This window comes from Diabrotica virgifera, chromosome 1 (assembly GCF_917563875.1).
Source record: "Diabrotica virgifera virgifera chromosome 1, PGI_DIABVI_V3a".
NCBI lineage: Eukaryota > Metazoa > Arthropoda > Insecta > Coleoptera > Chrysomelidae > Diabrotica > Diabrotica virgifera.
The window spans coordinates 199,185,912-199,258,000 of record NC_065443.1 but is presented as its reverse complement, the minus strand read 5'-3'; the positions used below and the strand labels follow the sequence as shown (position 1 = coordinate 199,258,000).

The 72,089-nt window shown below is 32.3% G+C and overlaps 1 protein-coding gene across 3 annotated transcripts; it reads right to left on the bottom strand.

The window, feature by feature from the left end:
• Positions 1–35,352: 35,352 nt before the first annotated feature.
• On the bottom strand, positions 35,353–70,659 carry LOC126879006 (uncharacterized). Of its 3 annotated transcripts, XM_050641883.1 has the most exons (3): positions 70,558–70,644; positions 61,991–62,136; positions 35,353–35,758 (listed from the first exon to the last, which is right to left on the bottom strand). In XM_050641883.1, the coding sequence occupies exon 3, from the start codon at positions 35,753–35,755 to the stop codon at positions 35,405–35,407; it is 351 nt and encodes a 116-aa protein (XP_050497840.1). In that variant the 5' UTR covers positions 35,756–35,758; positions 61,991–62,136; positions 70,558–70,644; the 3' UTR covers positions 35,353–35,404. The 3 variants fall into 3 exon arrangements, with proteins under 3 accessions (XP_050497840.1, XP_050497839.1, XP_050497841.1); XM_050641882.1 differs by lacking the exon at positions 61,991–62,136 and having other exon boundaries at positions 70,558–70,659; XM_050641884.1 differs by lacking the exons at positions 61,991–62,136; positions 70,558–70,644 and adding an exon at positions 47,959–47,979.
• Positions 70,660–72,089: the final 1,430 nt, after the last annotated feature.

Below are 72,089 nucleotides of genomic sequence, written 5' to 3'. Positions count from 1 at the left end.
CCGAAGGGTTAGGTCTTCCTCCTTTCAGACCGCTGCGCGCAATTGCAATCTGCCCTAGTACCTGGTACCCAAAAACTCTCAAAACGCTAAAGGATAACATGTTTTAGCAGCGTCCTTGAGCACTAGGTGATCCAGGGGTCGGTTCTGATAGCGTATTCGTATTTAGTGACCCCAAAAACCGCCTAGTAATCTATTTGCATGCATTCAAGGCCTAAAACCTTTAGTCCTGTCGCCAGGGGGGGTACAACGGCCTCCTTTATTCAGATGGACTTACCCAAGTTTTTTTCATGTATTTTGACCCGTAGAATACGAATTTTTTGGGTAACAGTTGATCCGGATGTCGATAAGATTGTTATTGACCAAGAACTTGAGGAATTACATAACCGCGATCTCTCGCAAAACAAAACATTTTTTGGTATTTTTTGGGTCATTCTAAGCAAAACATGTTTCTACAATTTTTTTCGTAGGATGGCTAGTTTTCGAGATAACCGCGGTTGAACTTTCAAAAAATCGAAAAATTGCAATTTTTGAACCCGAATAACTTTTGATTAAAAAGTAAAATAGCCAGTCTGCTTACCGCATTTGAAAGTTTAAGTCAAATTATATCGGTTTTAATTATTTTCATTGCTAAAAATTTATTTTTTTATTGTTTAACAAAGCTATAAACACATAGTGTTTCCCATGCCTTTACATGCATTTTAACGCATGCTACGTAGAAATAGCCTCGATTGCACTAGTACCTATTCTACCTACTCGTTAGATTTTAAATGAGAAATCATAGAAAACATCACTCACGCACTAGGTGTTTGTAGCTTTGTTTAACAATAACACAATAAATTTTTAGCAATGCAAATAATCAAAACCGATATAATTTGACTTGAACTTTCAAAGGCGCTAAGCAGAATTGCTATTTTATTTTTTAATCAAAAGTTATTCGGGTTTAAAAATTGCAGTTTTTCGATTTTTTGAAAGTTCAACCGCGTTTATCTCGAAAACTGAGCATCCTACGGGAAAACTTGTTAGAACATTTTTTACTTAGAATGACCCAAAAAATACAAAAAAAATGTTCTGTTTTGTGAGAAACCTCTGTTATATAATTCCTCAAGTTCTTGGTCAATAACAATCTTATCGACATCCTGATCAACTGTTACCCAAAAAATTCGTATTCTACGGGTCAAAATACATAAAAAAAACTTGGGTAAGTCCATCTGAATAAAGGAGGCCGTTGTACCCCCCCCCCTGGCGACAGGACTACTTCGAAATTCCAGAAGATGACGTGACTTAACACTGACTGAGGTCTCCAGGTACTGCGGGGTCAGTTTTGAAGGCGTATTCATTTTTAACAACCCAAAAATCCCTCATGTAGTATTTTTGCATCAATTTAGTGCCGAAATCACTGGAAACTTTAGAAGATGACGTGACCCTAGACACCAGGTGCCCCGGGTGTCGGTTTTGATGCCGAATGTAGTCGTTTTCAGCAACCCCAAAAACCTTCCGACTAATCTATCTGCATTAATTTAATGTCAAAAAGCCTCCAAACTCCAGAAGATGACGTGCCTTAGCAGTGATACTGGGCACCAGGTTGTCTAAGAGTTGGTTCTAATGGCGTATTCATGTTCAGCGACTCCAAAACCTCCAAGTAATCTATTTGCATCAATTTAGTGCCGATAACTTACTAACCTCCAGATGACATGCCTTAGCAGTGACCCTGAGCACCAGGTGCTTCGAAGGTCAGTTATGATATCGTAGTCGTATTAAGCGACCACAAAAGCGCCCGAGTAGCAATAATAAAATCTGGCCCTTAATATGCTTATTTTGACCTGCTTATGCACTTTTGAGTGCATTTTATGCACTTTAAAATGTAATTATACATTTCCACCCATTTTTCTATAGTAGACTTTTATCCCGACATCATCCTGAACACAATGCAAAAATTTGAATGTCTCTAGGTGCTGTATTTAAAAATCGATTTATTGAGTTTGTTTTAGTGCTAAATGCCCTAGTCTAAATTGATAGTACCTATATGTTAAAAAAAGTTTTCTCATAGAAGAGAGTGATCAATCAATTTACCACTGGCCGAAATAATAAGTAATATAGTAAAAATAGAAATTATCAATATTTCTTTATTAGAATTTACTTACAAAATGATGATAAATAAACTAAATATGGAAAAAGAGCAGTCAAAAATAGACAGTTAATAATAGTAGAGGGGCATTGGATGCTAAATTTGCAGTTATTAAAGCGTCATGGGGACCAATTCGGTTGTGAAGATGTCCTAATAACAAAAGTAGGGGAGGAAAGTATGCTAAATTTGCACTTAGTCGAGCGTTATGGGGACCTATTGGGTTGTGAAGATTAGGTCCTAAAGCTAAAAAAAGTAAAGTTTCCATTTAACTGGGGACTTTCCATTTTTTAAGTTAATCGTTTTTTCGTTTTAAGTCGTTTTAAGTTATCGTTATCGTTAAGTAATCGTTTTAAGTTAATCGGATTTCCAACAATCGTTTTTCCCGATTATATCGCCATCTATCCATAACTCGAAAAAAGGTCTCTAATAAAACTTACTTATTTTTACGTGATGAATCCAAATCTGCAATAAAAAAATGGAGACTCCTATTTAAGATTTTGAAGTAACTCCCCACCCCATCTCCGTGGGGGGTCGTGTTTGGTGTCATTCGATAGATTTTTGAAAATTATTGAATACGTATTTTTTAGTTTTTCGATCTGACGTTTATTTCTCGAAATATTTGCTTTTTTCGTATGAAATTTTGTCACAAAATATAAGTACACTGTCCTGCATGTCCTTAACTTACCTTATCTTAATCTGACGATTTCGAGTTTTTCTAAGGATAGATTTTTTTTCGGACCCCCTTAACGAACTCCCCTGTATTAAGATCCAATATATCGTAGGGGTACTTTTACAGCGTATGAGTTTTCTCCCCATATGATAATCTGACGCGCTCGAGTAACTGCAAAAATTCCCGCTTGGGCTCCCCTACCATTAAGTTAAGTTTTCCATTTTTGTGAGCATTTTTCATTTTTTAATTTACAACCTGTTTTTCATTAGCTACAACTCTGCTGATACTGGGTGTAAGACCTCATACCAACACCATTTTTTTCACTATATATTTATACGCTGTATTTTTGACCAGAATGTTTTTTCGATATAATACATACCTACTTTTTGAGTTTTTTTGGGAAAAACCGTCTAAAAACGTGTTTTCTTTGTTGAAAAATGAACATATTCACTCGCAAATAAGTCAAAAAGTATTAACTTAATAATGAAAAAAACGATATTGAACAAAAGTTGTTTAGAATTACCTACTCGGTTTATCCATTTCCGGACTTATTTTGAATGTACAGTGGAACCTCGATAGCTCGGATTAATCGGGACCGCGGCCGATCCGGGTTACCGAAAATCCGGGTTAGCCGGAGAATATGGTAAAAATTAATAAAATACGGTATATATACTTACAGATAAACTCCGTTATAATTGAAACAACATGAAATATATATATGCACAGCACCTACACATCTAAATTACTAAAAACACGCAAACACAAAAAACACAAATAGGCCAGGGTAATAAGACAAAAATATACCCTGTTCGTGACACTTCAGCAGCCAGGGTACTGAAGCGATTTTTCGACAGGTAATACCTGTAGGAACAAATTATACCTATTTCCTGCGTAGGATCTGGTGGCAATTTTTATTTATAAACAATTAACTGTCAAAAAATGGCATTTTAGCCTTTTTTTTCAAATCAACGGAAAACAGTAAAACTTATGATTTTTTTAAGTACACATTTCTTCGAGATTATGGAAGAAGCTTTAAAACGACGTACTACAAAGTTTGATATACTTATTTATTGTTAATATAATTGCGAAAAAAGTCGGAATTGCAAAAAAAAATATTTTCTTAATAACTGTTGTAAAAATTAGTGTACAGCTTTGAAATTTTTGTCAAATGAGGGTTCTTTGGTGCTTAATATGTGATAAAAATTTCACAGCGATTCATTTAATTGTTTAAAATTTATTCAAATTGTTTATCCCAGAGAGCATTTTTCTGCAATAACATAAGTCAGAAAAAAATGACCTTAGAACCATTCAACAGATGTCAAATGAAAGAGCATGAGCTAGATTTTCAACATGGTTTAAAAAAGTGAATAAAAAATGCATTTATTAGTAATAAAAAATTATGTTTTAAGTGCAGAACTACCAAGTTATGTTATCTATATCATAATTGATAACAAATTGTAATAAATATGTATAATTTCTTATATAACAAAATAAAAATTTATAAGGAAAGATTTACGATACTTTTGCATAATTATTTATTACCAATAAATGCATTTTTTATTCACTTTTTTTAAACCAAGTTAAAAATATAGTTCATGCTCTTTCATTTGACACCTGTGAAATGGTTCTAACGTCATTTTGTTCTGACTTATGTTATAGCAAAAAAAATGCTCTCTGGGAAAAACAATTTAAATAAAATTTAAACAATTGAATGAATCGCTTTGAAATTTTTATCACATATTAAGCACTAAAGAACCCTTATTTGACAAAAATTTTAAAGCTGTACACTAATTTTTACAACAGTTATTGCGAAAATATTTATTTTTGCAATAACGACTTTTTTTTCGCAATTATATTAACAATAAATGAGTATATCAAACTTTGTAAGACGTCATTTTAAAGCTTTTTCAATAATCTCGAATATATTTGTACTAAAAAAACCATAAGTTTCCCTGTTTTTTTATTGATTTGAAAAAAAAAATGAAAAATGCCATTTTTTGACACAATTGTTTATAAATAAAAATGGCCACCAGATCCTACGCAGGAAATAGTTACAATTTGCTCTTACAGGTATTACCTGTCAACAAAACGTTTCAGTACCCTGGCTGTTCAAGTGTCATGGAAAAAACCTTATTACCCTGGACTAAAACGGAAGCGAACGATAATACAAGACTGTGCAATCAGTACAATAGTCACACAATATACAGTCACAATCGGAACGATGTTATGTTATTTAAAGAACAGTGAAAACTAAGACCATTGTTTAAAAAATATTTTTTTAAATATTCTTTTTTAAACAGTTCTAAGACAGTTTGAAATAAATAAAGGAATACTACAAACAGGTGCCTGTTGTTTCCGATAATCCCAGCCAATGAACGTCCGTCGCTTTGCCGCCGGCGCCTTGTGCCATGAGTCATTTTTACTATCGTATAGTTCAAATTACACAAACACACATTATCTCTCAAATATTATATTACATACATTTTTATTGTTGAAATGTTTGTCTGATGAAAATCGGTCCGGGTTATCGGAGGCCGACTTATCGGGGTTCCACTGTACATTTTTCACCCCCGAGAAGGGGTCAAACTCACCCGTAGGACAAAAGCACACATCGGCACAATATCATTGTTTTCTTTGACATGTTAATGTATACCAAATTTGGTGTATACCAAATTTCATGACAATCTAAACGGTTCTTTAAAATTGTGAGGTTTTACAATATTTTACAGTGAGTAAATGGACTATAATCCAAATCCATCAAAACAAATTATTCATTACTTCTTATACTTATAAGCTGTGATGAGTAAAATATTTTTTGTGAAACTGAATCACCAGTATGTAGGTATTTATCATCTGACTTTGATTCAGTGTACTTTTAACCATTGTCGGTGATTAGTTATTTCGGAAGTGTCGGTAACGGTTGTGTCGGCAATTTTTTTTTTTGGTTTTTATATCCACATTTTGAATTATATATTTGGAAACAGTTCTTTAATATTAATAGTTTACTCATATAAAAAACTTTCTAAATTAAAAAATATCTAACAATGTAAGATTGTAACATGTTTTGCAGTCATTTAGTACATTTTTTTTATTGTAACATATTTATAAATTATTTATCTTATTGCTTAAACATGTGATAATATGCATATTGCGTATATGCGGTATTTGTCGAAGACGAAGATAATGATCGTAAAGCTAAACATGTGCCACCCCTTTGTTCCTGATTCCATGGAAAGTTGCTGTGTTGCATTTTCGATAGTAATCCTTCAGGTATTATTCGTCGCATTGGTAAATATGTATTAGCAATCAAGTTTTGTTACCTTCATTTATATCTAAATTTTATACATTTACCTACTTTTCCATATTACCTAGTTATATGTTATGGGAGTAGGGACAAAATCTTGGTCCAATGCTATTTAAATGCATTCATTTTTTTTTCGAATCCCGACAAAGATTAATGAATATTTCTTCAAACTCAGAATGAAAGATTACATTATTACCGAGGGTCGAAAATCCCTTAGAATAAACAAAAATTTCTTTTGAATGAGATATTTCAAATTAAAAATCACACTAAATTTGCTCTTTTTTTGCCCATGTAACTTATTAATATAAACATTATAAACGTTTTCAAGGACTTTCGGCCCTCGGTAGTAACGTAATATTTCATTCAGCGTTTAAATTTTTCAAAAATACCTATTAGTTTTCTCAGCGTTAGAAAAAAATGAATGCATTTAAAAGGAATTGGAGCCGAAATTTTCTTAAGCATTTATCTAAGTAACTTTACGAAAAAATATAGGCAACAGTTAATTAGTTAATAATTTGTGGATGTCTAAAAATACATATCTATTGCATATAGGCCAGGAACCAAAGCTTTTCACCTCGCAATTTTTACAGAATGGATCGATTTGCTTGAAAATTTGAGAATAAGTAGTGGATAGTCCAAGGATCAAAATCTATATGATTCCAAAAGGCGCTTTTACCATGGGGGTGGTTGACACCCCATCTCGGGGGTGGAAATTTTTTATTATATTTTGACTGCAAAAATTGATAAAACATTCATTTTAAGCAAAAAATGTTCTATACATTTTTTTGATAAAATTAATAGTTTTTAATTTATTCGCTATCGAAAGTGTTAGTTTTGTATAGAAAAAATCAATGTTTTTCGATATACTCATTTACGATTCACTCAATTTTTGCCGTAGAAAAAATTTTTTCAAACCAAGTTCTTGGGAATTAAATAACCTACAATTTTATATTGAAACATTTTTTCGTATCTCTGATCCTAACCTTTCTATTCTGAAGAAAATTGCATTTTTTACCAAACTACAAAAATTCGTTATTCGCTTTTAACTTCAATTTTTTAAAAACTAATCATTTTAGGCCAGTCAAACTTCTAGAATCTATTAATAATACACAAATAATAAGGAATGAATAAGGTCAATGACTAAAAACACCGCTAACTTACATTATTATACTTCCAATTGGATTTCTACTTTTTTTTTTCAAAGAAATATATTGATTTTTTAACTGTAACTTTTTTAATTTTTATCTTAGAAAGTTTGGTAAAAAATAATTTTGTAGGTTTTTACAAGATCTATAAGCCTTATAATATTAAATGTTTTTAAAATCCTCAGTAGCAAAAAGAGGTGACTTTGAATGGGTTGGTAAAGGTGGTTTTAGCATGTTATTACAAGTTTTAACTGTCAATAGCTCACTCAATTTCTGTCGCAGAAAAAATTTTTGCAAACCAAATTCTTGAGAATTAAAGAAGCTACAATTTTATATCTAAACATTTGTTCGCATCTCTGATGCTAATCTTGCTATCCTGAAGAAATTGCCATTTTTTTCCAAACTACAAAAATTAGTTATTCGCTTTCAGCTCCATTTTTTTTTAAACTAATCATTGTAAGCTGGTCAGAGTTCTAGAACCAATTAATAATACACAAATAAAAAAGACAAAATGACGTCAATGACTAATTTTAATTAATGTGGTGATTAGGGGGTTGCTTGCGATCACTTTTCTGTTGAAAAAAATAGGGACTGACATTCTTTTCATTGTAAGTCACTGAATTTTCGAGCTAGAGACTTTTTTTATTTATGGAGATAGATATTTTTAAGTACTTTAAATTAGTTTAAACAAGTTGTCCTCGAAAAATGCATAGTTTTCCCGTATTTTGACTTTGAAACTACAATATTTAGCATTTGATGAAGAAGAGCCAACATATAATAAAGTATAGCTCGATGACTATTAGTCGTAAAGAAAATGTAAAAAAACGGTTTTGTTTATTTTTTCAGAAGGTACATTTTCGTTAAGTAAAGTTGTTTTGATAAAACGAAAACTTTTGGAGTAATTAGCAGAAAACTTATTAAAAACATTGATTTTTTCGATATAAAACTAACAATTTCGATAGCGAATAAATCAAAAACTATCAATTTTATCAAAAAAATGTATAAAACGTTTTTTGCTTAGACTGAACGTTTTTACCAACTTTTGTGATTAAAATACAATGAAAACTTTCCATCCCGGAGATGGGGTGGCAACCACCCCCATGGTAAAAGCGCCTTTCGGCATGATATAGATTTTGATCCTTGGACTATCCACTACTTATTCTCAAATTTTCAAGCAAATCGATCCATTCTGTAAAAATTGCGAGGTTTTGTCCTATTTTAAGCTTCATTACTTGGACTAATACTTTGTGGATGTATTACTAAAAGCATAGTTGCTTTTTTGCATTTAATTTACTTGGACGTGTTTTCACTTTCACTAATTTTTTGTATTAACACAAATACCCGTACAGTAAAATTAATGTTATTTTGTTTCTTTTGCAGTACAAATGGTACGATGTGGGCGGTGAGTAGGGAATGAGTCACGGGTTTTATATCACTAACATATTTTTTATTTACCGTTTAAAATCCAGGAGGAAAATAAACTTCCTGTAGCTGGCTGTATACCATAAATCACAAAAATACCAAGTTTCTTGTATATACCTTTTTAATATATACCTTTTACAAGAAACTTGGTATTTTTATATTTACCGTTTACTTGGAAAATATTCAATTTAAACTTTAAACACTATATTTCATTTAAACACTATATTGGTATGCACCAATTGGTACTTACTGGTACATCCAATAGTAGCAGACAAAAAGGTATCTCAACTGTCTAGTTACAGTATGCATCATTTGATGCTTACTCCCAAATAGTCCAGGGTAATAAGGTTTTTTCCATGACACTCGAGCAGCCAGGGTACTGAAGCGTTTTTTCGACAGGTAATACCTATGAGAACAAATTTTAACTATTTCCTGCGTAGGATCTGGCGGCCATTTTTATTTATGAAAATTTTAATGTAAAAAACGGCATTTTCTCCTTTATCTTTTCAAATCAAGGGAAAACAGTGAATCTTATGGTTACTTTACAACAATCATCTTAGAGAGCATGGAAAAAGCTTTAAAATGACGTATTACAAAGGTTGATACACTTATTTATTGTTAATATAATTGAGAAAAAAGGTCTAAATTGCAAAAAGAATAATTTTGCAGTAACTATTGTAAAAAATAGTATACAGCTTTAAAATTTTTGTCAAATGAGGATTCTTTGGTGAGTAATATGGGACAAAAATTTCGAAGCGAATCATTTAATTGTTTATATTTTATTCAAATTGATTATCCCAGAGAGCTTGTTTTTGCAATAACATAAGTCAGAAAAACATAACGCTAAAATCATTCTGAAGGTGTCAAATGAAAAAGCATAAGCTAAAATTTCAAACTTGTTTAAAAAAAGTTAATAAAAAATGCACTTATTAGTAATAAATAATTATGCAAAAGTCTCGTTAATTTTTCCTTATTAACAATTTGAATAACTTTCTTGTTATGGCCGGTACAAAAACAAGTTAGCCTAGGTCAATTAGGGCCAAAGTTAGCAACATTTTTTTAAAAATTCATACCAATTTCGTTTATAATAAATAAGGATCGAAAATAGCGCTCTTTCGCTTTCAACGACACGAAGTTTAAAAAAAAATTGGTTTTATTTTCTCTTCAAGGGAGTCGTCAAAAAAGCTTAAAAATGAAGTACAAACGCGACCCGCTTGCAACCGACGAAGTAGAAGCATAAAATCCGTGCGTCCTAAAATTGAAATATCAACTTCAAAATCCTACAGCTTTTTGTATCTTTGGAACCAACCGATGGAGTTTAATGGTTTTTTTTTAATTTGTCTTTACTTTTAGCGTAGTTTATAAATATGGAGTCAGTTAATTCATAAATTATGTAATAAACAATTTAATTTGTTTAAAAAAAATTATAAAAAAAATTTTTTTTTTACCGTGGTTTAAGTGCACAACTATAATGTTATGTATGTAATAATTGATAAAACATTGTAATAAATATATATACAGAGTGAGTCTGTAATTTGGAATAAATTCAATAGTTCAAATACTGATTGTTTTTTTTAAATACTCAGACCTGTCAATTAGTATTTCAAATCTAAATTTTTTACATACAATAATAATGTATACAGGGTGCCCCAATTTAGATATATGACGTCGTCGTTGATTTTCTTAAATAGCAACACTGTTATATTGATAGCTATTTAGATAGGGCGTGTAAAGTTATACATAACTGCCAAATGTCAAATTTTACTTACTACCATTTACAATTTACAATATAACAAAAAATAAAGTTATGTCTGTAATTTGGAATTAATTTAATAGTTAAAATACTAATTGTTTGTTTTTGAAAAATGCTCAGATCTGTCGATTAGTATTTCAAATCGAATTTTTTTTTACATACAATAATAATGTATACAGGGTACCCCAATTAAGAGATTTAAAATTATGTTTTATTATCTTGCAAATGGTAGGGAATAAAAAATTGATATATTGCAGTGATGTATAACTTTACACAGTCTATCAAAATAACAGTGTTGCCATTGAAGAAAATCAACGATGACATCATATCTCTTAATTGGGACACCCTGTTTACATTATTATTGTATGTAAAAAATTTCGATTTGAAATACTAATGGACAGTTCTGAGCATTTTTCAAAAAACCATTAGTATTTGAACTATTGAATTTATTCCAAATTACAGACATAAATTTGTTATTTTTTATTATCTTGTAAATGGTAGGGAATAAAAATTTGATATTTTGCAGTTATGTATAACTTTACACACCCTATTATAGTAGCTATCAAAATAACAGTGTTGCCATTTAAGAAAATAAACGATGACGTCATATCTCTAAATTGGGACACCCTCTATACATTATTATTTTATGTAAAAAATTTCGATTTGAAATATAAATCGTAAGATCATTGAATTTTTCAAAAAAAAACAATTAGTATTAGAGCTATTAAATTTATCCAAAATTACAGACTCACTTTTTATAAATTACTATATAAAAAAGAAAAATTTTAATAAAAGTGCGACTTTTATTATATAAATTTGTTTAGAGTTGAAGTAATTTGAATCTTTTAATATACTATTTAACACATCATTAACATGCCTTAAAACCCCCTCTGTGGCTCAGTGGTAAGAGCGCCTACCTTTGGATCGAAAGATCCGAATGGTCTTGAGCTCGAATCTCACCAGGATCAGAAATTTTTTGTTTATTATAAATTAATAAATGAAAATAGTTTCAGTCCTTGTGGAATCGGTACTCACCGGAGGGACCGCAGACGTTCGGATACAATTAGCGTCTCTTTACAAAGATAATGACGTCGACTTTGCAATTACTCAATACACACACTACACATGACACTAGGTACCTAACTGCAAAAATCCTTAGTACCTACCATGCCAATGTCCATTATTTGTCGAGGCATTATATATAGTGGCTAAAACACCCCCGTGGGGGTAGCGCCGCCTTTACAGGCTCTCTAGATCCATGTTTTCGAGGTGGATCAGTCCTCCGTTCTTCTCTTTCTTAAACTGCATTACATATCCGGTTCCAGCTCCTTCTGTCTCTTGCTTTTTCTTCTGCATTTCTAATACCCATGCCCTCTAGATCTCGCTTCACCTCTTTCAGCCATTTGGACCTCGGTCTTCCTCTTCGTCTCCTTCCGGCCGGAGACCACTTTGTCACTATGTTTATTATCGCTTCTTCTCCTGCTCTCCATACATGCCCAAGCCATCTCAATCTTTGTCTCTTTATTCTCCTGACTATATCTTGTCCCTTCAATTCCTCATTTATTTCGTTATTTCTTCGACTCCTGTATTCACCCTCTGCTGTTTTTATTGGTCCTAATATTGCCCGAATTATTTTTCTCTCAGTTCTTCTCAAATTTTCTTCGTCTGTCTTGGTCATTGTCATCACTTCTGCTCCATACATTAATGTCGGTCTAATTAACGTTTCATAGAGCCTTAATTTAGTAGTTTTTGTTAATATTTTGCTTTTTATCATTTTTTTGTTGGCTTGGAATGCTCTATTTATTGCCAATGTTTTCTCTTTTATTTCGTTTTCTCTTGTTCCATCACTTGACAGCATGACTCCCAGGTACTTATATTTACTTACTTCTTCAAATTTGTATCTTCCCACTTTAACCTCTCTATTAGTAGGATTTTTCCCTAATCTTAAAATTTTTGTTTTGTTTTCGTTAATACTCAGACCCACTGTTTTTCCTTCTTGAATGAGTTCCTCTACCATTTGCGTTAATATATCTCTTCTCTTTGCCATTATCACAACGTCATCGGCATATGCTACAATTTGACCTCCTCTATTTCTGAGTGTACCTTTGTTCATTTTTCTGGTAATATATTCTATTGCCATGTTGAATAGTGTTGTGGATAAACCATCACCCTGCCTCACTCCTTTGTTTGTTTCAAACTCTTCTGTTTCCCCTATTTGCGTTTTTACACTCGCTCTGGTATGGCTCATCGTCATTTTTATAAGTTTTCTTAATTTAAGCGGTACCTGTAGCATTTTTAATATTTCCAATAGTTGGTTTCGTTTGATGGAATCAAAAGCTTGTTTAAAATCTACGAAAAGTATTTCTAAGTTTATGTTAGCTTCGTTCGCCTTCTCCATTATTTGTTTTAGTATGTATATCGCATCTATTGTGGATTTTCCTTTCCTGAATCCACACTGATATTGACCAATCTTATTCTCTGCTGCTTCTTGTAATCTTCTTTGTATTATGGTTGACAATACCTTATATACTGTACTCAGTAATGTTATTCCCCTGTAATTTTGACATTCTTGTTGGTTTCCCTTTTTATGTATCGTTATTATTTGGCCTGTTTGCCATTCTTTTGGCATTTTTTCTTCTTTCCAGATGTTTACTATCAGTTTGTGTATTTCCCTATGCAACGGTTTCCCTCCTAGTTTTATGAGTTCGCTGTTTATGTTATCTTTTCCGGGTGCTCTTCCGTTTTTGTTATTTTTAATTATTTCAATTACTTCTTCGAGTGTTGGCTCCTTCATTCCATTATTTTCCCACTCTTCCTCCATTTCTGTAATCTCTTCTGTTTCATTTTCTGCCAGTAACTCCTTGAAGTGTTCCATCCAGACTTTCATATATGGTTGATCTTGTGTTACTATTTGCCCTTGTTTATTTTTAACTCCATTTACTTTTGGTTTGAAACCTCTGTTCTGTTCTCTGATTTTTGTGTAGAATTTCTTGGTGTTCTGAGTCTTACTTTCCGCCTCAATTTCCTCCAACTGACTATCCATGAATTTTCTCTTTTGTTCTCTTATTACTTTGTTGCTTGCCTTTCTTTTTTGCTCGTACATGTCTCTATGTTCATTTTTGTGAGTCCGCATCCACTGATTTCGTGCTTTTACTTTTTCTTCAACTGCTTCTTTACATTCTGTATTGAACCAGTCCTTCTTTCTTGTAATTTGCTTCGTCCCTAATGTAGTCTCAGCCGTGTGGTTAATTGCTTTTTTAATATCACCCCATATTTCTTCGACATCATCTCTTTCCTTATTCAGTGCGGCAATTCTTTTACCTATTTCATGTTCATACTTTTGTATCTCTTTTGCTTCCTTCAATTTTTCGATATTCCACCTCTTGTTCCTCTCTTTCTGCCTTCTCATTACTTTCATCTTTTGTCTCAGCTTTGCTACCACCAGGAAATGGTCTGAGTCTCCGCATGCACCTCTGTAGCTTCTCACATCCATTATACTTGATTGTCTTCTTTTCGATATTAATATGTGGTCTATTTGTGACTCTGTTTTTTGGTCTGGAGAAACCCATGTGACTTTGTGTTTTCTTTGATGCTTGAACATTGTACTGCTGATAGACATATTATTTCCTGTCGCCATATTGCATATTCTGTGCCCGTTGTCATTCGTTTTCTCATGTATTGTATGTTTGCCTGCTATTTGCTGTATATAATCCTCCTTTCCTATTTGTGCATTAAAATCGCCCAATATTAATATCACATCTTCTTTTGGTATTTTTTCTAGCTCTTCTTCCATAGTGTCGTAGAAATGATCTTTTTCCTCCTCTTTCGCATTTTCTGTCGGTGCATAAACATTTAGTAGGGATATGTTTGCCTGTTTAGCTTCAATCCTTAGGTAAGCTATTCTTTTGTTTATTAGTCTGACTTCCATTATTTTGTCTCTCATATTTCCAATTACTATGAATCCTACCCCATGTTGGCCTTGCTTTTCTTCCCCTGAGTATATGAAGGTACTATTCTGTTGATCTATTTGTCCTTTCCCTTTCCATCTAATTTCCTGCAGTGCTGCTATTTCCACCTTATACTGTATCAGAACTGATGTAATTTCTTCCAGTTTTCCTGCTCTAAGTAATGTTCTTATATTCCATGACGCTATTCTTATAACACCTCCCTCTCTTTTTTTCTTTTTTGTATTACCCTTTCTTTCTTTCTTTTTGCTAATCTTGCTTGTTCTCATATCCTTTTGTATCATTGCCTTGTCCATTTTTCGTGCCATTGTCGTCATAATGTGTTTCCGTTCCATTTCTAGTTTTTTAATGTTTGATTTTCGTTTACTTTCTTTATTTTTTCTCTTGGATCTAGTTCTGTGTCTCCGTTTGGTGATCTTTCACTCACTGTTCTCGTTCCAGTTTTATTCTTTGTAGTTTCGGTCATATTATCATCTCTCAAATCTTCGGAATCGCTGTTCCATCTTTTGACCTGGTCTATATCGTACTCGTCTCCGTTAATTATTAACTTATTATATTTTATCTTTGCGTTGTACCCTTTCATCCTTGCCTCTTTCATGTGTTTTATAAGTGTTTTGCGTTGTTCGATTACGGTTTTTGGATAGTCTTCGTTAACAAACCATTTCGAGCCTTTTAATTTCCATGAAGCTTTAAGAATTTCCGTTCTTGTATTCCCACTTCTTAGCTCTACCAGGACTGGTCTTTCAGGATTTCTAGTTTTGTCTCCTATTCTTCTAATTTCTGTGACCTCTTGGTTGGCTTTGCAAGGTATTTCCATTTTGTTGATGATGTCTTGTACTTTGTTTACCAGTATTTGTGTGTCCTCATCGCTTGTTTCTTCAATGCCGTGTATTATCAGGTTTTTTCTCTTCATATCCCTTTCTATTTGTTCTATTCTATTTTTATGTTGATGCAGCTCTTGTTTGAGAAGTTCATTTTCATTTTTAAGTTCCTGATTCGTATTTTTTAGTTGTTCCAGCTCACTTTGGATCCCATCTAATTTTTCTTCTATTCTCATTCCTCTATCTTCCATTCTATCTAGTTTTTCCCGCAGTTCCTTTATAAATTCCTCCATTTCTTCTTAGTGAGAGTTTCCACAAGTTCCGCGTCTCCCGTACAGTTCGTGTTAAAGACCTGCTCAATCCAGCCCCAACCCGTACGAGAGCTAGCTTACCTTGCTTCTTTCTCACTTTTCTTTATTTCGAATAATTCTGGAGCCGCCTCTGTATTTTGGCGTTTGCCCTGTCAGCGACAGTTCTTATCAGGACTTGTTTTTGTTCTCGAATTAAATAAAATATAGATGTAAATAAATGGTATATCCTTATCGTAAAAATGGACAATATACGGAAATTAATTAAATAGTCGATTAATTTTCAGAACTTACTTAGGTAATCAGAAGCCTGTTTGTTCACTTAAACACTGGTGTTAATCACTTTAATTAAATGACTTTGTTTTCGCTAAAAATAGCCAATTTATTACGAGTGTAACTTCGATGCTACTGTTCTAAACAATGCCAGAACCGGACTCCCTGTCGAGGCATTAGCTAAATAAAAAAAAACATGCCTTAAATTAAAAATATATGTGAAAACGTTATGAAATTATTACAAAAACAAACATTAATTTTTTTTATTTTCAAATAAGTACAGTGTTTTACATTTAAAATTGTGAACCTAATACACGGTAAAAAATTAAATAAAATGTTTTTTTTTTGGTTTAAGCAAATTAAATTCTTTATTATAATTTACGAAACAACTGACTCCATATTTTTTGTAAAGTACGCTAAAAGTACATACAAATTAAATAAAACATTAAAATCCATTGGTTGGTTCCCAAAATACAAAAAAATTGTAGGATTTTGAAGTTGATATTTCAATAATTTTAGGTCGCGCGGATTTTATGCTTCTACTTCGTCGGTTGCAAGCGGGTCGCGTTTGTACTTCATTTTTGAAGCTTTAGTGACGACTCCCTTGAAGAGCAAATAAAACCAAATTTTTTTTTATAAATACTTCGTGCCTTTGAAAGGGAAAGAGCGCTATTTTCGATTCCTATTTATTATAAACAAATTAGCTATGAATTTTTAAAAAAATGTTGGTAACTTTGGCCCTAATTGACCTAGGCTAACCTATTTTTTTGAAAGTTCGTGTAAAAAGGCCATCTTTTAGAACGTATAAAAAAATTTGTACCGGCCATAACAAGAAAGTTATTCAAATTATTTACAAGGAAAAATTGACGAGAGATTTGCATAATTATTTATTACTAATAAATGCAATTAATTGTTATGAATTTTTTTATACAAGTTTGAAAGTTTAGCTTATGATCTTTCATTTGACATCTGCAGAATGGTTCTAACATTCTGTTTTTCTGATTTATATTATTGCAAAGAAAAGCTCTCTTGGATAAATAATTTGAATAAAATTTAAACAATTGAATAAATCGCTTCGAAATTATTGTCACATATTACGCACCAAAGAACCCTCATTTGACAAAACTTTCAAATCTGTGCACTAATTTTTACAATAGTTATTGCGAAATTAATTTTTTTGCAATTTAGACCTTTTTTCTCAATTATGTTAGCAATAAATAAGTATATCAACCTTTGTAACACGTCATTTTAAAGCTTTTTCCATGCTCTCGAAGATGTTTGTACTAAAGTAACCACAAAGTCCACTGTTTTCCATCGATTTGAAAAAAAAAGGACAAAATGCCGTTTTTTACATTAAATTGTTTATAAATAAAAATGGCCGCCAGATCCTACGCAGGAAATAGTTACAATTTGTTATCATAGGTATTACCTGTCAAAAAAACGCTTCAGTACCATGGCTGTTCGAGTGTCACGAATAGGGTATATTTTTGGCTTATTACCTTGGCCTAAAGAGATTCAGTTGCTGTAGCCTTCGCGTTTTTTTGGGTTTCTTGCTTTGAAATTTCGTTTTTACCGGTAAAAATCGAACGGGGTGCATGAACATGTAGAGCTCAGTTCATGACTGGCACCCTGTTTAAACGAAACGCTCTACATTATGTTCGGAAAGATTTCGGTAGTTTTAAAACCCAGATCACCCAGATGTGCCTACAATAAATTGTATATAACCATGTTTTGACATACATATGTGCTACGTACGCTTTCTTTCTCTTGGTACCAGTCTATACTAAATTTACAATCAATATGCAGCAGAAATAAACTAACTAAGACACGTTAAATGCTACTAGGAGCACTCCCGAATCATAATTTACAGTGTAAAAACTTTTGAAATCATGATTTGGCATTCACAATGTATACAGGGTGTTTCATTAATAATTGTCCATATAGTAACTGGAAAAACCTTAGCAAAAAATATGAAGATTTAACCTAAAACACTTAAATAAGATGTGGTTCCTTACTGAGTTACAGGGTGTTTTATCTAAAAATTTAAAAATTATTTTTGCTCAGAATTTTAAAACTATTCGACGTATTCTTTTAATACTTGGCAGGAAGGATAGGTACTGCACAAACTACTAAATTATGTTAAAAAAACGTTTCTGGCTATTACCAAGATGGGGGAAAGTGAATGATTGACCCTTTTCAAATTCTACGCCACTGGCGGAATTGCTATTTTATTTCCATTTTTGGATTCTCCAATACTTTCTATAAAAGTAATATACACTTCATTCGTAACGATAAAGTCATTAATTTTCGAGATATTTGAAGTTAAAACTGAAACGACACGGTTACTTTGATTAATGTATTGTGTCGCTTTATTTTTAATTTCAAATATCTCGAAAACTAACCATTTTATCGTTACGAGTTAAAAGTATATTATTTACATAAAAAGTACTGGAAAATCAAAAAATTACACTAAAATAGCAATTTCGTCAATGGCGTAGAATTTGGGAAGGGTCAACCAGCCAATATCCCCTGTCGTACGCCTCTGGTAGTAGCTAGAAACGTTTATTTATCTTAATTTAGTAGGGTGTACAGTACCTACACTTTCTACCAAGTATGATAAGGATACGCCAAATAGTTTTAAAATACTGGGTACAAATAATTTTTAAATTTTAATCATATGAATCATATCGCAAATTAATCAAAATAACTGTGCCGTTTCATATTTAACTTCAAATATCTCGAAAACTAATGACTTTATCGTTACCAATGAAGAGTATGTTATGTTCGTAGAAAGTGTTGGAGAATCTAAAAATGGCACTCAAGTAGTAATTCCTCCAGTGGCGTAGAATTTGAGAAGGGTTAACCATTCACTATCCCCTGTCGTGCGCCTCTGGTAGTAGCTATAAACGTTTGTTTATCATAATTTAGTAGGGTGTATAGTAGTCGCACTCTCTGCCTAGTATGAAAAGGATACGTCGAATAGTTTTAAAATGCTGAGCAAAAATAACTTTTAAATTTTTAGACAAAACACCCTGTAACTCAGTAAGGAACCACATTTTATTTAAGCGTTTTAGGTTAAATCTTCGTATTTTATGCTAAGGTTTCTCCAGTTACTATATGGACAATTGTTAATGAAACACCCGTATACATTGTAAATTATGATTCGGGAGTACTAGTAGGAGCATTTAACGTGTCTTGGTTTGTTTATTTCTACTGCATCTTGATTGTAAATTTAGTATAAGTATTTTCAGCAACTTGACTTATGTAGGTATCTGCTAATAGCATTTAGGCTGTTTCCAAAAAAAAAATAGACGCATATGAACAAATTAAACCTCTTTAAGGTGTACAGTTTATTCTATGTTAGGCACATCGGACTTTATGACTTTTTAAAACTAAGATACCTAAATATGGTTACAAGAATTAATATTATATTCAATCAGTTCCGAGTTTAGGTTGCGTTGAACATTGCATTTGTGTGAGTATTTCTTTTGGCTATTATATCGTAGCTGCATCTTTTGAATGTCATCTTTCTTAAATAAATTTGATCATCTTATATTTTACATTTCTGCACTTGCAACGTCATGGCTTGTAATATTATACTTTCTTCCATATTTTCCACTATACTTAACCATAAATTACTTTACATCTCTTCCATTCTTTTATGTCTTGTGCTATTATTTTTATTTTTTTAAGCGTTTTCTATTCAATCTTTCCGGCATGTACTATATGGTACTCCGTCAAAATAGTCCCGTCAAAAAAGCTCCGACAAAATAGCCCCGACATAATATCCCGCACACAAAATAGCTCCGACAAAATAGCCTCCAGGCAAAATAGCCGCGGAATAATAGCCCGCCGACAAAATAGCCCCGATAAAATAGCCCCGACAAAATAGCCCCGACAAAATAGCCCCGACAAAATAGCTGCGAAAAAAAAGCTCCCTTCAGAATTAATCATGAAATAATTCCTTAAAAATACATTTTTTCGGAAATGGTAATTATCCTCTATTCAGATGTTTATCTTAACCACATTAAATAAAAATTTTCTTTTCAGAGAACTCGAGTCCTCTCTTTCCCGCTTCTTGGAAGTTTGAACATTTAAGTTAAGCGAAAATCAATGTTAATTTATGATATAAACATTTTTTTCTGTTTTCAGGCAACAGTAAAATGCATTTTAAATTAAATAAATTAAATGCATTCTTCCTTTTTGTCAAATAATTTAAATTAAAAAAAAATTTTTGGACACCTTGTATAAATAATTATATAATTGTTTATAAGAGGCTGTTTTAGTCGGGGCTATTTTAGCCGGGGCTGTTTTGACCGGTGCTATTTTGTGTGCGATCTATTTTGTCGGGGCTATTTTGTTTGCGGGCTAGTTTGTCGAGGCTATTTTGTGTTCGGGCTATTTTGACGGGGCTTTTTTGACGGGGCTGTTTTGACCGGGCTATTTTGACGGTCACCGTACTATATATTATTATATTCCTTCTCCATGGTTTATACAATCACTTTTGTTTGATATGTCAATGTATCGTGTTTCTCTGGTTTGATTCTTATTATTTTTAAAGGTTTTTTTCCAGGGACACATTATCGAATAGGCTAGTTGATGTCAAAATCATCTCAAAGTTGCGATGCGGTGTCTTTTTTCAGTTGCGTCCGTAATTATCCAGGCTACAACTTCATATAAAATACATAGAATACGTAGCATCTCAATACTCTAGTTCTAATTTCTATTCCCAGTTCTCCATTGTAATACTATTGTAACAGTATTGCGTAATACTGTTTCCATTTTATTGAAAGCGTTTCTGGCCATCTAAATATAGACCAGTAAGGATCTGTGAAAAAACGTCTATTTTTGGATGTGAGAGGTGGCAATCGGATTTTTGCAGATAAAGTTAGGTGACACCTTCAGTAATAATAATTGACTTATGCTCCTTCTCAAATATGCCCGGAACATTAATAAAAAAATTAAAATATTTAAAAATTTCGAAAAACGTCGATTTTTTTCTGCTTTCTTGGCTTATAACTTTAAAACAACTCGTTTTGGAACAAAGTAAAAATAAAATAAATATAATTGAATTTTGTATCATATACGGCTGGTTAAAAGTGTCTTAAAGTATTATCCATTCAGCAATTTGGCAATAAATACAAAATAAGAGGCAAAATATGCCTGTTGTTATTCAATGTTTCTTAACCACTTTGGTGACACTCAGAACCTTAGTAATTCGCTTAGAAAATTTTTTGTAACATAATTAAACCGTGTACCAAATTTCATTAAAATCGACCTAATAGATTTTGCATAATAAATTTGCAATCTAAATGTTTTTAAAAAAGTTCAAATTTTTAAAAATCTTTCTGAACAAAAAAGTAGATTATTTACAAGTTGTCTAATTTTTTTACATATAAAGAGGTGCTCTACCTATCTAATACACTTTACATAATTAAAATCGGATTATTTAAGGGGCCTCAGCAATGTTTTAAACTTATAAACAATTTTTTGGCTTATAAAAAAATGGCTTTGTTTAATAATAAAAAAATTAATTTTTAGCAATGCAAATAATTACAACCGGTACAATTTGACTTAAACTTTCAAATGCTGTCAGCAGAATTGCTATTTTATTTTTTAATCAAAAGTTTTTCGCGTTCAAAAATTGCAATTTTTCGAATTCTTGAAAGTTCCACTGCGTTTATCTCGAAAACTATGCATCTTGCGAAAAAACTTGTAAGAACATTTTTTGCTTAGAAGTGCCCAGGAAATACAAAAAAATGTTTTGTTTTGCGAAAAATCGATGTTATGTAATTCCTCAAGTTCTTTGTTTATAACAAACTTATCGACATCCGGATCAACTGTTACCCAAAAAAATCATGATCTACGGGTCAAAAAATACATAAAAATCTTGGGTAAGTCCATCTAAATAAAGGAGCCCGTATCACCCCCCCCCCCTGGCCACAGGACTAATTTGTTTATAAGCCAAAAAATTGTTTATAAGTTTAAAACGTTGCCGAGGCTGCTTAAACAATCCGCTTTCAATTCTGTAAAGTGCAGTAGATAGGTGAAGTACTTCTTTATATGTAAAAAAATTGACAAATCTTTGTATATTCTAGTTTTTGTTGTGCAAGATTTTAAAAAATTTTAATTTTTTAAAAAAGTTTGATTGCAAAATTATTATTCAAAATCTAGTAAGTTAACTTTAATGAAATTTGGTGTACGGTTTTAGCACCTTAAAAAAATTTTCTAAGCGAATTAGGAAGGTTCCAAATGTAATCTAAGTGATGGAAAATCATTGAATAAAGACAGGCTTGTTTTGCCCCCTTATTTTATATTTATTGCTATTTTGCAGCAAGGGTGATAAATTAAGACATTTTTATCCAATCGGATCTGATAGAAAATTTTATTATCTTTGTTTTATTCCTATACGACTTTGTTCCAAAATGAATCGTTTTAAAGTTATTAAGCAAAAAAGTAGAAAAAAAAACGAAATTTTTTGAAATTTTTAATTATTTTATTTTTTTAATAATGTTCTGGGCGTATTTGAGAAGGAGCATAAATCAATTATTATTAACTAAGTTATCATCTAACTTTAATCGCAAAAATCTGAATGCCACCTCTCACATCCACCTAAAAACAGATCCTAACTGGTCTAATACGTCGTTTTATTTCGAGGCTGCGGCCCCATTGTTCATTTTGCTCACATCACTAATAATTGTATCTGGGTACTTTCTCTAAAATCTTCTTCAATCTTGTTCTTACTGACAATCATGATTTTTCTTTCTGTTTGTGTTCAAAGCCATTCGATAAATCTCGCAGTACTGAGTAGTGCGATCAACAAAAATTTGCAGAACTTCTCTGCCAACCGCAAGGAGTATTGTATAGTCTGGGATAAACCGTAATCGTACCCCCTCCACATTGCCAAAGTGTCATGGCGGCCTTCGGGACCTATCATGACCATGTCAAAAACTTCGTCGATAAGGAATTAAATGTTGAAATAAATAATGCAAAAGTAAGAAAAATCAAGAACAAACCAAGAAACCATACTTGGTCAAAGTAGATAATTTACCAAAAAAATTGGAAATAATGAACAACATAACACCACCAATGAGAGGAGAGAACACAAACAGGTTTATATAAATAATGATCTGACTGTAAAAGAAAGAGCAATTAAAAATAAACTCAAAATAATTGCAGAAAAAAGAGAGAAGAAAACAAGAATGTAAAATAGAATATCAAAACCTAATAATCAATGGAGAAAAATAGATATGGAGTACAAAAAATAATGAATTGATAAAAGAACAAAGAAGCAATAGCTCGCAAACAAAAAACTGGGCACAATAACTACAAGGAAAATAGATGGTAAGACATTAACGGAAACGACGAAGCAAAGCACAGGAAATGAAGATGGTAAGAGTAATAAACAAACAATTTGGAGACTAGCAACGTGACATGTGAGAGGACTAAATGGAAAAGAGGCAGAATTAAGCTATGAGTTTGAGAGAAACAGAATAGAACTACTAAGAATAACAGAGGCCAAAAAGAAAGGCAATGGAGAAATGTATGGACCAAAAATAAAGGTGGACATATTCTCATATATACAGCGGTATACTAAATAAAAAAAGAGCAGCAGTGAAAGTGAAATGTATAATAAAAAGGACAGAATAAAACACATAAAAAATGGGAAAGTTGAACAGAAAGAATATTTACAGTAGTGATGAAGGATGAAAGGGAAGAAAATCTAACCGTAATCATGGTGTATGGCCCAGATGAAAATGATAAAAAGAAAATAAAGGACAAATTCTGGGAAGACTTCCACATAGCCGTAGAAAACAGTAAAGGAAATATTTTTATCATTGGAGATTTTAATGGTAGAGTTGGAACCAAGGATATATCAACATCTGATGTAATTGGAAAATATGGTGATTAGGTGAGAAATAACAATGGAAGAAGATTAATAGAATTTTGTGAATTAAATAGTTTAATAGTAACAAACGCACAGTACGCACATAAAAATATTCATAAATTCACAAGACAAGTACCAAGAGAAACTGAAAAATCAATAACTGACTACATACTGATAGAAATCAATAATAGAAGGGCACTTCAAGACGTAAGAGTTAGAAAAGGACCTGAAATAAGCAGCGACCACTATTTATTGGAGGCCAAAATAAAAAATATAATAGATTCCCAAACGAGAGCAATAGAAAATAGAAAAAACATTGATTTCAAAACAATTAAAAACTACAAGCTTAGAGACAAACAAGTAGCTCAAAAATATGAAGAACTGACTAACTTAAAAATATCAAACTTGATGAGACCAATACAGGAAAGCAATCTGGAACAAAAATGGCAACTACTTAAAAATATATTAATGAATCGACAAACGAAACGTTCGTGGTATATAATACAGGAAAAACAACAAAACTAATCAAACGAGCTTTTGGAATGAATAAATCAAAAACCATGTAAAAATGAAGAAGAAACTGTGGAAAATTTATTTAGGGAACAAAATCGAGTACGATGAATACAAAGAAGATAGGAAGAAAGTAAGAGACATGATAAAAATAGAGAAAGAAAAGACGTGGACACAATTTGGACAACAGATAGCATACAATAGTAAAAAAACCTGAAACTTTTCTATAGAGCAATTAAAAAATATAAGAATAGACAAACCAACAAGAGACGCAAGAATAAAATGCACAGATGGAAAACTAATAACAGATGATCAAAAAATAATGAAACGATGTAAGCAACACCTTCAATAGCTACTTACTATTAATGAACTAAATAGAGAAGAAAACAACGGAGAAAATGAAGAAAGCAGAACAGGAAGAAAACACAGAAGAAATAACAAACGACGATATCGAAACAGCAATAAAGAGACTTAAAAATGGAAAATCTCCCGGACATAATAGAATAACATCAAAAATGATATAGTATATGGGACTGGAAGGTAGGATACTACTCAGAGAAATATGCAATGAGGCATGGAATAATGAACAAATACCATCCGACTGGGAGATGAGAGTAATACTGCCCATACATAAGAAAGGAGATACCAAAGAATGTAAAAATTATCGAGGAATTACACTACTATGTACGGTGCTGAAAGTATACGAAACAGTATTAGAACAAAAGTTGAAGAATATAATAGAAACGACACTAGAAGAAGCTCAGAGTGGTTTCCGGAAAAGACGAGGAGTGCAAGATCACATATTCACAGTGAAGCAAATAACAGAATAAACACCACTGACTAAAACTAAAGCGTACAAGACATGGCCTCCATCGACATAGAAAAAGCATTCGACAGAGCTAAGAGACAAACAATATGGAACAGTCTAGTTAGAAGAGGAGTAGATAGAAAACTAATACAAGGCATCAAAAGCTTATACAGAATAAACAGAACTGTATAATGCATAAAAATATGAAATTGCAACAATTTGAAACATCTAAAAGCTTAAGACAAGAAGGGATCACGAGTCTTCCACTGTTCAACATGTTCATGGACGAAATATTGAAAGAATTTTTTACCACAATTAAAAAAACTGCATGTAGGCTACCGAAACCTAGAAAGAGTCAGAATATCAGAATGTGCATTTACTAATGATGTAGTTGTTATGGCAGATAAAGATGAAGGTCTCAGAAAAAACTTACAAAGATGAAATAAGGTAATTAATAGACATGGAATAAAAATAAACACACGCAAAGCAAAGATTATGGTAATAGCACAAGAACAACCCGTATTAAACATAAAAATCAACGGAGAAACAATAGAACAGGTAAACCACTTCCAATACCTGGGAGTAACAGTGGAAAACAGCGGAAACCAACACAAAGATATAGAAGAAAGGATTAACAAAACGTCTAAGATATTCCATGCAATTAATAGTAAATTTTAAAATAATAAATATCCAGAAAAACCAAAATAACTGTCTTCAACACGATATACAAACCAGTACTTACATGGGTGCGAGTCTTGGGTAGTAACAAGAAGAATGAAGAGTAAGATTCAGGCACTAGAAATGAAATACCTCAGATGAGTAAAAAGGGGTAACAAAAAGAGACAGAATAAAAAATATCGATATACGAGATGAGCTGGAAACTAACTTACTCCTAGAATACATCGAAGAAAAACAACTGGGTTGGTGGGGCCACATGAAAGAATGAGAAGAAACATACCAATAAGAAAAGTATGGAAAGCAAAAATACAGGAAAAAAGAAACGGAGGAAGACCAGCAGAAAACTGGGATACAGCAATCGCGAAGATTATCAAAAAAAAAAAAGGAAAAACTGTAGCAGAAGCAAGGAAACAATGGTCAAAGTTTGTGCACACGTGAATAGACATTAGTTCTTTCACTGAAAAGTAAAAGGGACTTAAAAGACTAAAAAATAAATTGTCTGGCCAAAAAATTGAAGCAAATTTTAATATATAGTGTGTCGTTTCAAGGTCACAATGAATTTATAATTTTTTTATTTCATACCTGGATTTTTTTGTGATTAATAGTTGGATACTTTGGGTTATAAATGAGAGATATGTGTACCAACTATCAAAACAAATATACAAATTGGTTCCAAAGTTATGGGCAAAATAGATAAAACGGCCTGGAACTCCGTTATAAAAATGGGTGAGCCAATAGATATAGTATAATATACCGCTATATCTAGAACCGCCTTAGTGACTTATATTCACCACTCAAGTATTTCCGTTTCCCAATAAAACACCCTGTATAAAAACATAAATGTGATAATAGGAAGCAAATTTGGAAAGTAAAGTTTTATTTTTCCTCTGTATTAGCAATTTTGCTTCTTCATTGGCGGATTGATACATCTATGGAAGGTTGTCTCTCCCTCTCTTTCGAGGTCGTCCGATAGTTCTGCCGGTTGGTGATTTAATCTTGCTATTCGGGCCACACGGGTTTCCCCATTCTGCTTGTGTTGTTATTCGGTCTTTTTTCTATTTTGCATTCGTTTATACACTGCACGTTACATTTTCTTCTAATTTCTTTACTCATCTTTCGATCTCTCAGGGAGTCTCTTGTAATTATTCTCAATACTCTTATACAAATCTCTGTCGTTTCCAGTAGCTACTGGCTTTGACAAATATTCGTTTTTGCTGTTATGTTTTACTCACATAAATCTACAGGATGAGCAACTGTACAAATCCAATTGAAATTAAACGATCACTTGAATTTATATTATTTCTTAATTATAGTAGGGGAGTAAAGTATGCTAAATTTGCAGTCACTCGAGCGTTATGGGGACCAATTGGGTTGTAATTATTAGGTCCTAAAATCAAAAAAAGTTAAGTAAAATTTTTCATTTTAGCGGGCGCTTGTCATTTTTTAATTTAATTTTCCATTTCCAACAATCGTTTTTTCCGATTATAGCGCCATCTATCCATAATTCGAAAAAATGTCTCGAATAAAAGTTGCTTATTTTTACGTAAAGAATCCAAATCTGCAATAAAAATTTGGGGGTCCCATTTAAGGTTTTAAAGTAACGCCCCCGTGGGGGTTGTGTTTGATACCATTCGATAGATTTTTCAAAAACATTTTGAAAGTGTATTTTGCAGTTTTTCGATCTGATGTTCATTTTGCGAAATATCGCGGGGTTTGTATTTAAAATTTTAAATTTATCCCCCACCCCTCTCCGTGGGGGTCATGTTTAGTACCATTGGATAGATTTTAGAAAAATATTGAAGAAAGACGTATTTTTTAGTTTTTCCATCTGACGTTCATTTCGCGAAATATTCGCTTTTCTTTTGTGAAAATTTTGACTCACCCATTTCCATACGTCCCGCTCAAATCGTCAGATTTTTGAAATATACACTCTGTTGCATGTACTTAACTTACCTTATCTTAATCTGACAATTTCGAGTATTTTTAACCATAGATATTTTTTTTTCGGGCCCCCCTTAACGAACCTCCCTGTGTTAAGAGCCAATATATGGTAGAGGTACATCTGCAGGATACCAGGTTTCTCCCATCTGATAATCTGACGCGCTCGAGTAACTACAAAAATTCCCGCTTGGGCTCCCCTACCATTATGTTATGGTGTAAAAATATGTATAGTCGGTTCGCTAAACTCAGACGCAACTGGCTAGATATTTTAGTCGATAATTTTTTTGTTTTTTGCCAATTTTGCAAAAATTGGCAAAATTACTAACTATTTAGTGATTATTAACTATTTAGTAATTATTTTTTGCCAATTTTACTAAAATTGGCAAAATTACCGACTAAAATATCTAGAAAGTTGCGTCTGAGTTTAGCGAACAGACTATATAAACTTTTCCTAGGTACCTATGTATATTCATTTACACTACTCCCAGAATTCTTTTGGTTTAATTTTTTTAGCACTTTCCCTGTTTTTATTCGGTGCGCAGTGACAGGTATAACATAAGTCTTTTATATCTTATAATAAATATAGTTTATCGTTCTGTTTATACAGTTGCTGCTTCTTTCAGGAGGCTCTTTAAATCATTGGTGTTATCGCTCTGAACATATTTACTTGTGGAAAGCTTTTCACTATAGTGAGCACATAAAGGTTGGAATAAATTCATTTGTTCATGAATGGGCGATTTTGGAAATAAGTCCCGAAATTAATCGATTTTTATTTTTAAATTACGATTTTTTGGCATACCTACCTATAAAAAATCATACTAGTGACATCATCCATCTGGGCGTGTTGACGTAATCGATGATCTTTTAAATGAGAATAGGGGTCGTGTGATAGCTCATTTGAAAGGTTTTTCAATTGTCTAGTTAGTAATATAAACATTAATTTAATTGTTTTTACAGGGTCCAAACAAATTTTGAATTAAATATTAATTGAGACAAAAAGAAGAATGTATGTATTTTATTTAATTCAAAATAACATTTTACTGCTGTCAGAAAACAGGAAAAAATATTAATTTGAAAAATAAACATGGCTGAAGTTTTTATTTTGGTGGTCTGCATTGATGAAATCATTGATGAAGACCCTAAAGCTAAGATAAGAAACATTTACACAGATAGCCAAGCGGCCATTCTGGTAGTAAATAACCCACTCAAAACTGGTGAGAAACTGCAAAGATCTCCTCAACAACCTGTCAAAAGATAATAAAGTGTCTTTAATATGGGTGCCGCTCCTTATGAAGGGGTGCATGGGAACGAACGATCTGATATGTTGGCAAAAGAAGTCTCGAGTGAAACTTTTGAGGGCCCAGAGTCTTTCTGTGGCATCACTAAAGATGCTAAGAAAACCGAGGTTCAGAAATGATCACAAGTATTGATAAAAAAACTCTCGAACGGTTGGATGTACCTCAATAAACGAGAATCAAAACTGTCACTGAAATGGTGACTGGACACCGTTTAAGACACCGTCTATAGAAACTAGGTTATGTGAATGAACAATAGTGCAGAAACTGCGAAATGGAAGAGGAGACTGCCATACACGTACTTTGCCATTACAGTCAGTGTGCTAAGTGATGTAAGGTAGGAATTCACTGGTCAACTGAGGTTTGAACCAGAAGAGATCCTAAGACTACCAACAAGAAAACTGTTGCCTTCGTTGAGACAGCAGACATTATTTGAGTTTAAGAAAAAAACAAAGTATTGTTATGTATGACAATTCCGTAGATTGATCCTACATAGGAAAAGGCCCTTGACGTGAAAGAAGAAGTAGTCACGTACGAGAATGTTCTAGACGTCATGGAATAACCCAGAAATGTCTGGTGACGTCTAGAACGTCAGAAAACCTATATAGGTAAACATATGTGTTTGATATTTTAGATATGCTTTTTCTCATGAGGAACTTTCAGTGCGTCACAGTTTTTCGATTTCTTTCTAACGCATTAAGTTGTATGTGACAGAAAAAAACTCACGTCGTTGATTACATTTCGTCGGTGACATTTATGATATTTATTCTAGTTGTCAATAGATGGCACCATAATCGAAAATAAAATAATTTGCGAATTATACCGGGTGTCCACTTATATTTTCCCCCATTTTAACTGCCTATATAAACGGTTCAAGAGAGAAATATGCGGTTTTCGCTGAAATGCTTTATTTTAGTAAAAGTTTTGTCTGAATGGATTGAATTTTTTATTTCGTTTTCAAATACGAAATAAAAAATAACTGATTTTTGAAACAAACTTTGTTGACTTTTTTTTTAATGGAACACCCAATATATTCTTTTGCAAATTGAAAGAAAGGCCATTCACCTATCCAGCGATATAAAGTTTTTTAAAATCGGTTCTCAAATCACTGAGTAATTAATTTTTAAAATGAGGGGTGCAACTTGGATATCACATACCTAAATAACATAACTGAGCAAAATGATATTATACCGGGTGTCCACTTACATTTTCCCCCATTTTAACTGCCTATAACTTCTAAACGGCTTAAGATAGAAATATGGGATTTTCGATGAAAGGTTTTATTTTAGTAAAAGTTTTGTCTGAATGGATTGAATTTTTTATATCGCTTTCAAATACGAAAAGAAAAATGGCGGATTTTTAAAAAAAAACGTTGTTGACTTTTTTTAATGGAACACCCAGTATATTTTTCCGTAAATTGAAAGAAAGGTCATTAACCTATCCAGCTATATAAAGTTTTTTAAAATCGGTTGTCAAATCACTGAGTAATTAATTTTTAAAATGAGAGGTGCAACGTGGATATCACATACCTAAATAACATAACTAAGCAAAATTATATTATGTTATGTGATTTCCACATTGCATCTTTCATTTTAAAAATTATTTACTCAGTCATTTGACAACAGACTTTAAAAAATTTAATATCGCTGGATAGGTAAATGACCGTTTTTTCAAGCTACAAAAAAATATACTGGGTGTTTCAATAAAAAAAGTCATCAACGTATTTTTTTTCAAAAATGGTCATTTACCTAAAAACTTGAAAAAAACGGTAATTTCCCTATCCAACGATATAAATTTTTTTAAAATCGGTGGTCAAATGACTGAGCAATTAATTTTTAAACTGAGAGATGCAATGTGGAAATCACATATTATGTTATTTAGGTATGTGATATCCACGTTGCACCTCTCATTTTAAAAATTAATTACTCAGTGATTTTACAACCGATTTTGAAAAACTTTATATCGCTGGATAGGTGAATGACCTTTCTTTCAATTTGCAAAAAATATACTGGGTGTTCCATTAAAAAAAAGTCAACAGCGTTTTTTCCAAAAATCCGCCATTTTTCTTTTCGTATTTGAAAGCGATATAAAAAATTCAGTCCATTCAGACAAAACTCTTACTAAAATAAAACATTTCAGCGAAAACCGCATATTTCTATCTTGAGCCGTTTAGAAGTTATAGGCAGTTAAATTGGGGGAAAATATAAGTGGACACCCGGTATTATGTGATTTCCACATTGCATCTCTCATTTTAAAAATTAATTGCTCAGTCATTTGGCAACCGATTTTAAAAAACTTTATATCGCTGGATAGGTAAATGACCGTTTTTTCAAGACACAAGAAATATACTGGGTGTTTGAATAAAAAAAGTCAACAACGTTTTTTTTTTTCAAAAATCCGCAATTTTTTATTTAAAAGCGATATAAAAAATAGTCATTTACCTAAAAACTTGAAAAAACAGTCATTTATCTATCCAGCGATATAAAATTTTTTAAAATCGGTGGTCAAATGACTGAACAATTAATTTTTAAAATGAGAGATGCAATGTGGAAATCACATAACTGGCTTAGTTATGTTATTTAGGTATGTGATATCCACGTTGCACCTCTCATTTTAAAAATTAATTACTCAGTGATTTGACAACCTATTTTGAAAAACTTTATATCGCCAGATAGGTGAATGACTTTTCTTTCAATTTACAAAAGAATATACTGGGTGTTGCTTTAAAAAAAAGTCAACAAAGTTTTTTCAAAAATTCGCCATTTTTTATTTCGTATTTGAAAGCGATATAAAAAATTCTATCCATTCAGACAAAACTTTTACTAAAATAAAACATTTCAGTGAAAACCGCATATTTCTATCTTGAGCCGTTTAGAAGATATAGGATGGGCAGTTAAAATGGGGGAAAATATAAGTGGACAGCCGGTAAATATATCTACGAATATAATCTGAACAATTTATAAGACTATACAAATCAAAGGAAATACCATTTTCTAAATGGAATAACTACAATTGATTTGATTTTATGCCAAATTGCAAATAAAATGTGACAACTGTCAGATTTAACTAATATGTCATGTCACTAAAATGTATATTATCACGGACTTACCTTTTTTCTATCATTTACGACGCACTGAAAAATGCTCATGAAAAGAAGCATATCGTTGTTATTCAGATTTGGAAGTTTCATGTTGTCAGTTTGAGTTAAAAAGTTATAAGTGTTGTAATTTTAGTTCGAGTTGTCAACTATTTTAAAAGTTGTCTCAGTAGCATGCACATCGAGCCTGCACTTGGCTTTATCAGTTTAGAGCTTCAAACTTTTACGAGCAAATTCGTGAACCTTTTCCAATTTGTCTCTTAAGTTTTCTATGTACGTCAGAGATGAACGTTATTCCTCGCAGGGAGGCAATCTTCCGAAAATAAGATCTTGAGGAAACTTCATTTCTCTTCCGGTGATCATTATCGATGTGAATAATGGGTTACTTCATGTTCGGAATTTCTGTAGGCTAACAGGAATAGAGGAATTAAAGTATCCCAATCTTTTTGATTATCAGCAACAAACATTGAAAAGTATTGACAAATAGTTCTGTTATGTAGTTCGATCATTCCGTCTGATTGTGGATGGAGAGGCGTAGTGCGAGTTTTCTTAATACCCAAGATTTTCATCAATGCTTGCCATAATTCTGATTCAAAATTTCGTCCTTGATCAGAATGCAACTCTAAAGGAACTCCATGTCTTGATATAACATGTGTTATAAATGCTTCTGCTACTGTAGTCGCTTCTTGATTAGGAACGGGTGCAATTTTGGACCATTTTGAAAAATAATCCATTGCAACCATTAAGTACTTATTATCTCTGTATGTCGTCGGACGTGGACCGAGAATATTCACTTCAAGTCGTTCCAAAGGCTCTCCGGAAAGATATTGTGCCATTTTACCACGACTTCTTTTTCTAGGGCCTTTTATACCGTTACATAAGTCGAATTTCTTACACCACTATTCTACATCTCGGCGACAATTACTAATCCAGTAAAATCTGTCTCGAACTCTGGCCAGTGTTCTTTCTACTCCAAAATGTTCTCCAGACAGGCTACTATGAAGTTCTTGCAACACGCTTTTAATGTGTGATTTTGGCAGTATTATTTATTGAACTATACGTACTCCATTGTGACTTTCCTACTTCCGATATAATAGACCATTCAAAAGATATAGAGATCCCCAGTGAGCCCAGTACGCCTTTATAGTTTCACTGTATACTCTATTTGGATATTTCTTGCCAAATAGGTCTTAGTCCATTTTTAACCCATTCTCGTATGACTGTTAAGTCATTATCTTTCTTTTAACTCTTTTTATTGTTTTCCAGGGAAGTCGGATCATTATCTTCTTCCTGTTCAACTGTGGCCATGCAGAGACTTACTTCTTCGGTTACATTCTCTTTTTGTTCAAGTCTTTTACAGTACTGGCATTGTTGTTTAAAACAGGTTCGCCTAGAAGGAATATCGGCATTGTTATGGAGACGCCCTTTTCGATGTACTATGTCGAATTTAAACTATTGGAGTCTCTCTATCCATCGAGCGACTTGTCCTTCTGGCTTTTTAAAATTCACTAGCCACCGCAAAGCGCTATGTTCAGTTCTAATTGTAAAATTTCTGTTATAAAGGAAGGCATGCAAATGTTCTAGGGCTTTTATGATAGATAGGAGCTCTTTTCTGGTAACGCAATAATTCTTTTCTACCTTTCCTATTGTTTTACTAAAATATGCAATAACTTTTTCTTCACCTTGATTACCGTGTTACGACAGTTCCGTAGATTGATCCTACATAGGAAAAGGCTCTTGACGTGAAAAAAGAAGTAGTTACGTACGAGAATGTTCTAGACGTTATGGAATAACCCAGAAATATCTGGTGACGTCTAGAACGTCAGAAAACCTATATAAACATAATATGTGTTTGACATTTTAGATAAAGTTGTAATGCAGACTTGGAAGTTTTGTGTTGTCAGTTTGAGTTAAAAAGTTATAAGTATTGTAATTTGAGTTCGAGTTCAATAAATTGATTTAAAAGATAAGTAAAAGATGGTTTTGATTGTTTTTGATTTAGAGGGATGCACAATCGTTCGACAGCTGTTTCCACCATTTCAGGCTTCCTCAGCAGCGCTAGCGTGCAGTCCTCTGAATCGAAAAAGAGCTCGACCATCTATTTAAGGAGAATTTTAAAGATCATTGAAATTCTCATTGGGACGCGTTCCAGCGACATCTCTTAAAACAAATTGAAAAGTCTCAGATCCAAAATTCACCGCTGTGATAAAATTAAAATGGTAAATAGTTACTTAAATCTGAAACTTTTGATATTGAAATTTCTTTCTGGTTCATCCTTAATCTGCGACTTTTACAATTTATAAGACGGCAGACGACAAACATAGAAAACAAAAAGAACTCCACTATATGCAATCACATTCCGTTTTCATTCGTCTAGGAAAATGACAGAAAGAAACTTCCTAGTAGTCAAATCTGAGTAATGATAGAAAAGTGAAAGATGGTTTTGCTTGATTTTGATTCAGAGGGATGCACAATTGCTGGACTGCTGTCTCCTCCATATCAGGCTTCCTCAACAGCGCTAGCGTGCAGGCCTCTGAATCGAAAAACAGCTCGACCATCTATTTAAGGAGAGTTTCAAAGCAAAACCATCTTTTACTTTCCTATCTTTACTCAGATTTGAGTACTAGGAAGTTTCTTTCTGTCTTTCTCCTAGACGAATTTCTGTAAAAGTCGCAGATTAAGAATGTACCAGAAAGAACTTTCACGAAAAGTTTCAGATTTAAATAACTATTTACCATTTTAATTTTATTCTAATGGTGAATTCTGCATCTGAGACTTTTCAATTTGTTTAAGAAATGTCGCTGGATCGAGTCCCAATGGAAACAATGATATTTGAAATTCCCCTTAAATATGTGGTCGAGCTGTTTTTCGATGCAGAGGACTACACGCTAGCGCTGTTAGGAAGCCTGAAATGGCGGAATCAGCTGTCCAGCGATTGTGCATCCATCTGGATCAAAAACAAGCAAAACCATCTTTTACTTTTCTATCTTTACTCAGATTTGTGTACTAGAAAGTCTCTTTCTGTCCGTTTCCTAGACGAATGAAAACGGAATGTGATTGCATATAGTGGAGTCCTTTTTGTTTTCTATATTCGTCGTCTGCGGTCTTAAAAATTGTAAAAGTCGCAGATTAAGGATGTACCAGAAAGAACTTTCAACACGAAAAGTTTCAGATTTAAATAACTATTTACCATTTTAATTTTATTATAGTGGTGAATTTTGCATCTGAGACTTTTCAATTTGATTTGAAATAAGTGTAATAGTATGATACAATGGCCTTATGACCAAGTGCCAGGGACTAACGAGTCTCGCCTGATTTTAGATGAACAAGAAGAAACAAAAGCAATATCTTTTATATTATAATATATTTATTATAGGAAATTATATACATTTCTAATATCTTCAAATAGATAAGGAAGATACTTTTGCTAGGACGGATTGCATACATTTGACAAAATTAATAGCTTTATCTTCGGAACTTTTTCCTTCAGTTTTGCCGCATTTGTCTTGAAACTCTTTTCGACCATCAATGCTGTCAGTCAAAGCTTCAACATGTTTCTTGAACCCATCAGGAACAACGTCTCCATTCTGATCCAGTGCTCCCACTTTAATATTAACACAAAGAGCTTGCTTGCCGGTTTCAGTGGTTATAACTCCTTTTCTAATGTTTTCGATTTCGTTTACAGTTGAACCAGATTCTTTTTGACATTCCTTAACCAGTTCTTGAACTCTGTGCCGTTCTGGATTGCCCATTATCTGTAAAATATCAAAGTTGGATTAAAATAGAGCATACGGAATATTACACATAAGTTAAATCCAGCTTATTTTCGACACCTTATATGCATAAGATTGTAACTGCACTTACAATATTTTTTAAACATAAAGGATAAAGGCAAGCGTCCACAGACCCGCATCGTACGCATCGGACACATCGTACGTAACGGATTTTAGTTTTCCTTGTACAAAAACTTATGTACCTGCGTCCACTGACCCGCATCGTACGGATCGCACCATCGGGAATGCCGAAGGGTTGCTCCGAGAGGCAACTTTTGCGATGCGTACCGATGAATCATTCGGAATGCCGATCAGTGGACGCACCCCACGGAATTTCGCTTGGGCCAGTGGGAGCTAATATACGGCTATTTGCATTTTGACGATCGTCTTGTCCGTAATGAAAAAAGTAAACTCAGTTTTAACTGTTATTTATTTAAATATAGGTATGTATATTCAGAAAAAGTATTACAGGCCATGATAAGTTGATTATGGGGATTAAAATATCATAAATTACTCACTTTTCATGTTTATTAGTCTTTTTCAAGATATCTTGAGTATCCAACTATGAAAATTATTCTCGTTAAAAAAACAACACATTTTTCTATCACAGCAATGAACTTTTAAAAAATATTAGACTTGCTAATGATGTTTCTGAGAGAAGTGTAAAATTGATACTAGACATTTTATTGTCCCTCACAAAAGATGAAAAAGCAACCAAAGTGTGTTACAAGTAGTTGAAAACCAAAAAAAAGTATTTAAGAGTACACAGTAACGATAAACAGGTAGCAACAAACGCGGTCCGAGATTGCGAAATTTCTGAGAACTTTCAAAAGTGAGGCAACAGTGCGTCGGTAATTCGACACTGACAGTGACGTTTATACTATCAAAAACAATAATTTTTATACACATAGGCGCGAAATGTTGCCAAGTCAGTGACGTTCGATTTCTTGTTATAAAAAAATTGATTTTTAGTAGTTCCAATGTGACCCAAAATCTAGGCACGGGATAAAAAGTTTATTTGAAGAAAGTGTATTTTTTGTCTTTCTTAATGGCGGTACAGGCTCCTTTTTTTAATATTCTATTTAGTTATATAGTAATTTCCACATACTAACATATTTCTGAAATTGGGCTCTATACCGCCATTCTTTATTATATTACCAATATGTGTGCCAAATATCTCGACAAAATATTCAAAATTGAAGCCGCAATCTTGAAACGCGTTTGTTGCTACCTGTTGATCGCTACTGTTTGCTCTTAACCGATTTCAGAAAGGCAACTTTAATTAATCTTTAAAGAAACTTTTACTGATATAGTTACTATTTTCCGTTTAAATCAAATTGTAACAGCTTTGTGTATTCCTTTATATTCAAATGTATAATTACTTAGAAAAATGGGCGCTATTATGCGGTCTACCATCGTGTTTCTGCTATAGCTTGCGGTCTACCGAGAGAATTGGTGTGTAAGCTGTAATATTACTATGCCGATAAAAAAATGTTTACAAATAATTTTTGAATCTATTTTTTAAAAACATGTAGAGTTTGTGTAAGGTTTTAGAGGTCCAAAGTTAATAATTTTCGAAATATTTAAAATGACATATGACAGTTTTATCAGTATAGTGTCATTTTTAAATAATTTAATATCTTTGACATATGTATTATATGGTATATCAATATAAAATATAATGTGATCACTATTTGCAAATACATTTTTTTTCATTTGATTAAGTGGTACACCCTGTATATTGTATATTAGTATTGAATTTTGTAGTAAATATTACAGGCTTTCTTTTAATATCTGGTTGTATGTACCTAGCATGTTTCGTTTTGTAGATATTTAAAAAAGAACTATAGATTTTACGTTTTTGTGGATTTTTTATTACTGAACAGATACATTAAAATATCATACTAATAAATGTAGTTAATATGCATACATTAATTATTAAATTAAATAAACAACCAATTAATAAACAACCAATTTTAATGATTAATTATTTATATGGGAAATAAGCCACAATTAAAATGAAAAAAATAATTTTATTAACGTTTCGACGCCCAAATCGGGTGCCGTTGTCAAAATACAAAATATTACTAAAATAAACTAAAGTGTTGTTGCTAAGCAAAAAAAATTCTTCTAATAATTTATTTAATCTCACTCATTTATATTGGCAATTCAGACATATATTATACATTTTAAAGTAGAAGACTTTAAAATGATATTGCCAATATTTATGAGTTGCGTTCCTGGGACGACTTACTGAAAGATAGTTCATTCGATTACATGAAATTAACCCCAACTCAAGAATATCCGTCATAAAAAATTATAGCATGTGATATGTCTTTAAAAAGACAACCAAATGCAACGACAGTAAAATTCTCGCGTTAGAGACTTCATAGTAAATCACAAGGGAAAACCAGGAAAAACCTTGTGATACTATCCCGACATCGTAAGTATTTGGTCTTACATTAATTTACTCTCAAAAAATAATACCAAATTCTGACTTGTAACATGTTTAAATTATAAATATTATTAATAATACTAGATATATAAGTAATACTAAAATATAAAATATGTACTAGCTCGATATTATTGACTTACTAATCTTGGTATTTTCTTTCTATTGACTTCCTCTTTCAGTATGGGTAACCACATCCTACTGCATTCTACCGAGGAATTTGCGACACAATTGGTTTCATTTAGCATAATTAGAGCCGCTTCTTTGATTTTTCTCTTTTTACTATCTGATTCTTTCAGGACTATACTTGAATCTCTCCACTGAACTCTATGTTCATTATCCCATGCGTGTTGACATATTTGAGATCTCTCAAATTCTCTATTTTTAATATAAGATTGATGTTCACTTATTCTAACGTCTAATGGTCTTGATGTCTCACCTAAATAAAATTGTTCGCATTCACAAGGTATTTTATAAATGCAATTTTTTGTTCTTTCTTGATCATTGTTAGGTTTAGTTTTAGATAGAATAGATCTCAATGTGTTTGTTGTTTTGAATGTTGTTGAAATGTTGAATTTATTTCCTATTGTTTTAAGTTTCTCGGATAGTCCTTTTATATATGGTATTGATATTTTCCTCGTATTATTTCTGGTGAATGTTGTAGGATCCCGTTCTAAGTTGTTCTGTTCCATTCGATCCAATCTTGACAATTCCTTATTTATAAACGATAAAGGATAATCATTTTTTAATAAAACAGATGTTAACAATTGTTTTTCTGCTAAAAAGGAATTTTCGTTAGAACAAGTAATTTTGGCTCTATCATATAAGGATTTAATGATTCCCTTTTTAACGTTGATGTTGTGATTTGACTTGTAATTGAGATATCTGTTGGTGTGTGTTGGTTTTCTATACACTTGAGTCTCATATCCAATATCCTTCTTTGAGATCAAAACATCGAGGAAAGGTAGGCTGTTATTGTATTCCTTTTCCATTGTAAATTTTATTGTCTCTTCTTGATCGTTTATAATATTCAGGAATGTATCTAACAATTCTGATCCATGAGGCCATATTGAAAACACATCATCTACATATCTCCACCATACTGTGGGTTTTAAATTTTGTTTAGAAATAATATTAGTTTCGAAATCCTCCATAAATATATTAGCCAATAATGGAGATAAAGAAGAGCCCATTGCTAGACCAAAATTTTGTTTATAGAATTCATTGTTTAGTTGAAAATAGGTATTATGGGTACATAATGTCAATAACTCCATTATAGCTGATACATTTAGTCTTGTCCTAGTTGCCAATGTATTATCATTCTCTAATTTCGTTTTGATTATGTTTAAAGTTTTATCTAATGGTACATTTGTAAATAAACTGTTTATGTCAAAACTTACTAAAATATTATTTGGATTAAATTCAATAGTTGATAATTTGTTTAAAAAATGTTTTGTATTTTTTATAAAAGTGTCATCATTATTAGCAAATGGTTTTAGAATGTTTAATAAGAATTTTGATAGTTCACTACAAGGAGAATTGATGGTACTACAAATGGGTCTAAGTGGTATGTTCGCTTTATGAATTTTCGGCACTCCATAAAAATGTGGTGTCTTACTGTAGTGAGGTGTCATTAATTTTCTTTGATAGTATGTTAGATCATTTTTAAATTTGAATAAAGCTCTATATATTTTGTTTTCCAGTGTCTTCGTTGGATCCTTCGTTAATTTGCTATAAGGTCCATTTGTAATTAGATCTGTAATTTTGTCCTCATATTGTATTTTATTCATTATTACAGTTGCATTGCCTTTATCCGCTGGTAAGATTGTTATGGAGTCATCATTTCTTAAAGTTTTTAAAGCCTTCATTTCCTCTTTGCTGATGTTCTGTTCAATTTGATTAGACTTTTCCAATTCAAGTTTACATAGTACCCTATATTGTTCTTTTTCATGAGTTGGTAGACACTGGGATATTTTCTCCACTGAGCTGATTATGTCTAATTTTGGAATAGATGGATGAGTAACAGCATAGTTTAAACCTTTTGACAATACCAAATTTTCCGTTGCATTTAAATGTCTATTTGATAGATTGACAACTGTCGTTAATATGTCATTATTTCTATTTAGGTTATCAAAAGTATGTAAACTATTTTGTTCTAAAAGATTATTAAATTTATTTAAATGTATATTTCTTTGTTTCTGATATGAATTTTCATAAATTATGTGTAAACTAAAAATAATTCGATCAAAATCAGAACTTGATATCATTCCGAAAAGTAAATCTTCAATACTTACGATGTCTTGTTCGATAAAAAATAAATTTGACCTGTGAAATTGCAACCTTTCCCGGATCATCGACAAACTGGCTCTATGTAGAATATTTTGAAGTCTTCTGCTTGAGTATGCTGGCCGTAACCTCAAGCCCTTTGGTATTATGTTGTTATTTCTACATCTTCTTAAAAATTTTATTGAATTTTGACAATGTGCCAGTTTCTCGTAGAAGGTTTCCAATTTCCTAAAATTTTGACACACGATAGGCCCATACCGGTTTCTTAATGTTGTTCTGAAGCTATTTCCTTGTGGCATTTTTATGATTAATTATTTATATGGGAAATAAGCCACAATTAAAATGAAAAAAATAATTTTATTAACGTTTCGACGCCCAAAACGCCCAAAATTCATAAAGCGAACATACCACTTAGACCCATTTGTAGTACCATCAATTCTCCTTGTAGTGAACTATCAAAATTCTTATTAAACATTCTAAAACCATTTGCTAATAATGATGACACTTTTATAAAAAATACAAAACATTTTTTAAACAAATTATCAACTATTAAATTTAATCCAAATAATATTTTAGTAAGTTTTGACATAAACAGTTTATTTACAAATGTACCATTAGATAAAACTTTAAACATAATCAAAACGAAATTAGAGAATGATAATACATTGGCAACTAGGACAAGACTAAATGTATCAGCTATAATGGAGTTATTGACATTATGTACCCATAATACCTATTTTCAACTAAACAATGAATTCTATAAACAAAATTTTGGTCTAGCAATGGGCTCTTCTTTATCTCCATTATTGGCTAATATATTTATGGAGGATTTCGAAACTAATATTATTTCTAAACAAAATTTAAAACCCACAGTATGGTGGAGATATGTAGATGATGTGTTTTCAATATGGCCTCATGGATCAGAATTGTTAGATACATTCCTGAATATTATAAACGATCAAGAAGAGACAATAAAATTTACAATGGAAAAGGAATACAATAACAGCCTACCTTTCCTCGATGTTTTGATCTCAAAGAAGGATATTGGATATGAGACTCAAGTGTATAGAAAACCAACACACACCAACAGATATCTCAATTACAAGTCAAATCACAACATCAACGTTAAAAAGGGAATCATTAAATCCTTATATGATAGAGCCAAAATTACTTGTTCTAACGAAAATTCCTTTTTAGCAGAAAAACAATTGTTAACATCTGTTTTATTAAAAAATGATTATCCTTTATCGTTTATAAATAAGGAATTGTCAAGATTGGATCGAATGGAACAGAACAACTTAGAACGGGATCCTACAACATTCACCAGAAATAATACGAGGAAAATATCAATACCATATATAAAAGGACTATCCGAGAAACTTAAAACAATAGGAAATAAATTCAACATTTCAACAACATTCAAAACAACAAACACATTGAGATCTATTCTATCTAAAACTAAACCTAACAATGATCAAGAAAGAACAAAAAATTGCATTTATAAAATACCTTGTGAATGCGAACAATTTTATTTAGGTGAGACATCAAGACCATTAGACGTTAGAATAAGTGAACATCAATCTTATATTAAAAATAGAGAATTTGAGAGATCTCAAATATGTCAACACGCATGGGATAATGAACATAGAGTTCAGTGGAGAGATTCAAGTATAGTCCTGAAAGAATCAGATAGTAAAAAGAGAAAAATCAAAGAAGCGGCTCTAATTATGCTAAATGAAACCAATTGTGTCGCAAATTCCTCGGTAGAATGCAGTAGGATGTGGTTACCCATACTGAAAGAGGAAGTCAATAGAAAGAAAATACCAAGATTAGTAAGTCAATAATATCGAGCTAGTACATATTTTATATTTTAGTATTACTTATATATCTAGTATTATTAATAATATTTATAATTTAAACATGTTACAAGTCAGAATTTGGTATTATTTTTTGAGAGTAAATTAATGTAAGACCAAATACTTACGATGTCGGGATAGTATCACAAGGTTTTTCCTGGTTTTCCCTTGTGATTTACTATGAAGTCTCTAACGCGAGAATTTTACTGTCGTTGCATTTGGTTGTCTTTTTAAAGACATATCACATGCTATAATTTTTTATGACGGATATTCTTGAGTTGGGGTTAATTTCATGTAATCGAATGAACTATCTTTCAGTAAGTCGTCCCAGGAACGCAACTCATAAATATTGGCAATATCATTTTAAAGTCTTCTACTTTAAAATGTATAATATATGTCTGAATTGCCAATATAAATGAGTGAGATTAAATAAATTATTAGAAGAATTTTTTTTTTTGCTTAGCAACAACACTTTAGTTTATTTTAGTAATATTTTGTATTTTGACAACGGCACCCGATTTGGGCGTCGAAACGTTAATAAAATTATTTTTTTCATTTTAATTGTGGCTTATTTCCCATATAAATAATTAATCATAAAAATGCCACAAGGAAATAGCTTCAGAACAACATTAACCAATTTTAAAGTCTACCTTAGTAATTTTTCTACCCTAGCAGGTAGTGGCATCGGCAATCCGATCGCTGCCGATACAGTGGACGCAGTATGAAAAATTAATCCGATGCGTACGATGCGTCCGATGCGTACGATGCGGACCTGTGGACGCTTGCCTTAACCCTCATTTTGGTCTAAAAATTTTTATCCTATCTTATGTAAATATAAAACTACCTAATAAAATAACGTCATTGTAAGTGCAAATTTTGAAGCACTTGGTGGAAAAAACATTGTAATCAATGCTACAATATGGAATTTTTTTATTATTGATGAATATTGTAACATCTATTTCATTGACTACCGAAGTAGCTTCTACTGATAAAAATAAGGTAGCTGATGTTCACAGTGGATTGCACGCTCAAGATACATCGACAGCGGAAACTTCTACATGCACCAAAGGCATCATTAGATACGTCTGCTAAGAAAAAACAATACCCAAAGAAGAAAAATCGTGGAAGAAAGAGAAAAAGGTATCCAAGTGTTTGCAAAATGAATGTCTTGAATAAACTGAGGAACTCTGGCCAAGAATATACTAGAAAAATTGGAAAATTAACGAAAATAAGAGAATTGGAACCTGGATGTAACAATAAATGTAAATCTAAATTATCTGAAAATAAATGACTCAATTTATTTGATAATTTTTGGGCAATAGCTGATCACGACTAACACAGCAAATATTTATGTAGATATGTTCTCAGACATATGAACATAATTTGCAGTTAGTAGAACCCCGACTCCAAGTTTGTAAGAAAATCTTATTGGAAACTTTCAACATAACAGATATATGTGGTTAACTACGCTATTCGAAAAAAATTATAGTCAGGGAGGTGGAGAGCGTATACCTGGAGATATGCGTGATCGCCATAAGAACAGAGCAAATGCTGTATACTGTAGACGAAAATGCACATAAAAACCATACGATAAAAGAACTAAGTCAAAATGATATCTTGGACTTTAGATCAATATTAAACAAAATACCGAATTGGGGTTTATACATAGATAAATGCCAAGTTTTCTAGTCGAAAGTACAATTCATGAAAATATTATGTAGAGAATAACCACATGGTCTCAGTTTCTAGTACAATCTTATTTCTGATCAATTACCATTTATAAACCTAGAACATAAACCAAAATTCAGCAAAAGGGCTACCAAATCCAGGAATAAAAATGTATAAGATTTATGGGAAGAAATTATTTGTTTAGCATAAATAACGGATTCAATAACTTCAAAATATAAAGATATTGTTGCTTTGTGCTCTAATACAGCTATACCAGATAGACCGGAGCATTTAGCACTAAAATCACCCGAATAAATAGATTTTTAAATACAGCATCTAGAGCAGGGGTGGGCAAAAGTCGGCCCGCGGGCCGCATCCGGCCCTTTTGCTTACTTTATCCGGCCCGTTGAGAAATCCCCCAAGCAATTTTTTTTAAGAGCATAGGCGCAATTCTTTTTATATGTATTCATTTTTTCGAATCCTGAGAAAACTAATAAGTATTTTTGAAAAATTTAAACGCTGAATGAAATATTACAATATTTCCAAGGGCCGAAAGTCCCTGAAAACTTCTGTTTATTTTAATAAAGTCACAGGGGTAAAAAAAAAGAGAAAATTTAATGTGTTTTTTAATTTCAAATATCTTATTGAAAAGAAACTGTTTGTTTATTCTAAGGGATTTTCGGCCCTCGGTAATAATGTAATCTTTCATTCTGCGTTTAAATTTTTCAAAAACATTTTTTAGTTTTCTCAGGATTCGAAAAAAAGGAATGCATTTAAAAAGCATTGGTCCGAAATTTTGCGCCCACGCTCTTCATCTCTTTTATGCGATTTTGTTATTAACAGTATTAGTGTTCGTAGTATTCAATGAAATGAATCTCTATCTTCTGCTTTTCTTAAAAGCATCCATGTTTAACCCGTCCAGGCGCGAATATTTTTCTGCCAGGGTATTTTTCGTCTACTAGGACCCTTTTCTTTCGATTTTACCCTTCACAATCAGCTGCTACAACAACTTACAACAACGTACTTATCATTTCTAAGTATGTACTCTTTCTCCTTGCTGTCTTTCTCCTTTTAATGATTTCTCACCATTTCGTTCATAATATGATCGGTCCATGGTATTTTCAAAATTCTCCTAAAAAGCCACAACTCAAAAGCTTCCAGCTTTTTCATGAAGTCAGCATTAACATTCCAATAAACGAGAATAGAGTGGACATACCATTTTTATTATTATTCCGGTTTTCTATAGGGTTCTCTGCCTTACGGTTTCCAATTTCCAGCTTCGTTCGTACGTCGCGCGTCGTTGCGTTCGCGAGGGTGAAGGTTCCTTTTTGACATTGCCTTCTGAATGCCACTGAGCTAGGATTGTTTCTGCCCTCCTCTCCTCTTTCCCTTGGCGTCAATTTTAAAATTTGTTTTGGCAGCCTGTCGTCGTCCATTCTTTCTACATGACCATACCAGATCAGTTGTCTCCTTTGCATTTCGTCGATGATGGTTGACTTGATATAACGTTTTACCATTCGATGTCAGATTTGCAGATTGAATCTTTCTTCTTCTTCTACGGCACTACAGCCCAAATTGGGCCTTGGTCTCCTTTATCTTTTGCCTCCACCCTTGCCTGTCTGTGGCTGCTCTTCTCCATACACGGACTCCTAAGCGGGCTTGTGCGTCGCTGTTTACTGTGTCTTCCCAGCGCTTTCGTGGCTTCCCAACCGGTCTCTTTCCTTGCATTCTAGCATTCAGTACTCGTTTTGGTAGCCTATCCTCTTCCATTCTTATCACATGTCCGGCCCATTGCAATCTTTGTATTCAAATGAAGTCTGACAGGGGCGTTTCCTTATAAAGTTGATAAAGCTCGTTGTTGTATCGACTTCTGAAGATTCCGTTTTCCCTCACAGGTCCTAGTATCCATAGATTTAATCTTTGGTTACTCAGAAATTTCCTTATCTGCATAAAGGCTGCTCTTGAATTTCTGAATTTCATTTTTTATCTGGATCCTTGGTATGGCTTAATATAATGGACCACCTTAAAAATTTCGGGATTTTACTGGGAACAAATGGTTCGCATGTACACCCACACCCAACTATGACAATTTATTATTAGTATTATCTATTATTAACGGTCAAATGTCTTTGTCCAAATTATTTAAAATCATACTTATAGTATTGTTGTCAAAAAAATTTCTTGGGCAGAGAAAAACATCCACCAAAAACATTAGCGTGTGCTCAGCGTACATACTGGGTATGGTATAGGTCTCATATCAGGCCCAGGACACATTTTGAAAATTTCATTTTGGCCCGCGCTTAAAAGTATTTGCCCACCCCTGATCTAGAGACTTGCGGTTTTTTGCGTTATGTTCAGGATGACGCCAGGAGAAAAGTCTACTATTAAAAAATGGGCGGAAATGCATAATTGCACTTTAAAGTGCATAAAATGCATCCAACAGTGCATAAACATGTCAAAATCAGTATACTAAGTACCAAATTTTGTTTTTCGGGGGGTTCTTGTGGTAACTGAATACGAATACACCATCAGAACTGACACCGGATCACCTGGTGCAAAAGGGCACTGCAATGGGCGTCATCTTCTAGATTCTAGAGTTTTCAGGCTTTTCGCCATTAAATTGATGCAAACGGATTACTAATGGGCTTTGGGGTCGCTCAATACAAATATGCCATCATAATTGACCTCCGGAATACCTGGCGTCCAGGGTCACTACTAGAGCACGTCATCTTCTGAAGTTTCGAGGGTTTTCGGCATTAAATTAATGTCAATGGATTACTCGGGGGCTTTTGAGGTTGCTAAATACGAATATGCAATCAGACTAGATAGACGAAGCAACGAAGCATTAAACCTAGGAATTTTGTGCAGTAAGATGAATCGTCATGCAACTTTGTGCATTCGATTCGAGAGAGTGTCAGGCAACTTTGTGAACTAAATTCATCTAGGGCAAAAATTTTTGTGCATAAGAAAATGCATTTTAAAAGTGCATCTCGAAGAGGTGAAAATGAAAAATGTAGAACTCGGGCAATATTGATGGAAATGAGTTGAATTTTTATAATCGGGGGTTTTGGGGATCGCTGAGCCCGAATTTCATATCGGCGATGGTCTCCAAGGTACCTGGTGCCCACGGTGGAACTCGTCGCCTAGAGTTTTACGTTATAATCATTAAAAATCAGTCAACATCCATTACTCCGGGAGTTTTTGGGGTCGCCGGCCACGATTTTAGTGTTGGCGATGGTCTCCAAGATACCTGGTGCCCAGGGTGGAACTCGTCGCCTGGAGTTTTATGTTATATTCATTCAAAATCAGTCAATAACCATTACTTTGAGGGTTTTGGGGGTCGCTGAACAAGAGTTTCATGTGATCGATGGTCTCCAAGATACCTGGTGTCCAGGGTTGAGCTCGTCGTCTGGAGTATTATGTTATAATTATTCCAAATCATTTAAAACCATTACGCGGGGGGTTTTGGGGGTAGCTGAGCACGAATTTCATGACGGCGATGATCTCCTGTGTACCTGGCGCCCAGGGTGGAACTCGTCGCTTGGAGTTTTATGTTATAATCATTCAAAATCAGTCAATAACCATTACTCTGAGGATTTTGGCGGTCGCTGAACAATAATTTCATGTGTTGGATGGTCTCCAAGGTACCTGGTGCCCAAAGTGGAACTCGTGCCTGGAGTTTTATGGTATAATAATATAAAATCAGTCAATAACGATTACTATGAAGGTTTTAGGGGTCGCTGGGCACCAATTTCATGTTGGCGATGGTCTTCAAGGTAGGTATACAATAATCTAAAAAATACGTGTTAAGTTAAATGTTAGTGCACGTATTCATAATCAATTTATTTGTATAATATTTGTATAATATAATGAAAAAATAAATAAAAAATAAAATAAAATAAAAAAATATATTTGCTTACTTAAAGTTACACAAATTTCTCTCTTCCGCAATTTCGAAAACCAAAATTATAAAACAGCGCAGCTATAGACTGTAGATAATGAAAATTCCTTTAATACCAATCTTAAACGGCTTGATATTATAATATTATTATTTATTCTGTAATTAACAAAACTAATAAGTATAAAATATATGACTTTTCAAAACACCAACATTAAAATCTTACTTTGCTTTAAATACGGTATCACTTTTTTAGATGTTTCTTTATAATTAATTAAAAAATTTTAAAAGAACAGGACTACATTTAAGTGTAGCTTGGAGGTATTCACATATATACTATGCTTTGTTTTTAAACCAGGAGCAGTAAAATAAAAAGACAGATTCACACCCAAGAAAGTCAAGAGAAAAATCACCATATATATCTTCTTTTTTGGTTGATCATATCGGCCTTCGACGGTAATCCATCAACATTATATTATACTAATACGTCGCTAAAGAGTTCTAAAAACCACTGTTTTTTGTATATAAAAGCACACTAGAAATCTAAAAATTAAAATAATACCGCAGAAAACACAAAAAATCGCTGATATAACTTAATTACCCTTGAAATGCCAATTATGTCAAAATTTCATAAATGTCGTTAGTGTCAAAATTTAACGACAACTGCTTTAAAAGCGACAAAATTTTAAAATCATTTTCAAATAGGTAATTTTTTAGGATGTAATATAAAAGTGTTTTAAGAAAAATTATTAATGAAAAATATATTTAGCGACCCCCCAAACACCGAAGTAATGGATATTGACTGATTTTGAATGAACATAACATAAAACTGCAGGCGACGAGTTCTACCCTAGGCACCAGGTACTTTGGAGACCATCGCCGACATGAAATTCGTACTCAGAGACCCCAAAAACCCCCCCGAGTAACGGTTATTGACTGGTTTTGAATGGTTACAACATAAACGTCCAGGCGACGAGTTACACTCTGGGAACCAGGTACCTTGGAGACCACCGCCAACATTAAATTTTGTTTAGCGACTCCAAAAACCCCCCGAGTAATGGTTATTGACTGATTTTGAATGGTTATAACATTAAACGCTAGGCAAGAGTTCCTACCCTTGGCACCAGGTACCTTGGGCACCATCGCCGACATGAAATTCGTACTCAGGGACCCTCAAACCACCAGGGTAATAGTTTTTGACTAATTTTGAATAATTATAACTAAAAACTCCTGGCGACGAGTTCCACTTTAGGCACCAGGTATCTTGTAGACCATCGCCGACATTAAAATCGTGGTCAGCGACCGCAAAACCGCCGTGTAATGGATATTGACTGATTTTTAATTATTATAACATAAAACTCCAGGCGACGAGTTCCACACTGGGCACCAGGTACCTTGGAGACCATCGCCGACATGAAATTCGTACTCAGCGACTCCCAAAACCCCAAGGGTAATAGTTTTTGGCTGATTTTGAATAATTATGACTAAAAACTCTAGGTGAAAAGTTTCACCCTGGGCACCAGGTATTTTGGATGCCATAGCCAACATTATATTCGTGGCCGGCGACCCCAAAAACCCCCGAGTAATGGATATTGACTGATTTTTAATGATTATAACGTAAAACTCTAGGCGACGAGTTCCACCGTGAGCACCAGGTACTTTGGAGACCATCGCCGATATGAAATTCATGCTCAGCGATCCCCAAAATCCCCGAGTATAAAAATTCAACTCATTTCCGTCAATATTTCCCAAGTTCTAAATTTTTCATTTTCACCTCTTTGAGATGCACTTTTAAAATGCATTTTTTTATGCACAAAATTTTTTGCCCTATATGAATTTAGTTCACAAAGTTGCCTGACACTCTCTCTAATCGAATGCAAAAAGTTCCATGACGATTCATCTTACTGCACAAAATTCCTAGGTTTTGGGCTTTTTAGTGCTTCGTTGCTTCGTCTAAGACCCATGGAGCACCTGGAATGGATTAGTCGAAGGTTTTGACATCACTAAATACGAATACGCAATCAGAAACGAACTGTAGAGCACCTGGTGCCCAGGGTCATTGTAAGGGACGTCGTCTCTGGAGTTTCGAAGGTTTTCGGCATTTAATTGATGCACTTCTGGGGTCACTAAATTATGAATACGCAATCAGAACCGACCTCCGAAGCACCTGGTGTTCAGGGTCACTACTAGGGACGTCATCTTTCAGAGTTTCGACGGTTTTTGACATTTAATCAATTCAAATGAGTTACTGGAGGATTTATCGAGGTCACTAAACATGAGTATGACATCGGAACCGACTCCCGAGGCTCCTGGTGCCCAAGGTCAATGAAAGGGGCGGAATATTCTGGAGTATCGAGGGTCTTCAGTAATACATTGATGCAAACAGATTACTCATAGGTTTTTGGGGTTGCTGGACACAATTAAGCCATCAGAAGAGACACTGGTGCACCTGGTGCCTAAGGCATGAGTTTCGAGAGATTTCAGTAGTAAATGGATGAAAATAGATTACTCTTGGGATTTTGGGGTTGCTGAATGCTAAGACGCCATCAAAACCGACACCGGAGCACCTAATGACAAAGGCATGTCACCTTATGGAATTTCGAAGAATTTCGGTATTAAATTGATGGAAACGAATTGATCATGGCTTTTTGGGTTGGCCGAATACGAATATGAAATCAAAACCGATCCCCTGAGTTACTAATGGCCAGAGTGACTGCTAGACACGTCATGTTTTAGAATTTCGAGGCATTCCGACACTAAATTACTACACACCGAGTACTCAGAGATTTTGTGAGTTGCTGTTCAAAGAAACGTTCAAATTGGTAAATTTTTTTTGCTATTTGTCGTTTTTTTTTAGAATAAATAATTTGTGCTATTCAATTTTTTTAATTATTTTTAAAATTTCGGCATTTTTTTATATTTAATATAAACTCAACGTTTATATTGATGTCTGACATTTTTCCTTCATTTATTCCAAAATCGATTTACTATATTCTGTTTTGATACTGTTATTCATCGTGGTCACTATATACTAAATATTCTTTCATTACAGTCATATTCGTGTCCAGAAACCCCAAAAAAACATAAGTAATCCTTTTGCATTAATTTAGTATCGAAAACTCTCGAAACTCCAGAAGATGACGTGCCGTAGGCACCAGTTACTCCGGTGTATATTCTGATAGGGCATTCGTGTTCAGCAACCCAAAAAATCTATGAGTAATCCGTTTTCATCAATGTAGTACCGAAGAAATTCGAAACTCCAGAAGATGACATCCCTTGCAGTGACCCTTTGCACCAGGTGCACCGAAGGTCGATTCTGATGGCATATTCGCCTTTAGTGACCTCAAAATCCTTCCAGTAATCCAGTTGCATCAATTCAATGCCGAAAACCTTCGAAAGGCCAGAAGATGACGTGCCTTAGTAGTGACCCTGGGCACCAGGTACTCCGGAGGTCGGTTCTTATCATGTATTCGTATTTAGCGACCTCTAAACATCGAGTAATCCGTTTGCATCAATTTAATGGCAAAACCCTCAAAACTCCAGAAGCTGACGTCACTTGCAGTAACCTTGGGCATAAGGTGATTCGAGGGGTCGGTTCAGATGGCGTAGTCGTGTTCAGTGACCCTAAAAACCACCCGAATAACAAAATTTGGTCCCTAGTATACTGATTTTGACATGTTTATGCACTTTTGGATGCATTTTTGAATAGTAGACTTTTTTCCCGCGTCATCCTAAACATAATGCAAAAAATTGCAAGTCTCTAGGTGGTGTATGTAAAAATCTATTTATTTTGTGATAAATGCATTCGTCTAAGAGTAATATTGCAGTTTTTATTTGAATTTTCCCCGCTCTAAACAAACAAAATGTTCGGATGATGTCTCTGAATAAAAGTTTGCTAGGGGTTAATTCTGTTTTTTTTTAATAAAATATTATACACAGTTTTATAATTTGTAATATAAATGTTCATTTTGTAGTTAATAAATGTAACAGATATTATTTTATTTACGTCTTGTTAGTATGTATGATGTGAATTTTAGACACTTTTTTGAGTAAAAAAACCACGTTTTAAATTTAATCAAAGGTAATACCACGAGTCCTCTAAATTTTATAGATAATTTTTTTTGTTTTCTCGAAAACTTCTTTATTTGGTAAAATTACGAAAACAAACCGAATGATAAAATCACGAGTCCGAAGGACGAGTGATATTATCCATTTCGGTTTGTTTGAGTGATTTTACCCTAAATAAAGAAGTTGAAGTATGAAAACGAAAAAATTTATCAAGCAAAATTTAGAGGACGAGTGGTATTTGAAAAGATTATTTTGTGAACCAATATGTATTATTAGTAAATACGGGCATCTGTGAAATATTTTTAAGACAACTAGGATCAATGTCTTAAGTAGGTTATAGATAAATTATTTTATGATTTAAAAATGAACCAATTTATTTATTGTATTGTTAATACATAAAAAACTGTTTAAATCGAAAATGAACAATTATTAAAAACACAATTTTTATAACTAATATGAGATTTTCCAATGTCGTTCGTAACGTATTATGTGAAATTTAGGGTACCTTAAGTTTTATCAGGGAAGAGACTGTTTTATCAAGGAAGAGGCTGTTTTATCAGTATTACACTCAATGATTGGCTAGAACGACGCGTGGTGATTGGCTGAAAAAGCATAAACGTCCGAATTTGACAGGTGAAAAAAATAATCAATAAAAATCTCTTATTCTTTGCTCTTTAGTTTCCATTGATATACACCCGATCAAAGAAACATACCTTGTTGACATATCATTGTATAAACCATTTATTATAATGATCTTCACATAAACTTCTTTTAAAAAGTGGTATTGTAACTATTAAACGTAAATTAAGACCAGTTATGTTAATAACAACAACAATGTCATATGTGAAAGTTAAAAGCTGAGGAAAAGTTATAAAATATGAATAAAGAAAACTACAAAGCATGTAAAAGCTGACGAAGGCAGTAAAAAAATAAAATACGCAAATTTTTTTAAATCGCTCTGCTGTAAACTAAGCAAAAGTATTGATTAATAACTACACAGTTTTTGATTACATCTACATTTACAAACTTACAAATACATTTGTGAACTACACAGTTTGTTATTGATTATGATTAATAACTACACAATGGGTAGTTTTCAATCAATGGCAAAAGTGAATTATAGTCGGTTCGCTAAACTCAGACCAAACTGGCTAGTGATTTTAGTAGGTAATTTTTTTTGTTTTTGGCCAATTTTGCTAAAATTGGCAAAATTACTAACTATTTAGTAATTACAAACTATTTAGTAATTGTTAACTATTTAGTAATTATGTTTTTGCCAATTTTACGAAATTGGCAAAATTACTTACTAAACTCACTATCCAGTTGTGTCTGAGTTTAGCGAACCGACATAATAGCTATTTGTTTAACAAGGGAGGAAAGTGCTACTTTTCCTCCCGAGAATCAAGTTTACTGCCCGACGCGTAGCGGAGGGCAGTAATCATTCAAGGAAGGAAAAGGCACTTTACTCCCATGTTCAACATATGATTTTCCACCTTCCTTAATACGCCAGTCAATGGGAGCAAAAATAGGATATTACCTCCGAATTATATCGTACTGCATGGATTTTAATGAAATTTTGGGAATAGCCTCTAATTATCTCCTAATTCAAAGTTTACCCTATGCCGATGTGTGCTTTTATCTTGGGGGTGGTTCCCACCCCTTCTCGGGGGTAGAAAATTTCTTGGTTTAAATAACCACGGAAATGGCTAGAGAACTTAATTGTAAGCAAGAACTAATTTATAATTTTTTTCTGAAAACTCAATTTTTTTTAATTATTCGTGGTTGAATATTGGCCATTTTCATTGAAACATAACACCTTTTCGAACGGTTTTTGGCAAATATCTTAAAAACTATGCATATAACTAAAAAACTATATAAAGCATTTTTGTAGCTTATAAAAAACCAAAGAGTTCTATCTTCAATCTTCTAGTTATAATATAAAAAGAGATGGTAGGAGAAAATAATTTGTTTTTTTAGTGCGTGCTTAAATCGTTGTATTCAACTTGAAATAATAGACAAACGGTCGATTTTATGTGTACAATGTTACAAAAAACTTTTGTAGTGCTTAAAAAGATCTTTAAAATGAGCAATATTGAAGGTACATTGTATTCAAACTAAGCGAGATATGCTGCAAAAAAAATGATGATTATTGTATTTTAAGAAAAATGAGAAAAAAAAAGAAGTATATTTAACCTCTCATCCACCAGAAATTTAATGCATCATTTTACTTCTCCAATACCTTTTATTATAATATCATGGACGGATTCAAAAAGTTGGACGGGTTTAAAATGAATGGTTTTTGAAAAAAAAATAAGATCAATTTAGAGAGCGCATTTTTAGATTTCCTTAAAAATCTTCTTTTTCTACATGTAACTTGAAAATGATAAGAGATAAAATAATGAAACATAAAACAAAATTTTTACTCAACAAAATCCTACATTTTTGTGTGGTACCTTTGTTTCGTATCTCTTATTATTTTCGAGTTACATAGAGAAAAAGGGAGATTCATAAGAAAATTTAAAAATGCGCTCTATAATTTGATTTTATTTTTTTCAAAAACTATCCATTTTAAACCCGTCCAACTTTTTGAACATAGAAACAACACTATAATAGAAAGTAGTACAGAAGGAAAACGATGCATTTAAATTCTGATGGATGAGGGGTTAAATGTACTTCTCATTTTTTTTTAAATTCCATAAATTATCAATTTTTTACAGCATATTTCGCTTACTTTGGATGTAATCAACATGTAATGTGGCTCATTCTAAAGGTCTTTTCAATCACTACAAAAGGTATTGATGGCATTATACAACTAAAATCGATTGTTTCTCTTTTATTTCAAGTTGAATACACCAATTTCAGCATGCACAAAAAAAAACAGACTCTTCTCACCTACCATATCTCTTTTTGTAATATAACTTGAAGATATACGAAGGAACGAATCTCATTGTTTTTTTATAAGCTACAAAAATGTTTTGTATAGTTTTTTTCATTAGATGCATAGATTTTAAGGTATTCGCAAAAAACCGGCCGAAAAGGTGTCATTTTTCAATGAAAACGGCCAATTTTCAACCACGAATAACTCAAAAATTATTGAGTTAAAAAAAATATATTGAACATTTTTTGCTTATAATTAGGTTCTATAGGCACTTCCGTGGAAATTTTAACCAAAAAATTGTACATCCCCGAGAAGGGGTGGGAACCACCCCTAACATAAAAGCGCACATCGACATAGGGTAGACTTTGTTTCTTGAGCTATTCTCTACTTATTGTGAAAATATCAAGTAAATCGATGTAGTGGGATGGAATTCGGAGCCAAATAACCTCATTGATTGCCCTATAAAAAATAACAAGTCATTTTTGCGTTTTTAAATAATTCATTTAGGTAACTAACTAACACAATTTATTAGAAAACTAAAACTAACAAGTAGGTACAGCAGAACTCTCAACTGTCAAATATAGGTCAAATTATTAATGTAAACATTGTTAAATCAAAATAACAATTTACTGTTTTGTCCATTCTGCAAAATACAGGGTATCTTACGTAGTAGATAAAAGAATATTGTATAGGGCGTCAATAAGTTATTTCCTCAATGACATACCATGATGTCACTTTTAATTTTTCTCCCTAGGGAGTAAAAATACTCTTACTCCCTAGGGAGAAAAAGTACGACTTTGCTCCCTACACTCAGGTCCGGAAAAGTATACTTTCGGTAGAGGTAGGTGGAAAAACCTAAAAGTAGGGAGGAAAAAGTAGTTTCCTCCCTAGGGAGGAAAAGTAAAAGTGACGTCATGGTATTTTATACATGAAATATAACTTATTGACACCCTGTACAATATCTATTTTCTATTAAGTAAGTATCTATACATTTTAACGTTTATTTATAAAACACCATGTATTTTGCAGAATGGTAAAAACAGTAAATTGTTATTTTGATTTAACAATGTTTACATTCATAATTTGACTTTTATTTGACAGTTGACAGTTATATTGTACCTACTTGTTAGTTTAAGTTCTAATAAATTTTGTTGGTTAGTTACATAAATAAATTAAGTAAAAATGAAAAAATGACTTGTTATTTGAGGAAGGTGGAAAAATCATATGTCTGTATAACATGGGAGTAAAGTGTTTTTTTCCTCCCTTGAATGATCCTCCCTTGACGCATAGCGTAGGGCAGTAAACTTCATTCTCGGTAGGAAAAGTAGCACTTTCCTCCCTTGTTATACAAATAGCTATTTCATATCAGGTGTCGTTTTCAGCATTTTGCTGTTTTTGCTTTTTTGTTTATAATTTAGGACTTTTCTGTAAAAATGCCCATTTTAGAAAAATTTTGAATACCTTACTTTTTTTAATAAACCAGATAATCCATTTTGACTAAATAAATAAGTCGTTAAATGGCCATGAAGAATTTTATTCTATTAATAGGCAAAATATGTTATTGTATCAATGTTCACTGCCTTACACACAACAGACTGAGCTAAGTTTAAGAGAAGACTTAGTTTAAGAGATTTTTCGGTAGGTTAGATTAAATTCCAGGGCCCAGATAGCTCAAGCGGTAGTATATCTGACTTCCACGCAGGTAGGCCGGGGTTCGAAACTCAGCGCCGGGTTTTGTACTCCGGCCAGAACATCTAGACATTTTTAAATGTCTAGAGGCCCCAGGTCGACTCAGCCTAAATAAAAATGAGTATCTTTAGTAAAATCAGGGATAATAATAGGCGGTTGAAGCATAGCACTGGCCCTGTTACCTTCCTTGTAAACCGTGGGCCCTATATATAGCAGACTACCCTGCTATAATTCCAGAGCCGCGTTTAGAGATGGATCAAGTCAAACTAGTTTGATTTTATTCAACAAACTTGACTTGAAAATCAAACTTTTTTTATAAAAAAGTTTGATTTTCTGAGTTTTTGAGTTTTTTTTAAAAAAAGTTTGATTTGACTTGATTTCGATATCTTTAGGTTTGACTTGAAATCAAACTTCTTCAAACAGTTTGAAGTTTGAATATCATATTGGCAACGTGTTTATTTCCAATTCTAATTGAGAGCGTACGGATTTTGTTGTGACTGATTTGGATAGGTCTGAATCTGTACTCTGCTACTCCGCAAATTAGTTTGTAGTTCATATATTTAGACTTCTATGTTTAGCTTGTTTATTACGTTCGTTTTGAAGTGTGTGGCGTTGGGAGATAATATCTGAATTTGGATATCTTTCGATTCAGAATTGTACCAGAATTCAGAAGTACCAGAACAAATTGAGTCTGATATTGAAGGTATTCTCACTGCAAAAATTAAGAGAAACAATCTGTTGTCTAAGCAGTATTAATTAAAAGAAAAATAAATATACTAATTTATTTGATGTTGCAGCAGGTGATTTCAAAACAATGAAAATTGCAATGTAAAAATAAAGAACAGCGTTATAAAACCACAAACAGTGAACTAATTCTTTAAAAGGACGGCGTTATACATAACTCGACCAAGCGCCATTTCTCTAAAATCGAGATTACAGCGGATTCTGGTGACACATAGCTAAAACTCTCTTGGAAAAATCCCTTTTATTGTCACGTTAACGGTTATTAAGAAAAACAAAAATAAACCAAGCGACATTCTGTCTATTAAGGGTTTTTAGTTTTGCATAACAAGACTATATTCATAACTGCCATTCTTAACTGCTATTCATAACTACCATATATTCATAACTGCCATTCATAACAGTTTCGCAATTGTAGACAAAGCTCCGACTAACCGTCTTTGGTCTAGTTATTCTAAACTAAGCGTTTGACGAGAATAATATTTTGTCCCCATTAATGTACACATTAATTTTGAAGTTTCGGTCAAAAAATGATCGAATTTTTTTAAAGTGAAAATGTTGTTTTTATTAGAAAAATACAAATAATTTATATAAAATCTCTATATTATATATAGGGTGTCCCAAAAGTAGCGGAACGGACGAATATTTCGCGAAATAAACATCGGATCGAAAACTGAAAAATACGTGTTCAATCATTTTCAAAAATCTATCCAGTGACACCAAACACCAACCTCCACTACACCCCCTGGAGGTTGGGTGGGGGTCTCTTTAAAATATCAAATGGAAACCCCCAGTTTTTCTTGCAGAATTAGATTCGTTACGTAAAAGTAAGCAACTTTTATTCAAGAGATTATTTCGAACTGTGGATAGATGGCGCTATAATTGGTAAAAACGATTTATCCTGATACCATAGGTAAATTATAGAAATGGTCTAATATCTCGAGAAATACACTTCCCAATGAGAAACCAAAAAACAAGTTTTTAATATTTTTCGAAAACCTATCGATAAACACCAAACATAACCCTTCAACCCACCCCCTGGATGTGGGGTGGGGGGTAACTTTAAAATCTTAAATAGCGAACCCCACTTTTTATTGCAGATTCGAATTCGTCATGAAAAATTAAGCAACATTTATTCGAAATATTTTTTAAAATTGCCGATAGATGGCGCTAATAAATCGTATTTTTCCAATTAAAGCGCCATCTATCAACAATTCTAAAAAATGTTTCGAATAAATGTTGCTTAATTTTTCATGACGAATCCGAATCTGTAATAAAAAGTGGGGTTGCTGTTTAAGATTTTAAACTTACCCCCACCCTACCTCCAGCGGGTAAGTTGGAGGGTCATATTTGGTGTTATTCGATATGTTTTCGAAAAGTATTAAAAATTTTTTTTTGGTTTCTTATTTGGAAGTGTATTTCTCGAGATATTAGACCGTTTATATAATTTACCTGTGGTATCAGGATAAATCGTTTTTCTTAATTATAGCGCCATCTATCCACAATTCAAAAAAATGTCTTGAAAAAAAGTTGCTTACTTTTACGTAACGAATTCAAATCTGCAAGAAAAACTGGGGGTTTCCATTTGAGATTTTAAAGTTACCTCCCACTCCACTTCCAGGGGGTGTAGTGGGGGTTGGTGTTTGGTGTCATTGGATAGATTTTTGAAAATGATTGAACACGTATTTTTCAGTTTTTTGATCTGATGTTTAGTTCGCGAAATATTCGACCATTCCTCTACTTTTGGGACACATTGTATATAACGTGCTATGTACTAAGAGTATAAGTCATAAAATGGACCTTTCGGGATTCTTCTATATTTTGAATGTCTATTAATCATTTCTGTACTAAGAGTATAAGTCAATAGCCTGTTTTTCATGCATAAATATTGATTTTATTCTAACAGTACAACTTTTAATTTCAAAACTCTGTTTGGATTAAGAGTATAAGTCAACTGTCAACACTACTTGACTTATACTGTTAGTACCTTTCCGCTTTCACTTCACTTTTAAACTTTTAGTACCCACACCACATGTTATGAGATTCTGGGGCGTTTGTATTGAAAAAATGTAGATAATCCAAATTTGACCATAACGTTTCAAGGAATTAACATGCTTAAAAAGGGGTTGGTACGAAAACAGATTTAAGGTTCTTTGTTTCCTTCGTTTTTAACTTTCCTAAACCTTTTTTATGACTTTCTTTCTGTCGTTGAAGACGGTGCCGGTGTTTATTGTTATCGGTTATAAAAGCAGACAATTATAAAAATAGCTAAATAGATCCTATTTAAACCAAAAACCGTTCATTTAGTGTTTTTTTATTTAATTTTGTTGTGCGTGCTTAAAATAGTTTACTGTGAAAGTGTCAGTGTTCTATTGTAGATAATTTTTAAAATTAAGAGTAAAGAGTAGAGATCAACAGGTAGCAACAAAAAATATAACTTCGGGAGATAGTATCATAAACTTTGGCAACAGTGGTAATCTTTGACATTATCTAATATTAATATTTTGACAATATCATAGTCGCGCTAAATGGAAGTAATAGAAAACGATTTTATTATTAATAAATAGATATTTATAAAAGTATACCAAAATGGGTGAAAATTTTATGTTAAGACATGTATTTATAAAGGTATTTGCATGAAATATCTAATAATAAAACAAGCTAAGGCCATTCAAATGAAGAGAAGAAGAATAATAAAACAATAATAAATAATGATTTTTTGTTGTGAAGCGAAACAAATTTCGATTTTCTCATAATTTTGGCACGGTTTTTAATGGATTTTTCTTGAAAGGTTTCACTTTATTTTTCGTTTGATTTATTTTTTCCATTTTGTTAAACTATTGATAATATTTTTAGAATAAAAAATCCTCCTAAAACTTTATATACTCGCGTTAGAATTCGAAATATTTTTACGTAAAATATACTTACGTACTTACATATACCTAAAACTCACAATTAACAACAATCTATTCTTTCAAAGAGGCCAATAACTTACACAACAACAAATATATAATAAATTAACTATCAATAAACACTACTTTCCTATGAAACAACAATAACGAATTCTTAAATTAACACACTACTGCACTGAACAGATATCGATAAAGATGACAGAACAGATTAGAGAAAATCTGACGCAGGTTTGTCAAAATGACAGTGATAATTTCTCTATGTTGCCTAATTAGTTATTTAGTTATATGTTCGATTTCTTGTTAGAAATAAAAAATTTTAGTAGTTCCAAGATTACACAAAATCTAGGAATGGGATAAAAAATTTATTTGAAGAAAGTTTATTTTTTTTCCTCTTAATGGCGGTAGATGCTCCTTTTCTCAATATTTTATTTAGTTATAGAGTTATTTCCACGTACTAACACATTTCTGAAATTGGGCTCTGTACCGCCATTCTTTATTATATTACGAATATGTGTGCCAAATATCTCGACAAAATTATTCAAAATTAGAGCCGCAATCTTGGAACGCGTCTGTTGTTACATGTTGATCGCTACTGTAGCCTCTTGTAAAGGGAAACAATTACTAAAATTATTGGAACTAAAGGATGATTTATATCGCACTCAATGTATTATTCAATTTCTTATCTTAATTGGCTACTGACATGTCTATCTTAACAAAAACTTATATCTACGAAATAAATTATTTTTCAAACTCTTTCAAACTAGTTTGAATTGACTTGAATTATTTGTTAGAGAGATTGACATAAGTTTAACTTGAAATTAAGCCAAACTCAAGTCAAGTTCAAACATTCAAGTCAAACTTGTGCAACTCTAGCCGCGTTAGCAGTATGAAACGGGATGCTATTATTATTATTTAGATTAAATACCCAATAAAAGTGTGCCAACAAATTTACTTTAATATTCATTATATGCGTCTTGGTTGAAGGATATCAGGGAGTGGACAGGCATAAAGAAAGCAGAGCAACTATTTAGAATAGCTCGAGACAGAGAAAGTTTCGCCATGTTAATCGCCAACGTCAAGAAGACTTGACAGAGCACGTTAAAAAGAAGAATTCATTATAGATTTTCATCTCCTGGTTAGGGGTCGACAAGACAAGAGTTCTTGTCTTGATAACAACTTCCTGTCTTGTCTTGAGAAAAAATCAAGAAATTTAAAATGTCTTGTCTTGACTCAAGAAATTCCAAGATCTTTAAATTTCTTGATTACCTGGTTCGGTGTTTCCTCGGCGACCCTTTTATTGCGATGCGTGCTGACACGGCCTAATAAATTCCAGAATGATCTACAGAATGTAATACCAGAATCAAAAAATACCTACATGAGCCTAGGTCAGAAGATGCTGAGAATCTACTTGATTGGTAGAGAAGACAAGAGAATGTCTTACCCGTTATTATCGAAAATGGCCAAGGATTTTCTCAGAAAGCCAGCAACATCTGTACCTGCGGAAAGGCTATTTTCAATAGCAGCTTTAACAATAACAAAGTCAAGAAATCGGCTAGACGTTGACTCCATAATGCTGGGGCCACAGTAACGTCTAATGCCGTTACTGTGGCCCCAGCATAAGAAGTATTATCTGCCGTAATTCATGGCTTATTAATTCCGATTTAAAAATTTGTGTTACATTTACATGATTTAGATTTTGTAAATCGTTTTAGCAAAAAAAGTGTTCAATACATTAAAATACGTTATTTTATTTTAAAATATGTTACCTTTTTCACAAATTAATACCGGGTCAATCCATTCCAAGTGGTCCAATATAAATTAAGTTGGTTGCTTGACTATTTTTAATATTTTTATTTTTCTACAAAATGTCAAATAAACGTCAAATTGAAAGGCAGTTTATTTAGAAGTTCTCCTAAAAATTATTAATTTTTAAGGTTTTTTCTTAACTTTTTGAGTATTACGAGTAGTATAAAGAAGTACTAAACCAGTGATCTGTAAGAAAGTGTGAAATTTAGCGCCTAGAAGTTAAATTTCAGGAAACAAATAATATGGAAGGTATACCACCCGAACCTCCAGATAAAGGTAAATTTTATGTAGAAATGGAAGGAGATGGGATGATGGAATATGAGGAATTAAATAAAAATAACAATAGAGTAAATAATAAGGTAACAAACAAACAAAACCAAACAAGTAGTACTATTGAGGTAAGTAACAAATTTAGTTGCAATAACGATGAAACTTTGACAAATTTAAATCAAACAGATAAGTCAGGTAAGCAAAATTTAAATAAAGTAATAAATTTAAGATTAAAACATAGATATCAATTTGGAGATAATGCACCTTATATAGTACACATAGAAAATAAAAACGGTAACATTGGTCGATTACACAGGATCGGCACGGCCCGTTTGATTTTAAGTGCAGTACCTGAAATTGAAAATAATATCACACAAATTACAGTAGTTGGTAGAAATAAAATCAAGGTAGAACTAAATAATTTTGCTAGTGCTAATAAATTAATTGATTCTCAAATTCTTAAAAGCAAAGAGTATGAGGCATATATTCCAACGTTTTTTACTCAAAAGAAAGGTGTTATAAAATTGGTAGATAAAGAGATAGAAGATAATGATTTATTATCATTAATTAAACCTAGATTTGGAATTAAATTCGAAGTATTACATGTAAAAAGAATTATGCGGAAAGTGATTCAAGATAATGGTAATACTAATTATGTAAAAACAGGAACCGTAATTGTCACTTTTAAAGGTCAGTCTATACCAAAAAATGTAATAATAGAAAAAATGATATACGAGGTGGAAAATTATACACCCAGAATAATCCAATGTTTAAAGTGTTTGAGATTTGGGCATATAAGTGCCCAATGTAGAGGAAAAGATAGGTGTGAAAGATGTGGCGAAGAACACAACAAATCTAATTGTTCCAATCCGAATAATTTACTTTGTGTATTGTGCAAAGGAAAACACAGCGCTACTGACAAGGGAGCAGATTGTACAGAAAGACAAAAACAGGAATATATTAAAAAAGTTATGAATAATGAAAATATAACATATTATGAAGCTAATAATAAATATAAAAAATGTTATTCAACAGTAAGTAAAGACCAAGAAAATACTTCAAATAAATATACAATATCTAAACGAAAAAGATCAAGTAGTATTGATTCTAGTAGTGTAGATAAAGAAACAATGGAAGCACGCAGAAAAATTTTGCAAACACCAAGAATACAAAGTCAGCCTTGTTATAATTTTAATAATCCCATTTATTCTAACACAACATAAACACAAAAAGATAATCAAAATAATATAGGAGAAATAATAGTAAACTTTATTTCAGCAACATTAAATCAAATTAATCACAATTTAGATCAAAAAACGTTGGAATTATTAAAAAACAATATTTCACAATTATTATTACCTCGTGATGGCTAACGTTTCATTTCTTCAATGGAATGCGAGATCAATTAAAACAAATAAGGGTTATTTAGAAAAATTCTTGTATGACAATAAAATATATATAGGATTAATATCAGAAACTTGGTTAAAAAAAAGTAATTTTATTAACTTTACTGGTTATAATGTCTTTAGGAATGATAGAGATGATGGATATGGTGGAGTAGCCATCCTTTTGAAAAAATTAATAAAATTTTACAACAGTCCTACTTTTCACCAAATTAATGACATAATGTGCAATAGCATATCAATTAAAATTCAATCCGGAAAAAAGTTAAACATTTATTCAATATACGTAAAACCAAATCTTAAAATCACTCTAAATGAATGGAAAAAGTTTTTTAATAGTCTAGAGAAGCCTTTTATAATTGGTGGTGATTTTAATAGCCACAATTATGTTTGGGGTTGTAGTACTGTAGATACTATAGGAAAAAATCTGTTAGAAGCTATTGAGGACTGTAATCTTGTAATTTTAAATAATGGTAAAGAAACTTTGATGCGTAGACCGAATAGCAATAATAAATCTGCAATAGATCTTACAATATGCTCAACAAATATTAGTCATTTTTTCGATTGGGATGTTGTGGACGAGACATTAGGATCAAATCATTTTGCTATTATTATTAAGTCAAATATTAATGTTAATAAAGCGGAATGTGTAAATACAAAATTCCAATGGAACATAAATAAAGCGGATTGGTCTCTTTTCTCTTCTATCACTGATAATTTCATGGAAATAGATAATAATTTAAATTACCAACAATTTTTAAATAAATTAAACGAATATTGTAAGATATGTATACCGGAGAAGAGAACAGGGACTAATCCACGATTTAGAAAAACTTGGTGGAATGACAATTGTAAAAAGGTAATAGAAGAACAAAAACTAGCTTTACGCAAGTTTAAACTACAGTCTAATATACAAAATTATATAAATTATAATAAATGTGTAGCGAAAACCAAAAAAGTTGTATTAGAGAGTAAGCGTAATGCATGGAGAAATTTTTGTAAAACTTTAAACAAAAATACACCAATTAAAGATATGTGGAATCAAGCCAAACGATTACAAAACATTTTTAAACCACAAGTAAATCCAGTGACTGAAGGAGAATGGGTTGAGGAGTTTTTAAGAAAATTATGTCCAGATAATATATTTTCAAAAATTAATGTAATGGAAAGAAAAAACTCTATGCATCCACTTTCAATTCCATTTAGTTTCTGTGAATTAGAAATAAGCCTTAAGAATAAGAAAAATACTTCTCCAGGTATAGATAATGTACATTATATTATGTTGGCCAATTTACATCAAAAAGGGAAAGAAACACTATTAAATTTTTTTAATCAAATATGGTTATCAGAAGATATTCCAGATAACTGGAGAGAGTACCGGGTGATTCCTATTCTCAAAACAAATCGGAATCCTGATTCAGCAGAATCTTATAGAGGTATTTCATTGAGCTCCTGCATAACAAAAACACTGGAAAGAATGATAAAACTTAGGCTCGAAAGTTGGCTAGAAAAAAACAATAAATTATCACAAACACAATTTGGATTTCGAAAAAATCATTCTACTGTGGAAGCTGTGAGTCATTTGGTAACAGATATAAATTTAGCGTTTACGAAAAGTTCTTCAGTAATCGCTCTTTTATTAGATGTTGAAGCAGCATACGACAACGTTAATTTAAATATACTATATAACAAAATGATACAAATAGGTCTGCCAGAATGCTTCTGTCAAAAAATAATAAAATTGTATGACTGTAGAAAAATTTATATATCGGTAAATAATAACACATTTGGTCCAAGACTAGCGATGGGTGGTTTACCTCAAGGAGGAATATTAAGCCCTTTGTTATATTTAATTTACACTTCTGATATAGAAAAAAATTTAAACTCAACAAAAATTTTACAATTTGCAGATGATATAGTTATTTATCAAGAAAACATTAAAATAGAAAATGCAGTCAAATCCATTGAAGAAGGAGACAAACATATTAAAATATGGAGTGAATTACATGGACTAAATATATCTGATTCCAAAACCAAATTATGTATTTTTACAAGAAAACGAAAAGAAATACCCAATCACATCTTAATAAACAATATATCCTATCCTGTACAAAGTTATGTTAAATATTTGGGTATTACTCTGGATAGACAGCTTCTCTGGAAAGAACATATAGACCATATAGTTAAAAAAACAGAAAAAGGAATAAACCTTCTTCGATTCGTATCACACTTACGTTGGGGAGCAGATCCAAATATTTCTTTGTTGTTATTTAAAAATAATATAAGAGCTATATTCGACTACGGATCAATATTATACAGTGACGCATCACAGTGTCATTTAAATAAAATAGACAAAATCATTAATAAATCCCTTAGATTGTGTATAGGAGCCCTAAGAAGTACACCGATAAATAATCTACAAGTTGAATGCTGTGAAATGCCGATGGATATAAGACGAAAAAAACTTGGCATCAACCTTTTAGTTAGATTGTATGAAAAAAAGGCAAGTTTAATTTCCAAAATACATCAACTGTTTTTAGCAGACTTGACAGAAAAATATTGGATAAAAAAGAAAACTCTAAATATGGTAGATTTATATTCAAAAATGACAATATATGATAAACAACTTTATAAATATGACATAAACCCAAATTATAATATTGACTTTAATAGTATGGAACAAGTTCAGGTATACTTTTTAAGGGACTATAGCAAGTTGCCTATATCTTTAAGAAAATTAGTGTTTATCTCCGACAGTTCACAAATGTTCAAAGATTATTGTATGCTATATACAGATGCATCAAAAAATATTGAAGGTGTGGGATGTGCCTATTGGGATAGCAGTAATAAAATTAGTAAAATGTTTAAACTAAATTCTATTATGAGTATATACACAGCTGAATTAATAGCGATAATGGAAGCACTAAAATATTTATCTAATATAAATCATTCAAAGTTTATAATTTTTAGTGACAGTAAAAGTTCTCTTAGTAAAATTAGTGCTATAAATCCTAAATCAAAAGTGAACTACATTGAATTATATATCATAAATAAAATTAAAGAACTTCAGCAACAAGGAAAGTCTGTTAAGTTGGCATGGGTTAAAAGCCACTGTGGAATAACTGGAAATGAAATGGTAGATGAATTGGCTAAAAACGCGGTGACACAAGGAGTATTAACCCATTATCTTTGTACGCCAAAAGATATTGAATCAAATTTATTCAAAGAGATTAAGAAAGAATGGAAAGAAAGGTATATTGATGAAAACGTAAATACAGGAAACCACTACAGATCAATCAGAAACTATATAACGGATAAACCTTGGTTTTCTAAAATGGAGTCGACAAAAGATATGATAAGAACCATATGCAGAATGAGATTTGACCACTGTCTTACTCCATCATATTTATTTAAAATTAATATAGCTGATAGTCCACAATGTATTTGTGGACAGTTGGGCAATCTACAACACAAAATTTTGACCTGTTCTCTTATCTCTAATAAAGTTAATATGTTTTTAAATTCACTGTATTCTTTGACTGATGTCCACCATCCCATTAATTTAAATTATTTATTAACATTAGAAAATAATGAGTTGGTATACCGACTATTGTATAAACATATTTTAGATATTAAGCTTAAATTGTAATTGTAAAATATAGAGTAAGTATTTTTTGTAAATTGTTATATGTTAAAAGAAAAAGAAAAGAAAAGAAAAGAAAAAAAAAGAAAAGAAATATAAAAAAAAAAAAATAATAAAATAAAAATTAAAAAAAAAAAATAAAAAAAAAATAAAAAAATAATAAAAAAAAAAAAGAAAGAAAAAATATAAAAAAAGATATATAAAAAAAAATAGAAAAAAAAATATAATAATTAAAAAAATATAAAAAAAATATGTAGATAAAAATGAATGACGAACTTGGACAGTCCATAGTAAAATAGCTTTCGAATGAAGTAGAGGGCTAAAGAAGAATGTTGCAGTTTTTGCTGTGGAACTCTGAGAACATCATTTGGAAAAAAATTAATAAAAATATATATATATAAAAAATTATTAAAAAAAAAAAATACAAAAATAATTATTTATTAGTAGAATTGTTTATTATATTAGTATTAGTTTTAGGATAAGATACGAAAAAATGACTAATAAAATAAAAAATAGTAAAATTGGCGAATGGATTTAGTGTCCGCAGTCATATAAACCCAAACAAACAACAACAATATTTTTCTACAAATTAAACTTCAGTCTATAGAGATCACAAAATTCCATTTATTTTATTTTAAAAAAAAATAGTTTGCCGATGACGGCCATTTTTGTTAAAACGTATCGATAATTTTCACGGAAAACATGGCTTCACTCTATAGCCAATATTTTCACTGAGGTTTGTCCTAGAACAATAAATTAAAAACCAAACTTTTTAGAAAAGTGTGCTCTAAAAAACGGCCTATAGCATTGGTTAATTTCAAAGTACCCTTAAGGCCTTAAACGAACCTCAAAGTTTGAAAAGATAAACTGACAAAATTCCATTTTCAGCATTTTTTTAACAGCATAAGACAAGCCGATAATGGTTTGTATTTTTTTTCTGGAAAAGACATACATACATACTTTAAATAAAAAAAGTTTGAGCTTTGAGACTTGAGTAAATTTCTTCAAAAAAAATATCAAAAATGTAATTTTTTGAAAAATCTCAAAGTTTAACCCCTTATATCTCTGATGGGCACGGATGAAAAAATTTGAAATTTGGCTGAATGTTAGCCCCTAGCAAGTAGAATAAGGAGTAAAAATTTGGAGTTGCAGACTTACGTCATATAGGGGTTACAGGCCTGAAGAAATGGTACAATCAAAATTGTCAAAATTTGAGCGTTTGCTCAATGAAATAAAAATTAATGTATTTTCACCACATTTCACAATGAATACACATTTATACAGGGTGGGCCAAAGAAAAGAGTCCACCTCGATATTTGGCAATAGTTACCTATTAGATTTTAAGGAAATGCCGAAATAGGTCAATTTTTATTTTTATTATATTGCAACTTTTTGGGATATATTTCATACTACGTGACGTCATCCTTTAGAGTGTGATGACGTAATTGATGATTTTTTTAAATGGGAATAGGAGTCTTGTGGTATTTCATTTCATAGCGTGTTCAATTCTCTATTCAGTAATATAAACATTATGATCATTATCTATACAGGGTGACCAAGTTGCAATATAATAAAAATAAAAATGGACCTATTTCGGCACTTAATTAGAATATAATAGGTAACTATTGCCAAATATCGAGGTGGACTCTTTTCTTTGGCCCACCCTGTATAAACTTGTATTCATTGTGAAATCTGGTGAAAATACATTAATTTTTATTTCATTAGACAGTTTATTTGAATTTTAATTACCCTGCCCGCAAACGCTCCAATTTTGACCATTTTGATTTTTGACCATATTTTCAGGCCTGTAACTCTATATGACGTAAGTCTGCAACTCCAAATTTTTACTCTTTATTCTACCTGCTAGGGGCTAACATTCAGCCAAATTTCAATTTTTTTCATCCGTGCCCATCAGAGATATAAGGGGCCAAACTTTGAGATTTTTTCAAAAAATTACATTTTTGAGATTTTTTTTGAAAAATTTACTCAAGTCTCAAAGCTTAAACTTTTTTTATTTAAAGTATGTACTTATGTCTTTTCCAGAAAAAAATTACAAACCATTATCGGCTTGCCTTATACTGTACAAAAAATGCTGAAAATTGCATTTTATCAATTTACCTTTTCAAATTTTGAGGTTCATTTAAGACCTTAAGGGTAGTTTGAAATTAAATAATGCTACAGGCAATTTTTTAGGGCTTGCTTTTCTAAAAAGTTTGGTTTTTGATTTATTGTTCTAGGACAAACCTCAGTAAAAATATTGACTAAAGAGCGAAGCCATGTTTTCCGTGAAAATGATCGACACGCTTTAATAAAAATGGCCGTCATCGGCAAACTAATTTTTTTAAAAATAAAATGAATACAATTTTGTACTCTCTATAGACTGAAGTTTAAAAGGTAGAAAAATAAAAAATATTAAGAATAGTCAACCAACCACCTTTGGACCACTTGGCTTGGATTGACCCTACCTAGTCAAGATTTCTTGATTTCTTGACATGAAATCTTGGTATTGACAAAAAATTTCTTGTCTTGTTTCGAAATCTAAAATTACTTCTTGTCTTGATCTTGTCTTGAAATCAAGACAAGATCAAGACAAGATCTTGAAATTTTCAAGAAGTTGGTGACCCCTACTCCTAGTGACCGTTTAAAGTTTAAATTTATTTTTTGGTGTTTAATTTGTACCTTCAGGTAAAATATGTCTAAGAACATTTGTATATTAATTGAGGAGGATATTAAAACCATAAACATCCGGTAGTGGAGAAGGAAATAGAATATAGAAATAGAATTAGAGAATAGTCCATAGACTCCGTAATAACTGCCTATCATGGACGACCGTTCGGGATGGAAACGAGTTCTGCAGTCCCAGATCCACCAAGACCCACCCCGGGTTGTAGTGCTGCCAAAAGAAAAAGAAGAAGTGGAGACGGAATGTAACTCGCAGGGCAGAATGGAAGAGCATTGTTACGAAGGTCAAAACTCACAAAAGGTTGTAGCGGTAGGAGAAGAAGAAGAACTGGTATGATACAATATAGAAACTTACAAAAATGAAACTATTAGAGAAGACAACCCCACATAGAGATAGCGAATACGAGAATGATTATGATGATAAATAGTAATCTTAATAGTATACGAATTATATAAATTCAAACGTGATCAGAAGACTAATTGTGTATAAAAGTTCAAAATGATAATAACACTAAAATATAATTCTTACCGCTGTTAAGCAAACTAAAGCAACATTCATCATACATGGAAGTTTCAGCTTGGTTTAGTTGTTTAGAATAGAACACAATAATTTACTTCCTCCACATTTGTTTTTTTTTTTGTAAATATATACTTCTGACTGAGTAACGAGTTTCAGGACCGTACGCGAAGATTTATCATACATATATTATGTCGGGTTAAAATTTATTTTGGTTTATTCTCATATTATCTAAATATTGGATAAACTTTTCATCTTTCAATCGACTGTCGCTAGTTTTTCATGTAACATAACTGTCTCATCATCTTGTTACCATGATTGAAAAAATATTTTAGTGCACCAAACGTAATTATTTTTGCCTTTGACACATTCTAAAATGACTAATTTATGTACTATGAAAATTGTGAATTGATTTGGTGTATGTATTTAAAAATATTTCCTCTAGGTAACAAAGTTTTGATAAAATGGACACAAAAATTATAAATCTAACACTTGAGCTGTTTCGAATAAAGCAAAAAACATTGAGATACTGTAACATTACTAAGTTTATTGCAAATTTTGTATATTCGACGTAAAATTTACGACTTGATGGCCCACTACAATATGACAAGATTCAATAAATACAGTATCACAATAATTATGAAAACATGTAAAATTTCATTATTACCAGAGAACGGCAGTTCTCGTCAGTGGCGCACACCTACACCCCCTACACGCGACACTATCTATAAACGAAATTTTTCGATTTTCTAAATCTGACTGAATTGAAAATTTGGCAATTCCCATCTTAAAGTTCAGGAAAAGACTCACCCATTCATATGTCAACCATCCACTTTGGTCCAAGGGTGTGGATTTTATGGCCCTTCCTAGTATTTATGGTCTGTTTTTCGTTCTCGTCCCCAAAACTCCCAAAAACTTCGAAAATTTAACTCCGACCTTTACGGATTCTAATAGAAGCGATCATTACTTTTCCAACGCATGTCTAATTTTGAAAATCGGTTATACCGTTCAAAAGTAACCGAGCTCAGAAATATGAGTCAATTTTTATTTAAAAAAAGGAAAATGTTTGTGGATATGTATGTATGTATGTATGTATGTGTGTGGAAAAGTTAAACCGATCTGAATTTTTTTCTGTGTTTGAAGAGGGGGCGAGGGCCGATTCAGAACCGGTGTAATTTGTAAGTTTTGACGACCCATAAGCCAGCTATAGGACTTGGTAGGTACAAAACGGCATATATTTTGGCGGTACATATCTTCGGTTTAAGAAGAGACAGGAGAACAGTAACGAGAAGAGAACCAAATCAGTAGTGTTGAGTTAAGCGTTCAGTTAAGCTGACATGCACACGGCTCAGTATAGCCGAAAAACTGAAAAACTAAACTTTGAACATTTTGGTTTTTCGACAATTACTCAAAATTCGACGAATCTAACGGTGTACACCTTATATCCAGAAAAATTCGAATTTTTAAGTTATAGGCTTCATAAGTATGATCATATCTATTTCTTATGGGAAAAACGGTTTTTCAAGCTCAATAATTCCTGTAAT

Bases quoted from the DNA above. Each gene is read 5' to 3' on its own strand.
- LOC126879006 (XM_050641882.1), bottom strand. From the start codon at position 70,590: ATGATGAATGTTGCTTTAGTTTGCTTAACAGCG. The intron at 35,759-70,557 runs GTAAGAATTATA...GATATTTTACAG, and splicing joins CTTTAGTTTGCTTAACAGCG to ATAATGGGCAATCCAGAACG.